The sequence below is a fragment of the Oncorhynchus tshawytscha genome, linkage group LG33, assembly GCF_018296145.1.
Source record: "Oncorhynchus tshawytscha isolate Ot180627B linkage group LG33, Otsh_v2.0, whole genome shotgun sequence".
NCBI lineage: Eukaryota > Metazoa > Chordata > Actinopteri > Salmoniformes > Salmonidae > Oncorhynchus > Oncorhynchus tshawytscha.
Genome location: NC_056461.1, coordinates 31175534 through 31246530, shown reverse-complemented (window position 1 = coordinate 31246530; position 70997 = coordinate 31175534). Strand labels below are relative to the sequence as shown.

The window sequence follows — 70997 nt, the reverse complement described above, 5'->3', positions numbered from 1 at the left end:
TTAATCCAGAGGATTGGTAGAGAGGTTGACCAGGTCACCAGGCGCCTGCCTTTGTATTCCTGTGTCCCAGGCAGTGCAGTGGCTTCCTGGTGGAGGAGGACATGACAGTGAGAGTGCTCCTGAAGGGTGCAGCACCGTTCTCCGTGCTGTGGAGTCTCTCAGGCTACCTGTACCTGCTGGCTCTTTGTCGCATCTCAGCGGGAGACGCTAGCGCCATTCTCTGCTGTAGCCAGGGCTTCATCTTCCTCCTGTCCTGGATCGGACTCAATGACCGGTTCATGGGTGTACGGGTAAGAACTCCTCTGTTAATGCTGGATAAAGGGGGAAGGGGGTGGATGGACAGTGCAACACAAAGCATCTACCAATGTAGATACTCATTTAAGCACCCAGATACTCACATCAAAGCTTCCATAAAAATATTCTCAAATGTATAGATTTCCCTTGAGAGAGCGGTGCTTGTCGTTTAATTCAAAGGAAACGGTAGTGTATTGAACGACCAGTTGAGGAACGTTGTGATTATGGCAGCCCAGAGAGCGATTGTGTATGGTGTGCTGCACAAGTTTTGACATGTATAATGGTCAAACCCATATTGATCAGGCCACACCCCCCCACTAAACAGGAGGGTCACACTTTATTTGGATAGTCCGGATTTTTCCATCAGTAGATGGTCTACAGATGGTCATACTGTCAACAAACTATCTGTTGATCAGCAACTGCTTGCCAAGACTATGGTTATGGTTAGGTTTAGAATATGGTTTAGGGTAAGGGTTAAGTTTAGGGTAAGGGTTAAGTTTAGGGTAAGGGTTAAGGTTAGGGTAAGAGTTAAGGTTAGGGTTAGAGCTAGCGTTTGGGTTAGTACATTGACAGTTGAAATGTTACTGTAGATACAGTAGTCTGTAGAGCATCTACAAATGGACTATCCAAGTCAAGTGTTACCAACCGGAGGGCAAACACACATCAAAAGTCTGTTAGAGAACGGTGCGGGAAACGGGTCGTTCAGTAAAAACCGTCACACAATGTAGCAAATGTTCAACCGAACTGAATGCACTCCAGCCAAGCTCTCACATGGTAATTGTTGACCAACTACGTATGTGGGGTTTGACTTTGATGAGTTTGAGTCAATTGATTAATGTGTACCTAACCTTTAAAAGGTGATGTTTATGGCTGAGCAAATCAAAGTGTTCCTTGTCATTAGTGTTGAGCTGTGATGTCTTCCTGTGTCTTTTTTCTCTATCAGATAGTGGCTGTAATTCTCTCCATCACAGGAATCGTCATGATGGCGTATGCTGATGGTTTCCATAGCGACTCAATCACAGGGGTGGCCCTGGCAGTAGGCTCAGCTTCAACCACTGCCCTGTACAAGGTCATCGGCATTAAAGTCTTACTCCATTCCCTGTTTCACTTCATTAATCGCATGATTTACTTAACAAAACTTAACATCTCATTAGGTGGTCCAGGTGTCCTCATGACATGGCACGAGGCGGACCTTTCCTCTTGTATTCTCTGTTGCTCCCGCAAGCAAGCAGGGAGGCTGATGACATCAGAGGGCACCATCAGACCAACTCCTTCATTGGCCAATGCCTTGAAGTTTGCAGTTGTGTCGAAAAAACACTATTTAGCGCAAACATATTTTTTTACTCTTAAGTGTGTCTACGTTACTGTATATACAGATTAAGTCGGAAGTTTACATACACTTAGGTTGGAGTCATTAAAACTAGTTTTTCAACCACAAATTTCTTGTTAACAAACTATAGTTTTGGCAAGTCGGTTAGGACATCTACTTTGTACATGACACAAGTCATTTTTTCAGCATTTGTTTACAGACAGATTATTTCACTTATAACTCACAGTATCACAATTCCAGTGGGTCAGAAGTTTACATACACTAAGTTGACCATGTCTTTAAACAGCATGGAATATTCCAGAAATGATGTCATGGCTTTAGAAGCTTCTGATAGGCTAATTTACATAATTTGAGTCAATTGGAGGTGCACCTGTGGATGTATTTCAAGGCCTACCTTCAAACTCAGTGCCTCTTTGCTTGACATCATGGGAAAGTCTAAGGAAATCAGCCAAGGTTCATCCTTGGAAGCAATTTCCAAACGCCTTAAGGTACCGCGTTCATCTGTACAAACAATGGTACGCAAGTATAAACACCATGGGACCACGCAGCCGTCATACTGCTCAGGAAGGAGACATGTTCTGTCTCCTAGAGATGAACGTACTTTGGTGCGAAAAGTGCAAATCAATCCCAGAACAACAGGAAAGGACCTTGTGAAGATGCTGGAGAAAACAGATACAAAAATATCTATATCCACAGTAAAACGAGTCCTATATCAACATAACCTGAAAGGCTGCTCAGCAAGGAAGAAGCCACTGCTCCAAAACCGCCATAAGAAATCCAGCCTACGGTTTGCAACTGCACATGGGGACAAAGATCGTACTTATTTGAGAAATGTCCTCTGGACTGATGAAACAAAAATAGAACTGTCTGGCCATAATGACCATTGTTATGTTTGGAGGAAAAAAGGGGAGGCTTGCAAGCTGAAGAACAACATTCCAACCATCCCAAAGTGGGGGGGGGGGGCAGCATCATGCTGTACCAAATACTAATTGAGTGTATGTAAACTTCTGACCCACTGGGAATGTGATGAAATAAATAAAAGCTAAAATAAATAATTCTCTCTATTATTCTGACATTTCACATTCTTGAAATAAAGCGGTGAACCCCACTGACCGAAGACCGGGGATTTTTACTCTGATTAAATGTCAGGAATTGTGAAAAACTGAGTTTAAATGTATTTGGCTAAGGTATATGTAAACTTCTGACTTCAACTGTATAGCTTTTCAACAGAAAACGTTTAAAAATAGCTGGACTGTTGTGGTGGGCAGACATAAGCACAAAATATTTACATATGTTTTTATTCTTCAAGGTGTTGTTTAGAAAGCGAGTGGGAGAGGTGCAGCCGGGTACGGCCAGTGTTCTGCTGTCCTGTGTGGGGCTATGCTGCTGTGTCCTCCACTCCTGGGTGTGTGTGATACTCTACCTCACACATGTGGAGTACTGGCCTCCAATCCAGTACATCCCCTGGGACGCATTGTGCGTGATGGCCTCCCTGCTCCTCGGTAACACTCCCCCGCTAATTTCTGTACAGATATTCTATTTTTATTTAACTAGGCAAGTCAGCTAAGAACAAATTCATATTTACAATGACGGCCTACACGTCCAGATATTAAATTAGTTCATTTGAATAACTCTGTTTTTAACATTTCCTTCACTCTTGTCCGTCCTCTCTCACCATCAGCTTTCAATGTCTTGGTGAATCTAGGAAGTGTGCTTGCCTACCCCTCCCTTATTTCTCTTGGAATGTTACTGAGCATCCCAGCTAATTCAGGTACAGAAAGAACAATGATATTTATCTGCTTATAAAACTCCAAACGATAAATCAAGCTAAACAACGGTGTCATGAGAGATCTTCATACAGGTTTTCCTGAAGTCATTGTGGGAATCTCAAACAGCATTCCACTTTACCTGACCCTCTACTGTATCTCTCTGCAGCAGTGGATTTCTATGTTGCTGCAGCCCCCCAGCTCAGCCAGGTCAGAGTGGCTGCAGCAGCTATCATCGGGGTGGGCTACCTCTTACTGCTGCTCCCTGGAGACTGGGATGACAGTGTTGTCCACTGGATAGAGGGTCTGTGGCAAGGAGGATGGAAAGAGGACAGTGTGGTTGGAGAAGATGGAGGAGCTGATGGAGGAGAAATTGCAAAGCCCAAGCCCAAACCAGCAGGCATTGCTGCCCTAACATGATGCTCTTTGATTTTACACGACAGAACTTGGTGTCAAAAGTCTCTCAACCAAAACCAGGGATGCAACTTTGGTGTTAGAAGTGGGGGGGAATAACTTGGTGGGGGGTATGGGGGTCCTCCCATTTTGGGAGGCATATAAAGCTAATTTCCTGCATTTCTGCACAATCTTATATGACCCATTACCCTTTCTAGCCATCTCTATTTTGAACAACATAAAGAAAGCAAAAATGACCAGTCATCAAGCTAGGTAAGAGATCCTTATTAAATGTTTAAGTGATTGATAAGACTGAACTAGATCAATGGTAATTCAATAATCAATATTGTGCTGCACCTTGAACCAACAGCCTAAAAAAACGAACAACTCTTACATATAAAGTACAAAGACTGTTGATTGTCTTTATTACATTTCCTGCACGCCCAACCCCCATCAGTCTAGTCAATAACTCAACTCTCTCCCCATCTTTTTTTATGTCTCAAGGAAAGGTTTGAAAACAAAAGTGTTGTAAAAACACACATACACATTAACACACAGAAGCAGTACACCCTAAATAAAATCATTAATATCATATGTGTAATAGTACTGTAGCTCTTTTTATCTACACACAATATAGCTGGGTCACCCCATCCTGCCCCTAGGGGTCCACGGCCCTGCAGCCCCAACCCAACACACCCCGCTCAGCTTTAAGATTTTAGTGAAACATTCATTATTGGTTTAACAGGTGTGTTAGGCCAAGGTCAGAGTGACAACCAACAGTACGGCAGACCCCCAAAGCCAGGACTGAGGAATGAGCAGCCCAGCAGTTAGGGATTTCCTAAATAGTTATCTCCCCTGACATGGGCATGTTTTCAATAAAGACACCCTTTGTCATACTGTATTCCATATAAGGTATCCATACTTTATGAAAGTTGCACAGTATACCCTTAGTCTAGTAATAAATACTAGTGTATCTAGTGATACATAACTTGACATTTCTTCCATCCATTGTGGGAGGATAACCAACCTTCCAATTAATGGCAATGCATCGGGAGGTCCGTGGGGCGACGCACAATTGGCTCAGCGTCGTCCGGGTTAGGCCAGCAGGTATATCCTTGTCTCATCGCGCACTAGCGACTCCTGTGGCGGGCCGGGCGCAGTACATGCTGACCAGGTCGCCAGGTGTTTCCACCGACACATTGGTTCGTCTGGCTTCTGGGTTGGATGTGCGTTGTGTCAAGTAGCAGTGCGGCTTGGTTGGGTTGTGTTTCGGAGAACGCATGGCTCTCGACCTTTGCCTCTCCCGAGTCCGTACGGGAGTTGCAGCGATGACACAAGACTGTAACTACTACCAATTGAGGAGAAAAAAGGGGTACAAAAAAATAGTTTCAATCTTTGAAGCTTCTTGCTTGCCCAGTGTTTGCTACACAGAAAAAATTGTGTTGTAATCTGCAAGAATTCACCTCAGCTCCATCCCAGACTTCCCTGGCTGCTTGACTCTGTCACCATCTTTTCTCAGATGTGCTCAGAAATACCAAGAAGAGTCATGACAAAGACTTACATTGGTGTACATTTCTACATTATATTATCCATGATTTTAATCAATGGTTCAACAATTGAAATTCCCAGATCCCAGACTAGCCAACTCAAGATGGAACTGTATTCATTCACTGATTGTTATAATATACTGCAAAATTCACCTGAGCTCTAGAGACTGGTCTTCCCTGGCTGTCTGACCCTGCTGGGACACCTGTCATCATCTGATCCTGCTTGATGTGTACTGTAGTGTTGTGTACTGACTGCACCATGAAGCTTGTATAGCAGCTTATATCGTGTCAGTGTGAAAGGAAGGGAATTAGCTAGGGAAACTGCCAGATAAATCATGTTACATTGCTATACTGACTAATAAAAACTCTGGGTTTAATCATTTGATTCTGGTCTAGTGTGATTGAGGCAAAAATAATAGCTAAAGTTAGTGAGCTAGCTAGCTGTCAGTTTTCCTAGCCAACTTTTGGCTAGCTCTGCTAGCTAATGTTACAATGGTACATCATCAAATGTACATATGTTGAAACAGGACAAAACAAAGGCAACAAAACATTTTCATACACACAACAGCTGTTAGATATTGCTACCTGACAGATACAGCAGCTAGAGGCTAGCTAGAGCTGAACTGGCTGTGGTAGCTGCTAGCAGTTCATTCATTTCAGCTGAGAGGGGATGAAAAATTTGCTAATGTTAGTTACACTACTAGCTCAGCACAGGGAATCATTATTTTTTTTTCTGTCAAACAGCAGTTACCTTGCCAGCTAGATCAGTTAACTAAAGAGTAGCCCTGTTTCTGCTCTCCTTGCTTTTATAACTCTTATAACTAAAAAGCGAAACATAGACAGCAGCTGCTTCTGTTCAGAAGCTTAGCCTTCACACAGCCTGTCCGCAAGCTCTGTGGTTTCTGTGTGGTCCTAAATCCAGCTCAAACCGGAACATTGCCTACCTGACTGCTCTGAGGCGTTTACACGGTCCTAAAGCACACCTAAGCTAAGTTTTGTATCACCGTGCAATGATAAAACTGGGAAGGACAAAAATTCAATTTCAGAATTTTGCAGGGTCATGTCCACCAAGCCCCAGTGAATATTGCACCCCTGACCAAAATAATGAATTGTCTTGTGTCTTACGGAGCTAAATTGCCAGATGACCATAGGCGTGTATATTAAAATATTGTGGATGTTTTTCTACGAGGCGTACTCGGAACCCCAACGGCATGAGATGTGTTAGATACCCTCAAATACAGAGTATATCTGTATTTCGTTATGCAGAAAACAAAAGTTAGTTCTCTTTTACTTTACTGATTAATTCTTCATATTTAAAAAATATTTTATATTTTTCTTTGAAATATTTTTTTTGCATTCCAAAAAACAAACGTATACATACAAACAACAACTTACAAGACACACAAACAATGACTACATCTCATCTGCCCAGACACTCATCCTCATACCCCATCACAATCTTGGTTCCAATAGTTTATATTTTTTTCTAAGAGATTGTCAGTTGGATAGGCTCTGTGCAAGGTTTAGTAAATCTTACCTATCATATGAACATCTTTTTCTGACACAAATAGGATTCCCTCAAGATTTCTCTGATGTCCAAAAGATTTCAAATCGAAATGACGTCATATGTAACTTTTAATGTATTTGAAACTATCTACATTGGTCAGTCCAAAATTATTGTTTTATTCTGTGATGGAAATAAATGTATTTCCTGTTACCAAATTCATTTACGATTTCTATGCATTTTGTTTTCCATGTGGGCCAATTTACCGATGAATGTTTAACAGCTATTAAAGGATTGTTCCATAAGGTTGTGTTTCTAGGGAGTGATATTGGTTCTTCTAAAATATGTTTCATTTTCTTCCATATCGTTATAGTGCTCTTAACTAGGAAGTTGTTCATGTTCTTAGCTTTATCCTTTGAAAATAGACTTGTAAAAAGATTTTGGGATGAGCATGTGCATCTTCAATATGTACCCATTGTTCCTCTTTAGTGCATTTAACTATATATCGCAAGGCTTGGGTGGTGAGTTGATACAATTCCAAGTCTGGAAGGTTAAAACCACCCTCAAAATATGAAACTTTCCTTTTTATTATATTAATATTTGCCCATATAAAGTATTTTTGGTTATTGTCTAGGTAATTGAGGTAATTATGTACACTTAAGTAGAGTAATTAAAGTGGCTATGCATAGATAGTAACAGAGAGTAGCAGCAGTGGGGGGGTGGAGTCATTGACAATTTTTAGGGCCTTCCTCTGACACCGCCTGGTATAGAGGTCCTGAATGGCAGGAAGCTTGGCCCTGGTGATGTACTGGGCCGTACGCACTACTCTCTGTAGTGCCTTGCGTTCGGAGGCCGAGCAGATGCCATACCAAGCAATGATGCAACCCGTCACTTTGCTCTCGATTGTGCACATGTAGAACCTTTTGAGGATCTGAGGACCCATGCCAAGTCTTTTCAGTCTCCTGAGGGGGAATAGGTTTTCATGACTGTCTTGGTGTGCTTGGACCATGTTAGTTTGTTGGTGATGTAGATGCCAAGGAACTTGAAGCTCTCAACCTGCTCCACTACAGCCCTGTCAATGAGAATGGGGGTGTGCTCGGTCCTCCTTTTCCTGTAGTCCACAATCATCTCCTTTGTCTTGATCATGTTGAGGGAGAGGTTGTTGTCCTTGCACCACACGGTCAGGTCTCTGACCTGCTCCGTATAGGCTGTCTCATTGTTGTCGGTGATCAGGCCTACCACTGTTGTGTCATCAGCAAACTTAATGATGGTGTTGAAGTAGTACCTGGCCGTGCAGTCATGAGTGAACAGGGAGTACAGGAGGGGACTGAGCACGCACCTCTGAGGGGGCCCCGTGTTTAGGATCAGCGTGGCGGATGTGTTGTTACCTACCCTTAACACCCGGGGGCGGCCCATCAGGAAATCCAGGATCCAGTTGCAGTGGGAGGTGTTGATGAGCTTTGAGGGCACCATGGTGTTGAATGCTGAGCTGTAGTCAATGAATAGCATTCTCAAATAGGTGTTCCTTTTGTCCTGGTGGGAAAGGGCAGTGTGGAGTGCAATAGATAGCATCATCTGTGGATCTGTTGGTGCGGTATGCAAATTGGAGTGGGTCTAGTTTTTCTGGGATAATGGTGTTGATGTGAGCCATGACCAGCCTTTCAAAGCATTTCATGGCTACAGACGTGAGTGCTACGGGTCGGTAGTAATTTAGATAGTTTACCTTATTGTTCTTGGGCACAGGGACTATGGTGGTCTGCTTGAAACATGTTGGTATTACGGACTCAGACAGGGAGAGATTGAAAATGTCAGTGAAGACACTTGCCTGTTGTTCAGCGCATGCTCAAAGTACACGTCCTGGTAATCCATCTGGCCCCGTGGCCTTGTGAATGTTGACCTGTTTAAAGGTCTTACTCACATCGGCTGCGGAGAGAGTGTGATCACATAGTCTTCCGGGAACAGCTGATGCTCTCATGCGTGTTTCAGTGTTACTTGCCTCGAAGCGAGCATAGAAGTTATTTAGCCTGTCTGGTAGGCTCGGGTCACTGGGCCGCTCTCATCTGTTCTTCCCTTTGTAGTCTGTAATAGTTTGCAACCCTGCCACATCCGACGAGCGTCAGAGCCGGTGTAGTACGATTCAATCTTTGTCCTGTATTGACGCTTTGCCTGTTTGATGGTTCGTCGAAGGGCATAGCAAGATTTCTTATAAGCTTCCGGGTTAGAGTCCTGCTCCTTGAAAGCAGCAGCTCTAGCCTTTAGCTCAGTGCAAATGTTGCCTGTATAATCCATGTTTTCTGGTTGGGGTATGTACGTACAGTCACTGTGGGGAAGACGTCCTTGATGCACATATTGATGAAGCCAGTGACTGATGTGGTGTACTCCTCAATGCCATCGGAAGAATCCCGGAACATGTTCCAGTCTGTTCTAGCAAAACAAAACAGGACTGTAGTTTAGCATCTGCTTCATCTGACCACTTTTTTTATAGACGAGTCACTGTGCTTCCTGCTTTAATTGTTGCTTGTAAGCAGGAATCAGGAGGATAGAGTAATGTTCAGATTTGCCAAATGGAGGGCGAGGGAGAGCTTTGTACGCATTCTGTGTAATAGCTAAAATATAGTTCAGTATCAAATGTAAAATAATTAATCATTTTCAATTCCTGATATTAAGCAAACTAAATGACACAATTTCCTTTTTTTTCTTTTTATTATTTAGGGATAGCTAGGGGCACACTCAGACACCATTTAGTGAGTCCGCCAGATCAGAGGCAATATGACCAGGGACGTTCTCTTGATAAGTGTGTGAATTGAAACTTTTTCCTGTCCTGCTAAGCAGTCATTTTTGGTGTCAGGGAAAATGTATGGAGTAAAAAATACATGATTTTATCTAGTGAAGTAAAAGTAAAAGTTGTCAAAAAATAAATAGTAAAGTACAGATACACAAAAAAACGACTTAAGTAGTACTATAAAGTATTTTTACTTTACACCACTGTGTGCATGTAAACGTAGGTTACTCAAGGAAACTGCCACGAGGGGAATTGTAAGTGGCTCCTTTCAGCTCGTTTGATCTTGTTTTTGATACCATGTCTTGTTTTGTGGTGTTTTGACTGATGTCACATCAGTGCTAATATGGCTAAAATGTGCTAGTTGCTAGCTAGCTAACCAGAAACTGTAATAATGTATTTGAGAGACAAGTGCTCATTTTGCAAATGTATTTATCTTTTCAATAAACATTGGAGACGAAATACAGATAACCTGTTTTTGACAACCTATATTAACCAACCAACCCATCTACTGGTGGTGCAGTTAAACATTGTAATGCCTTGGGCTAAATCAGGGCCACATAGAGGGTTTCTGGGTAGTCTTGAACAAATCTACTTTGAAACAAAAGTATACATCTTAAGCTATGGGCTTTAAAAAATAAGGTACGTGTACAATGTCAGATATAGAGCTGAAATGTATTCAATATTAAGTTTGCATCCCAATATTGCACTTTATATACATCACAGAAAAGGGAAATATGCCAAAACCATTTGACATAGAAACACCAGATTGTCGGCAAAAAGTGTATTAATTATGAAATTATGAAAGATATTAATAATGTTCCACCCATGAGGCCACTAGAGGGCACTTTGGTCATTCCACTGCAGGAAATGCATCTATGACAACAACTAGCCATCACATATTGGGACAATCTTCAAGGTCATAAGATTACACAACCTACAAAAAAGGTGCTACTAGAGTGCTGGGAACATGAATGAAATCTGAATAGATGTTTTGGGTGGATAGGCAAAGGCATGGCGAGAGATGGGATTGTTTTGGGAGGAGTTTAGCCCCTCTGTAGTTCTTCCTGCTATCCCACCTTGGTTGCTCCCTCAGCCAGTGATCTAGGGTAGCTTGAGACGGTAAGAGATGAGAGAGTAAGAACTGAGAGAGTAAGAGCTGAGACGGTAAGAGCTGTTGTGGAAGGAGTGGATTCAGTTGTAAGTGAACATTTAAGAACTCAGTACTATCCTTTCTTTAATATATTCACAGATGGATCTAAGGACCCTAAATCAGGAAGGACAGGTGCAGCTTTTAGTATTACTGAGTTTAAAGTGGCTGTGATAAAAAGAGAAATGGATAATTTATCCGTATACACATTGGAGTTGCTGGCCATACTCTTGGCTGCAGAGTGGGTGGAGGAGGTGAGGCCAGACAGGGTAGTCATCTGCTCTGACTCCTGTGCAGCACTCATTTGTGTATCGGAGCAGACAGGATGTATTGTATGAGGATTTGCAGTGCTTGTATAGGGTGAGACAAATAGTGGTATTTGTGATGTTCCTCTGGGTACCAGCTCATGTGGGAGTAGAGGGGAATGAGGAGGTGGATGTTATCACCAAGCAGGCTCTCAAACATCCAAATGTTGAAATGGAGCTGTCAATCAGTAAAGCAGACGCCAAAGGGTTAATAAGAACAGTGGTTAAAAACAAATGATAAGAGTTTTGGAAAAAGGATGGAAAGGGAAGACAACTGGACCTAAGGAAGGCTTTTGATACTGTTAACCATGAGATTCTCATCACAAAATTGTCCAAATTCAACTTTTCCCCTGATGCCTTGAGATGGATGAAATCATACCTTGAAGGCAGAACTCAGTGTGACAGAATGAGCAATGAGCTGTCGCCCACTCTTAGCTATGATGTGGGCGTGCCCCAAGGGCCAATACTGGGGCCCCTCCTGTTCAGCCTGTACATTAATGATCTGTGTTCTGTCTGTACTGGGTCTGAAGTTCAAATGTATGCAGATGATACAGTGATATATGTGCATGCAAAGAGCAAACAACAAGCTGCACAAGAACTCACTACTGTAATGGTCCAGGTTACAAAGTGTCTCAGTGACTTGTGTTTGCATCTCAATGTGAAAAAAAACTGTTTGCATGTTCTTCACAAAGAGGACAACAGATGCTACTAAGCCAGATGTCTATGTGTCAGGGGCGAAGCTCCAGGTGGTATCTGATTTTAAGTACCTTGGCATCATACTTGATTCCAACCTCTCTTTAAAAAGCATGTGAAAAAGGTAATTCAAATAACAAAATTCAACCTGGCTAATTTCCGATTTATACTAAAGTGTTTGACTACAGAGATAGCAAAACTGTACTTCAAATCTATGATACTCCCCCACTTAACATACTGCTTGACTAGTTGGGCCCAAGCTTGCTGTACAACATTAAAACCTATTCAGTCTGTCTACAAACAGGCTCTCAAAGTGCTTGATAGGAACCCCAATAGCTATCATCACTGTTACATCCTCAGAAAGCATGAACTCCTGAGTTGGGAAAATCTTGTGCAATACACCGATGCATGTCTTGTATTCAAGATCCTAAATGGCCTGGCTCCCCCTCCATTCAGTATTTTTGTTAAACAGAAAACCCAAACATATGGCAGCAGATCCACAAGGTCTGCCATGAGAGGTGACTGTATAGTTCCCTTAAGGAAAAGCACCTTTATTAAATCAGTTTTCTCTGTGAGAGCTTCCCATGTCTGGAATACACTGCCGTCAGACACACTTAACTGCACCACATATCACACTTTCACAAAATGCTTGAAGACATGGCTATAGGGCAATCAGATTTGTGAACATAATCCCTAGCTGTGTATTGCCGCTGTCTGTTGTCTGTTGTCTGTAGCTTGTGAGGTGTGGAAACACTTTGTTGCTTTTATGAATTTTGTCTTGCTGCTTTTTGTTCTATGTTGCTATGTCTGTATGCTACGTCTTGCTTGTCCTATGTTGCTCTGTCTGTATGCTATGTCTTGCTTGTCCTATGTTGCTATTGTCTATATTGTAATTGTTTTTAATAACCTGCCCAGGGACTGTGGTTGAAAATTAGCCGGCTTGTTAATACTGGCACATTTACTGAAACGTTAATGTGCACTGTCCCTGTAAAAATAAAATAAACTCAAACTATATAAGATCCAGGAAAAGGTGGGGGCAGGGAGGTCCTCAGGTTGAGAGAGAAGGGTAATTAAAAAGCTGAGACGGACACACGAGGCTCAACAGTACATAGAAATTGGTAGGAAAACATCTGACTGGGAGGTGTGGTCATTGTCAAGAGGAGATGGAGACAGTGGAACATGTTCTATTTCAGTGGCAGAAATATGGGAGGGAAAGGGAGAGATTGTTATTAGATTTAAGAAGTAATGGGGTTGAAGAGCCAAGGGGATGTAGTATTTAATTGTGTTTTTCTTTATGGAGATGAGAATAATGGGTAGGATTTAGACCTTCCCTGTCTCTGGTCCACACTCCAGTCAGTTGGTTGTGGTAATGAACCTTAAAGTTGGTTGCCATATAAAATCCACAGATGAAGAAGAAGAAGATCGCGAGACTTTCGGGAACGCTTGCAAAGCAGACCAGGCTGAGGTTTGAGAAGCCAATGAGAGAAGTGAAACATTATTCTTTAGCGTAAAGGTTCGAGACAATGTCGAGACAATGTCTTGGGTAGTTGAACATGTTATTACCCCAACCTCGTAAAAGTGACAAACCGACACGTTTTAATTTTTGTAAAAAACAACTTTATATTAAAGGAGTGCCGTTGATTTGATGGTCTGCACATGCGCAATCAGAAAGATTAGACCCGATGACGTTTCTGCGCATGAGTTAAAGTAGCCAACGTCGCCATGACATCGCCTACAAGGGTGATCTTCATACTGTACCACAGAAAGAACAATGAGACAGATATTTCACCGGATGTATAAATGTGAAGCATCCGCTTGGCGTTTCCACTCACTACCAAATATGGAAGTAGTGAGAGGAAGCCTATTTGCCGGCAGTGGGAGAACATTCTGCTAATTTTCTCATTTATGAAACATTTGATTTCAATACAGGTTTCTGTTCCCAAAACTAGAATATGTTACAAACAGAGTTGACTATGTTTTGTAGACTTTACCCTTTGCCAAAGTAAAAAGGCGAATTGAGTTATTGCATACGCGCATTTCACAGAGTAGGCGTTCCTTAACGGAATATATGCTAGAACGCGCTAATAGGATGTTGCTAGCTCGTGTTTCTCCGCCCACCTCCTGGTTTGTTCTGCCCACAGTGATGCGTTTGTTCCCGTTTAAAACGACGGGCTGAGGTCTATCTTGGTTTAGTTATAAAAATATATATTTGACTGGACTGTCTCTGAGCTAGCTAGCTATAGTCTTCCACTGCGGCAGGTGGCAGTAGCAAACCTATAAAGGTTACATTTCAAACGTAGTACACGCATGTGTACATACATATTTTGTAAAGCAACGGCGTGCAGCAACCAGGGACAGCAGTGGAATCATGGCACTGAATGCAGGTAAATAAACCAGCTGCTTTCTTTAAATGCTTATGTTTTATTTTGGTAGGCTATCTCAAAAGTTTATTTTGCTAATTGTCTTTCAGAATGCCAGACTCTGACGTTTTTGGGAATTAAAGTTTTGACCGGAAGCCCAGTTTGACAGCTAGCTTGGACAGCTAAACCAGCTACAGTAACGTTAGCTGGCTAATTGGCTAACGTTAGCCAACTAGTTGGTCTACCGGTGTCTCCAGTTTAGTTAGCGCAAACTGACGTCGCATAATACTTGCTTGCTAACTAGTTACTGTTGGCTCACTATCAAACGTTAGATTATCATCACCTAGCTAGCTGAAAGATTAACCAAAATCGACTAATGCAACGCGTTAAATGACCGTACTGTCAGTTTGATAAACTAGCTAGCTGCAAGCCAGCCGTGTCCATATGACTGAGTTCTAATAGTTTGAATGTCGGTTTCCTCACCCTCCACGGTTTTCTTGTCAGACGACGATGACTTCGAGTGGACACCCCCTTCAGAATCGGAGATGAAGGTTATTCATGCTCAGCGGGAACGACAGGACAAAATAAGCAAGCTCATGGGTGCCTACCTCCTCAAAGGCTACAAAATGTTAGGAGAATGCTGTGAGCAATGTGGGGTGAGTGGGGGATAATCCAGGCCATCCCAGTTTATATATTTGTAACATTTTATATATTTACTGAGTGAGATCTATAGCTAAATATATTTACTCTGTAATGCTTTTTAAAACTAAAGGGATTGATTGGTATTGTCTTTGGAGATTAATGAATGTCTAAGTAGTATCTGGGCTTGAGTTTAATAATTGGTTGTTTGTACCTGTCCAGACGATTCTCCTTCAGGACAAGCAGAAGAAGAACTACTGTGTTGCATGTCAGGAACTGGACTCTGACGTAGACAAGGACAACCCAGGTAAGAGTCTGTGCAGGGCTAGGTTCATTTATGTTATGACTGGGGGGAAAAGTTGCCTGACAACTCATCCTGAATTTAATTTAGCTGCTTTATTGATCACTCCATACAAAGAAAACACTTGTGGGTGTGACGTTTGGCTGGAGCAATGTGGATCGGTAGACTGGCTAGGAAATTAGTTTCCTGAGCTAACTGCCCTGCTTATGACTAATCTAATATTAGTTTGCAACTGAACAAATAATTGTCTTGCTCCAATTAAACTGTTCTCATTTCCTTCTATTTTCTGTTACTCTCACACTCAGCCCTAAATGCCCAGGCTGCCCTGTCACAGGTCAGAGAGAGACAGCTAGCCTCTCAGCCTGTCCATCTGGACAATGGAGCCCCCTCCAGTGACACTCCCCTCTCCATCACAGGGCAGCCCCGACCAGAACACTGCGAGGGTGCTGCATCAGGACTGAGAGGGCCCCTACCTCCACCAGCCAACCCCTCCCCTGCACTCACCGTGACCCCTAGCTTCCTCCCTACATCCACCCCATCCATACAGCCAGTCCAGGTGGCAGCCCCCATAGTAGCCCCTGCACCTCACCCAGCCCTGTCCAGTGCTGAGGATGCAGTGCTGCACAAGCTGCGGTGGGCTACACAGGAGCTCCAGCACTCAGCCTCAGTAGAGGCTAGTATCCAGCTGTGCAGCCTCATCCGCAGCTGCGCAGATTCACTGCGCAGCCTGAAAGAGCTTCACCAATCATGAGAATGAACTGATGGCAATTCTAAAAACAGAAACAAGGCATAAACACATGCTCACATAAGCAACACCGGAAGTTGTAGCAGCTTGATTCCCTTGCAAAGGTTTTTGTGGCAAATATGAACAGCTTCGCCTCTGGCGGTAAAGGTTCATGTAATTAACTTGGACAACTGTCTGTGTATGCATAGTTTGTATTTTGATTGCCTGACCTGTAGTGTAACATTTGTTTAAACATTGCTGTTACTTTTCATTTGAAGTCTTCTCTGGATTCATGGTGAAGTTGACACAAACTTGCATGGTGAGAATGGGCACCTCTGAGTGGTTGAATTTCTTTAAACTGCATATAGTTGAGTGGGGTTTGACTGGTTGATATTAATGTACATCACTTGTTTATAAAAATCTGAATTTATCCACATTATTCCTACTTTCTGTCCTTATTACTTCATTTTTAAACAAGTGGCCTTTGTTTTATGTGGCATACTACAATATAGTGACAGAATGGTCATGTAATTTTATGGTGTCGCAATCTATTTATACTAGAAGATATTTGTAATATTCACTAGTGGGACTTTCCTACTTTTTAACAAATAGTGTTGGCGCAACTAAGGATGTTTTTGATAAGAGACTTGATGGAGGCATAATGATATTTGCTGTGATGTAGTACTGAACGAATTTCAGTGTGTTGTAATGGTGGATATTTCTTGATTTGGGAGTTGTAGTATAAATATAATTCAAGGCAACAAATACAATACAAATGCCCCACGAATTGGGGTATCACGTGTGACTAACACATTTCCCGCCTTGTGTCAGTCAGTGTAATATTGTAAATGCCGGAACTCTATGGAAAGATGCACCATTCATCCAAGCTAAGTCTAAATCGTGCTAGTGCTGTCTGACCACGTGTGACGAAAGTAGGAATGTACTGATGGAGATAGATCCATAGTTCCCTCCCCGATTTAATTGTGGGGACAATTGAAATATTCAGTATTTCTGGATGGCAAGATTGGGTGGGAGTTTTCAGTGGTTTTGTCTTGAGGTTAGACATTTGGAAATGGGTTAAGGTAAAGATTTTGGTATTGCTAGAATGAAATAAAACGCCAACCTCGTTTCGGAATTATCGTTACAAAGGACGTACTGTTTCCTCTCTCCCCAAATATAGTGTGTTTTGGAAGCGGTGCAGCGCCTCGGTCTCGCTGCGATGAAGTGGGACGGGGAGGGGATATTATCCAGGGCGAGGTTGGCAGTTGAGACAGGAAAGCGTAGTGGGAAACAAATCAAGGACATCAGACATGAATTCATCCTGGTAACATTTGCATAGGCTTCCGTTATGTTTTCATTGTCAAAGCAGTTTTTCATCCACACTACGATGGATGCTGTGTGCATGGCGCATCTATTGTGCTACTGAGGACTCGTTGGAAATACAATCGGACTGAAGGTGACGCAACGTATTTTTATTGAAACTATACATTCTCTCTACATTTGCGACATGTTCTGTTAAACGCTCATCGGTGGATTGCTGATTTGAGACTAGGCTATAGCCGACTTTTTCGAAATTATCACAAACTGTACTTGATAGTGGACTTCCGTTATTGAATCCGTATGTTCTTTATGATTTCATATTTCTGGCAGTTATATTATAGCATATAATAAGACGCGTGGAAGTAAACAAATATATATACATTGATACAGAGGTAGAAAATGAACGGGTTCCAGACCAGTCCTCCTGAATGTCCAGACAGCGTCTGTTTAATCGAAGGACTACCCCCTTTGCCAAAAGGCCTCAGCGGCATCCTGAACTCCAGTGGTGGCTCATGGAGGGACATCAAAAAAGTCTACAGTAAACTGACAAGCATTCAGGCCGACATTAGCAAGTCTACAGTGATCGACTCTCTCGGCCGCAGCAAGCCTGCAAGTCTGGACGCAGGGCTCGCAGTGCTGCGCGAAGAAATGGTTGGACATTATTTTGAGTTGATTTTATTTTATTATTTATCGTAAGAAATGTAAAAAACATACTGAAATTTGATAAACAGAAATACATACAATATTTTGATAATTTCTCACAGCTTTTTGTCTTTGATTATTGTCAGCAAATAACATATCTAGAGAACATCCTGAAATAATAGTGTTATTTTATTTAATCAGCTGCTATTTCTGCTCAATTTACCTACATGTGTTATTGTTAATTTGTATTAAATTGACAACGTTTATATAGTTAATGTATGAGATTATTGACACAATTATCCTTTCCTGTTGTGTGTCCTAGGTGGGCCTCAGACAGTTGGACATGTCTCTGCACTGTCAGCTGTGGTCTCTCTATGAGTCCATCCAGGAGTACAAGGGAGCCTTTCAGGACATCTCCAACTCTCTGCTGTCAGAGAGCAGCATCACTACAGAAAATAGTTACTCTGAGGAAGAGGATGATTATGAAGAGGAGGAGAACGATGGTGATAATGTACCTCAGAAGCTACCTGGCACTTCACTGACTCTCCAGTCAACTCAAAACTCCCAGGACCAATGGATCAAAGAGTCTTTCCACATTTCCTTATAAACCAACTCATATTTTTTCCTGTATTTACATAATATAATCTGTTTCCTGTTTTGTATAGCTGTTTTATTATTTATTATACTTGTACCCAGCTAGCTAGGTTATTGGCAGAAAAACATTTTTATACTGGTGCCCTACTGATGAACTGTCTCCATCACACAAGGAGCTGACATTTTCAACAAAACCTTGTTACTATACGATCCTTCGTTAAAGAGACCTTGCTTGTTGATTTGGACTAATTGTGTGTATCTTGAAAACACAAGCCAATTAAGCCATATTTCAAATACCTGATGATTTATTTATATATATACATACATATATGCTTGTAAATGCCTTGTAATTTACTCCTTCATCGGAGTAAAACAGATTTTTCTCTAAATATAATTTTCTTCTCTACAATTTTAAGATTGAATGTAAATCTTAGACACATAGTCACATACACACAATGTCAGTATTTTTCTTTTTTGTTTGTTGTGATGGGAAGTTTATGTATTGAGCTTTTTTAATATCTTGGCATAAAAATAAAAAATGCTATGGACAGTAACCATGTCTTTTAAGTCAAATCTACACTACTTCAATGGTCCTTAATGGGTCCAGCTCAACTGTAATATATTGGTTTGGAAAGGGGTTATTGACATACTCTAACCACTAGATGGCAACATTTGTTGTGACAGATATCAGCATCTGTTCCACATGTAGAAAACCTGAAAAATCTTGTTTCCCAAGGTGAAGTCAGAAAGCCCTTTAGTTCCAAAAACTGTACTTTTGTTCTTGTGTTTCTGGCTCACGGCAGAGTATACATTTTGATAACCATGGAAGTGTGCCTTTTTGATAACCGTGGAAGTGTGTCTTTTTGATAACCATGGAAGTGTGCCTTTTTGATAACCGTGGAAGTGTGTCTTTTTGATAACCATGGAAGTGTGTCTTTTTGATAACCATGGAAGTGTGCCTTTTTGATAACCATGGAAGTGTGCCTTTTTGATAACCGTGGAAGTGTGCCTTTTTGATAACTGTGGAAGTGTGCCTTTTTGCATCTAACTATTACTTACAGTATCTCACAGGAGAAGTTATGTGGATGCCATTGATATCATTGTTTAGCCCTTTAAAGTTACATGACTGTACTTTTGCATTTTTTTGATTCCTGAGAGCACCACTCTGACTGTCTGGCCATTATAAACAAACCATTCCAGCCACACATGGACTTATTAGGTAATGATCCCTGTTCTCTCCCCAGGGTAGGAGGAGGAGTCCAGAACACAGTAGCTGTAAAACATTCAACTACCATCATAATGCCTTCCTTACTAACGGAATTAGCCCCGAACATCTAGTGTTTCTACTTATTTAGTGGTTGAAATAGAATTTGAATAAAACATAAACGTCTTGTTTAAACTTAAAAACACCATAATGTTTTGTGTAAAGGAAGGTTAGAGGAATACAACCAGGACATCCCAGGTCATTTATCTTGCTAGCTTGCCATTATATTTAGTATTAAGGCAATGTGTAGGACAACTCATCAACATCAAGCAATAATAGCAGAGGCTTATACCAGTAGGCCCGGCTTATTGTTGTCTCCACATAGTTCCTTCCATTCTCTGCCACACTTCCATATATATTACATAGACATTATGCCAGCATAACTAGAATGGAATAACTTCTGTAATTACAGTCTAATAAGTATATTAGTACACACAGAGTCAGTATGTTTTCTTTTAAGACAGAATCAAAAGTAATGGCAGCAAATGCTAAGGTCAGAGCAGCAAGTGTACTCTTAGAAAAAAAGGTGCTATCTAGAACCTAAAATAGTTATTAGGCTGTCCTCATAGCAGAACCCATTGAATAACCCTTTTTGTTTCCAGGTACAACTCTTTTGGTTCAATGTAGAACCCTTTAAACAGAGGGTTCTACATAGAACCCAAAATAGTTCTACCTGGGACCAAAATGTGTTCTCGTATGGGGACAGTTGAAGAACCCTTTTTTCTAAGTGTGTACTGCTTAACACAGTAACTGGTGACAGGAATTACATTAATAGATCAACTCTACCTTTGAGCAAGCTACGTTACAGATCCACTAGCCACCAGGAAATGACTAATTGAAAACAGGAAGCCCCATACATGCCTCAGACATCCATGATCATTTTCCTAATAGCCACAGAGCAAGGCCACTTTACTGCAACCTTTGATTGTATTTTCGTTATAACGGTCTCTGAAATATTTTTACCTTTGGTGGTCAGTTCCCATTTCAATAATTGTATTTACTATTCATAGAGCAACAGAACATGAAAACAGGGGTGAGAGCTTTTACATTCCTACTACATCACTGTCAGACTGATAAATGACAGACATTAATTACTTCCATCCACTCAGCTGACAGGAGGATCTGCATCATCACGATGATGATGACGCCCTAACATAAACCAGATACTTCGAAGAGGGCAAATATTTTCCAGAGTGGTATAACTTCTAACTTAATTTTTATCACTATGATTGGATTTGTTGGTATTTATTTGTACTGTTAAATAGGCTATCTGTGTTGATGTCATCAGACATGTCATCAATTAGGCTAGCCTTTGCCTTCTTTGACCTTAAGAGGAGAAGGGCCTCAATTAATAGCCTAACGATAATGGATCAAATTAAAACAATCCATTGTTCACTCTTAGCGGAATCCTAAAGTTACTAGGCACTCATTTTCTATAAACCATGATAAGGGAGATATTCAATGTGATCTTTCAAGTAATACAGCACATTAAAACGGGTGAGAGCTTTTACATTCCTTGTAGAAAGTCCCATGTATTTCTATAAATAGGCCACACACAGCTGCGGGACGTAGGGGTGCTGAGGGTGCTGTAGCACCCCCTACAAAAATCTCTATTCAATTTAAAAAATGAAGTAGTGCACTAGGCCTTTTACTAGTCCTGTATTAGCTGACCGATTTAACCACTTGTAGCGTGAGCATGAAAACAAATGTAATGTGGCTTCAACTCAGTTTATGATAGTTAACCTACAGTCTGAGCAAAGATAAATTAGACAAGTCCTCTGCTCATTTCAGGTCATTACCTGGCCTTATGACTCTCAGACACTGATAGTGATGTGTTTGCTGCTTGAGTCAAGATAAATAACATGTTGACTCATGACTTACACATCCGCTGCTGCCTGGCAGAACACTCACTCTGTCTCAGTGAACAAGGTGGGGTTGAGTTAGGAAACTCTTGGCTCTAGCCAGCTGTCTACTTCACTGATCTCTTCCCTGAATACTGTAAAACATTATTAGTGTAGTTCCATATGTTAAGTAATGACATTCTGAACATAATCAGGCTCAATAAATGTATATAACTCCTAGTCATAACATGCCTTGATTTTTTTTATAGCCTGTGATCGATTGTGCATCCTCTCTGTCAATGTTGTTATAAGACTATTGCAAAGAGGAAAGGAAAGGTACATAGCTGCTGTGTTCCACGTGTAGGCTGTACCACACTTCTCTGTCCCCAGCTGCCTCTGTCCACCCACCCCTCCCTCTTCTCCTTCCAAAAATATACTCCACACAGCTATGGAAAATCCCTATGCATGGCTACTTCGAATACCCGTTGGGACAGGATCTCTCTTCATGGAAAATCATGCATCATCTTATTGCCCAATGTGCGTTTGGCCCAAATTGAATCACAAACCGTTTAGATCAGTAAGGAAATTAAAGGATGTTCTTAAAATGTAAATCAAATATTAGGATAAAAGTGTCAAAATAGGCAAGAGCACATTACAAATGGATACAATGTATACTGCAGAGAACAGTGCCAATAATAGTTTGAGTGAACAATTCAGGACAAAGTATTAATTTTGAATATACTTCAGAAAAGTTGGATAAGTGTCATCTGACTCGTTAACGGTCATCATACTGACAGTGGCATCGTACCATGGACGGAATCCAAAGTCTGAAATGTTATTGTTTACTGGTATACGGATAGGCAAAAAGAAGATAAAAGACAGGGAATTTTGCATAGTGCCGCGTCATCAATGCTTTGCAACCGCTCCCCTTCTTTATCTGCAGCCTACAGACTCAACAAATGATACCACTTGGAGAGTTTATTGCACTGTCAGTATAACGTAACCTAAAATGTGTTATGGTGGCTTTATCGGACAGTTTTATTTCCCTGGCTGGGCGAAGGACAGCTATTATATACCTGGATGAATTGTCGACACTGTATTTTAACTCGGGAATGCATATTGTGGACTAGCAGTTGCATTTAGGATATTTGTTTTCCCTTATTCTGACCATGTGGAAGTGTTGAAATGCGCACGACAGTGGATTCGGTTCCGCTTATAAATACTGTATTTAATAATTACGGTAGTTCCGTGCTACATGTTTTTTTTATTCGATGCGTTTAGTTGATGGCGACAGTTTTATGTGACTCAACTCAACTTCTTCACCTGCGGCTGTTCCCTTTGAACACGGTCAGCTTGAAGACAACGGTTTTACACACCACGAACTGTCATTGAACAACCATCCCGAAAGGAGTTACAAGAGAGTGGAACTTACTTTCTAAAACTTTGTAATACCTCAACCAAATTATGACTTCGGTTTGGAAAAGATTACAACGCGTTGGCAAGAAAGCTTCAAAATTCCAGTTTGTGGCGTCTTATCAAGAACTTGTGTTGGAATGCACGAAGAAATGGTAGGTTATGTCATTTATTTAGGTTAAACGAACTAATTTTCACAACATCCCATTGACCCACGTTATCTATCTGCTCCCGTGAAGGGCGTTTCTCCTTGTAATATTTCTACTTTAATGTTAGGTTTGCGCAGCCTACCACCATGGACACTGCTTTAGGCATCCTTGTCAAGAACCTATTCCATTTATTTGATCCAAACCATAACGGACCGTATTCCATTTCCGTACTAGTGACAACAGAGTTACAGGAAGAGCGCAGAATGCGGTTAGTTCGTTGTTTCCTCTGAAACAGTAATATGAATAAGAGTGAGCTGTGAGCTGTCGTCACTAGCTACCACAACCACAAAGTCATAATGATGGATAAACTCTGCCTGTTTCTCCAATTGTTATATTTAAATTATTATTTTAAACCTAACATTTAACGTTAACCACATTGCTACCCTTGCCATAAATGAAGACCAATGTTTTTTTTTACTCTATAGCCAATGTTGTGGCTGTGAAATCGAATTGAGCCTCTACATTTCCGCGTGTATTGTAATTATAGTAGGCTATGAGCACAGGATAAACACTATTTTCACGCCACTTGATACCAACGAGACTTTTGTCGTAACAGGTTAGAACTTACGCAACAGTTCAGGAGAATTAAAGTAGCAGGTTAGGAGGCAGAGGTTAAGGTTAGTAAAATATATATGGTTTGCAAAAAATACTCTCCTAACTTGCTACGAAGATCACTGAAGTATCGAATTGGCTTGAAAAGACTGTGTCCCATAGGCACAGGTCTACTGTAGATGTAATGCACACAATAGGCATCGATACTCCTACCACAAGCCTACCTCATCACTGTCAGACTGATAAATAACAGACATTACTCAGTTCACTCAGCTGACAGGAGAATCTCTATCATGATGATGATGCCCTGTCATGGCCAGATACTGGGAAACAGGGCAAATGTTTTCAAAAGTGATATCACATCTAACTTCATTTGTTTCACTATGATTGGATTTGTTGGTATTTATTTGTACTGTTAATTAGGCTATCTGTGTTGATGTCATCATACATGTCATCAATTAGGCTAGCCTTTGCCTAGTTTGATCTTAAGAGGAGAAGGGCCTCATAATTGATTCAATTAAAACAATGCTTTCTTCACTCTTAGCGAAATCCGAAAGTTACTACGTACTTATTTTCTGTCAACCATGATAAGGGAGATCTTTCAATGTGATCTTTCAAGATTGTTCAATGAGTGTCTGAGTTGCACCACAGTAGACTACACAATAATGTCATTTGTAAACAGGCCTGCCAGCCATGCCATGTCCTTGCGTATTCTGTCATGTTCCAACAGAGCAAAAGCATGTGCTATTGTGTACTGTACAGTAGTGTGACTATATCATTCTTTCTTAGCAGATAAGATTTCAACTTGGACTAAAACATAGACCATTTGAAATCCTATACAACGTCCGCACATTGAACCTTGGAGTGTTGAGCCCCATCAGGGTGATGGATCAATTCAAATCACATTTTATTTGCTGCATGTGCCCGAATACAACAGGTCTAGACTTAATCATGAAACGCTTATTCACGAGCCCTTTCCCAGCAACGCAGAGTTAATATGAAAAAACAAAGGAAATATTAACACAATAAAATAACAATAACTGGCGTACCGAGTCAATGTGCAGGGTAGTTTTGTATTTGTATTTTGTATTTATTATGGTTCTGTCACTTTCTGACCTTAGTTCCTTTGTTTTGTCTTTTGTTTTAGTATGGTCAGGGTGTGAGTTGGGTGACTTGTCTATGTTAGTTTTTCTATGATTTTCTATTTCTGTGTTTGGCCTGGTATGGTTCTCAATCAGAGGCAGCTGTCAATCATTGTCCCTGATTGAGAACCATATTTAGGTAGCCTGTTTTCCATTGTGTTTTGTGGGTGGTTGTTTCCTGTTTAGTGTTTTTGTTTCACCTTTCAGGACTGTTTGAGTGTCATGTTTGTTGGTTTGTCTAGTGTTGCGTATTTCATTAAATAATATGAACACTTACCACGCTGCAACTTGGTCCTCTCCTTCTCCAGACGACAAGCATTACAGGTTCCCCATTAGTTAGGCAGCAGCTACTCTTCCTGGGGTTTATTATGGTTCCCCATTAGTTAGGCAGCAGCTACTCTTCCTGGGGTTTATTATGCTTCCCCATTAGTTAGGCAGCAGCTACACTTCCTGGGGTTTATTATGGTTCCCCATTAGTTAGGCAGCAGCTACTCTTCCTGGGGTCCAGCAAAATTAAGAATGTTATACACATTTTAAAACATTACAATACATTCATTACAGAATTCACAACACTCTAAGTGCGTGCCCTCAGGCCCATACTCCACTACCACATATCTACAACACAAAATCCAATGTATACGTGTGTGTATCAGGTGTGTGTATGCATGTGTCTCTGCCTATGTTTGTGTTGCTTCACAGTGCGCCTCCCATAGTCTGTTCTGGACTTGGGGACTGTGAGGAGACCTTTAGTGGCATGTATTGTGGGGTATGCATGGGTGTCTAAGCTGTGTGCTAGTAGATTAAACAGATAGCTCGGTACTTTCAACATGTCAATACCTCTCACAAATACAAGTAATCTCTTCTCTACTTTGAGTCAGGAGAGATTGACATACATATTATTCATGTTTGCTCTCTGTGTACATCCAAGGGCCAGCTGTGCTGACCTGTTCTGAGCCAACTGCAATTGTCCTAAGTCCCTCTTTGTGGTGCCTGACCACACGACTGAACAGTAGTCCAGGTGCGACTAAACTAGAGCCTGTAGAACCTGCCTTGTTGATAGTGCTGTTAAGAAGGGAGAGTAGCGCTTTATTATGGACAGACTTTAGTGAATGATTTGTCCCAAATACAATGCTTTTAGTTTTTGAAATAGTTTTTGAAATATTTAGGGCTAACTTATTCCTAACTTATTCCTGAAACTAACTGTAGCTCTCTGTTAATTGTTGCAGTCATTTCAGTTGCTGTAGCAGCTGACGTGTATAGTGTTGAGTCATCCGCATACAGAGACAAACTGGCATTACTCAAAGCCAGTGGCATGTCATTAAAGCCCTTCTTACATCAGCTGATATCTGATGTAAGATTGAAAAAAAGGTAATCAAATTTCAAATCAAATTTATTTATATAGCCCTTCGTACATCAGCTGATATCTCAAAGTGATGTACAGAAACCCAGCCTAAAACCCCAAACAGCAAGCAATGCAGGTGTAGAAAAACGGTGGCTAGGAAAAACTCCCTAGAAAGGCCAAAACCTAGGAAGAAACCTAGAGAGGAACCAGGCTATGTGGGGTGGCCAGTCCTCTTCTGGCTGTGCCGGGTGGAGATTATAACAGAACATGGCCAAGATGTTCAAATGTTCATAAATGACCAGCATGGTCAAATAATAATAATCACAGGCAGAACAGTTGAAACTGGAGCAGCAGCACAGCCAGGTGGACTGGGGACAGCAAGGAGTCATCATGCCCGGTAGTCCTGAAACATGGTCCTAGGGCTCAGGTCCTCCGAGAGAGAGAAAGAAAGAGAGAATTAGAGAGAGCATACTTAAATTCACGCAGGACACCGGATAGGACAGGAGAAGTACTCCAGATAAAACAAACTGACCCTAGCCCCCCCGACAGATAAACTACTGCAGCATAAATACTGGAGGCTGAGACAGGAGGGGGCAGGAGACACTGTGGCCTCATCCGATGACACCCCCGGACAGGGCCAAACAGGAAGGATATAATCCCACCCACTTTGCCAAAGCACAGCCCCCACACCACTAGAGGGATATCTTCAACCACCAACTTACCATCCTGAGACAAGGCTGAGTATAGCCCACAAAGATCTCCGCCACGGCACAGGGGGGGGGCGCCAACCCAGACAGGAAGATCACATCAGTGACTCAACCCACTCAAGTGACGCACCCCTCCTAGGGACGGCATGAAAGAGCACCAGTAAGCCAGTGACTCAGCCCCTGTAATAGGGTTAGAGGCAGAGAATCCCAGTGGAGGAGAACCGGCCAGACAGACAGCAAGGGCAGTTCGTTGCTCCAGAGCCTTTCCGTTCACCTTCCCACTCCTGGGCCAGACTACACTCAATCATATGACCCACTGAAGAGATGAGTCTTCAGTAAAGACTTAAAGGTTGAGACAGAGTTTGTGTCTCTCACATTGTTAGGCAGACCATTCCATAAAAATGTAGCTCTAGAGGAGAAAGCCCTGCCTCCAGCTGTTTGCTTAGAAATTCTAGGGACAATTAGGAGGCCTGCGTCCTGTGACCGTAGCATACGTGTAGGTATGTACGGCAGGACCAAATCAGAGAGATAGGTAGGAGCAAGGCCATTTAATGCTTTGTTGGTTAGCAGTAAAACCTTGAAATCAGCCCTTGCCTTGACAGGAAACCAGTGTAGGGAGGCTAGCACTGGAGTAATATGATAAAATTTTTTGGTTCTAGTCAGGATTCTAGCAGCCGTATTTAGCACTAACTGAAGTTTATTTAGTGCTTTATCCGGGTAGCCGGAAAGTAGAGCATTGCAGTAGTCTAACCTAGAAGTGACAAAAGCATGGATTAATTTTTCTGCGTCATTTTTGGACCGAAAGTTTCTGATTTTTGCAATGTTACGTAGATGGAAAAAAGCTGTCCTTGAAACAGTCTTGATATGTTCTTCAAAAGAGAGATCAGGGTCCAGAGTAACACCGAGGTCCTTCACAGTTTTATTTGAGACGACTGTACAACCATTAAGATTAATTGTCAGATCTCTTTGTTTTTTGGGACCTAGAACAAGCATCTCTGTTTTGTCCGAGTTTAAAAGTAGAACGTTTGCAGCCATCCACTTCCTTATGTCTGAAACACATGCTTCTAGCGAGGGCAATTTTGGGGCTTCACCATGTTTCATTGAAATGTACAGCTGTGCGTCATCCGCATAGCAGTGAAAGTTAACATTATGTTTTCGAATGACATCCCCAAGAGGTAAAATATATAGTGAAAACAATAGTTGTCCTAAAACGGAACCTTGAGAAACACCGACATTTACAGTTGATTTGTCAGAGGACAAACCATTCACAGAGACAAACTGATATCTTTCCGACAGATAAGATCTAAACCAGGCCAGAACTTGTCCGTGTAGACCAATTTGGGTTTCCAATCTCTCCAAAAGAATGTGGTGATCGATGGTATCAAAAGCAGCACTAAGGTCTAGGAGCGAAAGCCATCCTCTCTTGGGGAATGCTGCTTTTTAGTTAGCTTTGCGACAGTATTAAAAAGGAATTTCAGATTGTTCTTATTTTCCTCAATTAAGTTGGAAAAATAGGATGATCGAGCAGCAGTAAGGGCTCTTCGATACTGCACGGTACTGTCTTTCCAAGCTAGTCGAAAGACTTCCAGTTTGGTGTGGCGCCATTTCCGTTCCAATTTTCTGGAAGCTTGCTTCAGAGCTCGGATAATTTCTGTATACCAGGGAGCTAGTTTCTTATGAGAAATGTTTTTAGTTTTTAGGGGTGCAACTGCATCTAGGGTATTGCGCAAGGTTAAATTGAGTTCCTCAGTTAGGTGGTTAACTGATTTTTGTCCTCTGGCGTCCTTGGGTAGACAGAGGGAGTCTGGAAGGACATCAAGGAATCTTTGTATTGTCTGTGAATTTATAGCACGACTTTTGATGTTCCTTGGTTGGGGTCTGAGCAGATTATTTGTTGCAATTGCAAACGTAATAAAATGGTGGTCCGATAGTCCAGGATTATGAGGAAAAACATTAAGATCCACAACATTTATTCCATGGGACAAAACTAGGTCCAGAGTATGACTGTGACAGTGGGTAGGTCCAGAGACATGTTGGACAAAACCCACTGAGTCGATGATGGCTCCGAAAGCCTTTTGGAGTGGGTCTGTGGACTTTTCCATGTGAATATTAAAGTCACCAAAAATTAGAATATTATCTGGTACGACTACAAGGTCCGATAGGAATTCAGGGAACTCAATGAGGAACGCTGTATATGGCCCAAGAGGCCTGTAAACAGTAGCTATAAAAAGTGATTGAGTAGGCTGCATAGATTTCATTACTAGAAGCTCAAAAGACGAAAATGTCTTTTTTTTTTTGTAAATTGAAATTTGCTATCGTAAATTTTCGCAACACCTCCACCTTTCCGGGATGCACGGGGGATATGGTCACTAGTGTAGCAAGGAGGTGAGGCCTCATTTAACACAGTAAATTCATCAGGCTTAAGCCATGTTTCAGTCAGGCCAATCACATCAAGATTATGATCAGTGATTAGTTCATTGACTATAATTGCCTTTGAAGTAAGGGTCCTAACATTAAGTAGCCCTATTTTGAGATGTGAGGTATCATGATCTCTTTCAATAATGACAGGAAGGGAGGAGGTCTTTATCCTAGTGAGATTGCTAAGGCGAACACCGCCATGTTTCGTTTTGCCCAACCTAGGACGAGGCACAGACACGGTCTCAATGGGGATAGCTGAGCTGACTACGCTGATTGTGCTGGTGGCAGACTCCACTATGCTGGCAGGCTGGCTAACAGCCTGTTGCCTGGCCTGCACCCTATTTCATTGTGGAGCTAGAGGAGTTAGAGCCCTGTCTATGTTGGTAGATAAGATGAGAGCACCCCTCCAGCTAGGATGGAGTCCGTCACTCCTCAGCAGGTCAGGCTTGGTCCTGTTTGTGGGTGAGTCCCAGAAAGAGGGCCAATTATCTACAAATTCTATCTTTTGGGAGGGGATGAAAACAGTTTTCAACCAGCGATTGAGTTGTGAGACTCTGCTGTAGAGCTCATCACTTCCCCTAACTGGGAGGGGGCCAGAGACAATTACTCGATGCCGACACATCTTTCTAGCTGATTTACATGCTGAAGCTATGTTGCGCTTGGTGATCTCTGACTGTTTCATACTAACATCGTTGGTGCCGACGTGGGTAACAATATCTCTATACTCTCTACACTTTAAAGCCAGTTTTAGCTTTAGTCAGCACCATCTTCAGATTAGCCTTAACGTCGGTAGCCCTGCCCCCTGGTAAACAGTGTATGATCGCTGGATGATTCGTTTTAAGTCTAATACTGCGGGTAATGTAGTCGCCAATGACTAGAGTTTTCAATTTGTCAGAGCTAATGGTGGGAAGCTTTGGCGTCTCAGACCCCGTAACGGGAGGAGTAGAGACAAGAGAAGGCTCGGCCTCTGACTCCAACTCGTTGCTTAATGGGGAAAACCGGTTGAAAGTTTCTGTCAGCTGAATGAGCGACACCGGTTGAGCATTCCTACAGCATTTCCCTCCAGAAACCATGAGAAAGTTGTCCGGCTGCGGGGACTGTGCGAGGGGATTTATACTCACGTTACTATCTGTACTTACTGGTGGCACAGACGCTGTTTCATCCTTTCCTACACTGAAATTACCCTTGCCTAACGATTGCGTCTGAAGCTGGGCTTGTAGCACAGCTATCCTCGCCGTAAGGCGATCGTTCTCCTGTATATTATGAGTACAGCGACTGCAATTAGAAGGCATCATGTTAATGTTACTACTTAGCTTCGGCTGTTGGAGGTCCTGACGAACCATGTCCAGATAAAGCGTCCGGAGTGAAAAAGTTGAATGGAAGAAAAAAAAGTTGAGGGAAAAAACAAAAATATAAACGGTAATTAAAAAGTAAAAACCGTAAAGTTGTCAGGTAGCAAAGTAAGGTTGGCAACAAAACGCACAGCAACACGTAAACAAGTCTGCAAGTTGTGACCGGAAATGGCGTGAAAACTAAACCCGGTAAAATACCTGCATACCGTGCATAAGCCGTGCATGGGCCTAGACAGTTGCCTGGGGAATGCCTGATTCTGCCTGGATTATGTTGGAGAGGCTTCCATTAAAGAATACCCTCTGTGTTCTGTTAGACCGGTACCTCTTTATCCACAATATAGCAGGGAGTGTAAAGCCATAACACATACATTTTTCCAGCAGCACACTATTATCGATAATGTCAAAAGCCGCACTGAAGTCTAACAAAACAGCCCCCACAATATTTTTATCATCGATTTCAGCCAACCATCAGTCATTTGTGTAAGTGCTGTGCTTGTTGAATGTCCTTCCCTATAAGCGTAAAAGTAAAGGGTAAAAGTGACTAGGCAATCATGATATACACTGCTCAAAAAAATAAAGGGACACTTAAACAACACAATGTAACTCCAAGTCAATCACACTTCTGTGAAATCAAACTGTCCACTTAGGAAGCAACACTGATTAACAAAAAATGTCACATGCTGTTGTGCAAATGGAATAGACAACAGGTGGAAATTATAGGCAATTAGCAAGACACCCCCAATAAAGGAGTGGTTCTGCAGGTGGTGACCACAGACCACTTCTCAGTTCCTATGCTTCCTGGCTGGTGTTTTGGTCACTTTTGAATGCTGGCGGTGCTTTCACTCTAGTGGTAGCATGAGACGGAGTCTACAACCCACACAAGTGGCTCAGGTAGTGCAGCTCATCCAGGATGGTACATCAATGCGAGCTGTGGCAAGAAGGTTTGCTGTGTCTGTCAGCGTAGTGTCCAGAGCAATGAGGCGCTACCAGGAGACAAGCCAGTACATCAGGAGACGTGGAGGAGGCTGTAGGAGGGCAACAACCCAGCAGCAGGACCGCTGCCTCTGCCTTTGTGCAAGGAGGAGCAGGAGGACCACTGCCAGAACCCTGCAAAATGACCTCCAGCAGGCCACAAATGTGCATGTGTCTGCTCAAACGGTCAGAAACAGACTCCATGAGGGTGGTATGAGGGCCCGACGTCCACAGGTAGGGGTTGTGCTTACAGCCCAACACCGTGCAGGTCGTTTGGCATTTGCCAGAGAACACCAAGATTGGTAAATTCGCCACTGGCGCCCTGTGCTCTTCACAGATGAAAGCAGGTTCACACTGAGCACGTGACAGACGTGACAGTCTGGAGACGCCGTGGAGAACGTTCTGTTGCCTGCAACATCCTCCAGCATGACCGGTTTGGCGGTGGGTCAGTCATGGTGTGGGGTGGCATTTCTTTGGGGGGCCGCACAGCCCTCCATGTGCTCGCCAGAGGTAGCCTGACTGCCATTAGGTACCGAGATGAGATCCTCAGACCCCTTGTGAGACCATATGCTGGTGCGGTTGGCCCTGGGTTCCTCCTAATGCAAGACAATGCTAGACCTCATGTGGCTGGAGTGTGTCAGCAGTTCCTGCAAGAGGAAGGCATTGATGCTATGGACTGGCCTGCCCGTTCCCCAGACCTGAATCCAATTGAGCACATCTGGGACATCATGTCTCGTTGCACCACAGACTGTCCAGGAGTTGGCGGATGCTTTAGTCCAGGTCTGGGAGGAGATCCCTCAGGAGACCATTCGCCACCTCATCAGGAGCATGCCCAGGCGTTGTAGGGAGGTCATACAGGCGAGTGGAGGCCACACACACTACTGAGCCTCATTTTGACTTGTTTTAAGGACATTACATCAAAGTTGGATCAGCCTGTAGTGTGGTTTTCCACTTTTTTTTGAGTGTGACTCCAAATCCAGACCTCCATTGCTTGATACATTTGATTTCCATTGATAATTTTTGTGTGATTTTGTTGTCAGCACATTCAACTATGTAAAGAAAAAAAGTATTTAATAAGAATATTTAATTCATTCAGATCTAGGATTTGTTATTTTAGTGTTCCCTTTATTTTTTTGAGCAGTGTATAATAAAAAGAGTAGCAGCAGAGTATGTGAAGAGTGTGAAAGTGTGTCGATGTGTGTGTGTGTATGTGCGTGTTGGCGTGTCAGTTTAGTATGTGTGAGTGTGTAGGTGTGTATTGGAATTTCATAGTAGCAGAGACAATTATTTATTTCAGCTTTTATTTCTTTCATCACATTCCCAGTGGGTCAGAAGTTTACACTCAACTACTATTTGATAGCATTGCCTTTAAATTGTTTAACTTGGGTCAAAAGTTTCAGGTAGCCTTCCACAATAAGTTGGTGAATTTTGGCCCATTCCTCCTGACAAAGCTGGTGTAACTGAGTTAGGTTTGTAGGCCTCCTTGCTCACACACACTTTTTCAGTTCTGCCCACAAATTCCGGGTATGTCGATATAGTTCTCGTTTTACTGTGGATACAGATACTTTTGTACCTATTTCCTCCAGCATCTTCACAAGGTCCTTTGCTGTTGTTCTGGGATTGATTTGCACTTTTCGTACCAAAGTACGTTCATCTCTAGGAGACAGAACGCGTCTCCTTCCTGAGCGGTATGATGGCGTGGTCCCATGGTGTTTATACTTGCGTACTATTGTTTGTACAGATGAACGTGGTACCTTCAGGCGTTTGGAAATTGCTCCCAAGGATGACTTGTGAAGGTCTACAATTTTTTTCTGAGGTCTTGGCTGATTTCTTTTGATTTTCCCATGATTTCAAGCAAAGAGGCACTGAGTTTGAAGGTAGGCCTTGAAATACATCCACAGGTACACCTCCAATTGACTCAAATTATGTCAAATAGCAGAAGCTTCTAAAGCGTGACATAATTTTCTGGAATTTTCCAAGCTGTTTAAAGGCACAGTCAACTTAGTGTATGTAAACTTCTGACCATTGGAATTGTGATACAGTGAATTATAAATGAAATAATCTGTCTGTAAACAATTGTTGGAAAAATTACTTGGGTCATGCACAAAGTAGATGTCCTAACTGACTTGCCAAAACTATAGTTTGTCAACAAGAAATTTGTGGAGTGGTTGAAAAATGAGTTTTAATGACTCCAACTTAAGTGTATGTAAATCTCTGACCAGTGAGTGTATGGGTAGAGTCCAGTGAGTGTGTGGGTAGAGTTCAGTGAGTGTTCATAGAGCCAGTGCAAGAATATCAGTGAGAAAGAAAAGGGTGTCAATGTAAATTGTCCAGGTGGCCTTTTGATGAACTGTTCAGCAGTCTTATGGCTTGGCGCTCAGGTACCGCTTGTAGTCTATTACTTGGGTGGCTGGAGTCTTTGACAATTTTTAGGGCCTTCCTCTGACTCCGCCTGGTATAAAGGTCCTGGATGGCAAGGAGTTCGGCCCCAGTGATGCCCTGGGCCGAACATACTACCCCCTTGCGGTCAGATGCCAAGCAGTTGCCATACAAAACAATGATGCAGAAAGTCGAGATGCTCTCAATGGTGCAGCTGTCAAAGCCACGGGAAGTAGGGATGCTGAGGGATGCAGCACCCCCTGAAAAATCTGAATAATTTCAGAATATTTAAAGAAACATTTTTGAATATAAAAAAAGTGCCCTGGGCCTTTAATAGTCCTGTAATAGCGGGCCGGTATAGCCGTCTGCAGCGTGAGGATATGAGTGACCATGAGGATTTTGAGGATCTGAGTGACCATGACAAATATCTTCAGCCTTCTGAAAAGGCATTGTCGTGCCTTTACAACTGTGTTGGTGTGTTTGGACCATGATATATCCTTAGTGATGTAAACACAGAGGAACTTGAAGCTCTCCAGTTGAACTGGGTATCACTTATAATAACACAAACATGAAGAGTGATCACACTGTCCATCTCATGTTTAGTAATAAGCTGTTTTAACATGAGAACCAATGAGGGGGAGTTTTTTGTTGTTGAGAAAGCCTTACTACTGGTTGCAGCTGTCAGGGTCAAAGTCTTCAGTCTCAACAAATGATCAGTCTTGCCTCTGGTTGAGTTTATGACAGCTGGAGCATGACACAGTGGCCTGATTTTGGTGTGAGTCATATTGGCCTCTGGTAACTCAGGAAGGAGTATGGGTGTGCTTTCTCCTGTTGTAATGGGTTTGCCTGTCCCAGTATGTCAGTCTATTTCTGTGCCCTATGATACCACAATGTTTTAAAAACAAACCCCTCCCCACCCAAACATGCCATTTGGCTCCCTTCTGCACTGTTGCTCTAACAATCCGAGACAAAACTGAATTTCCCCCTGCTTTCTATGTTCTCCTAAACAGGCTGTATTAGCCCAATGACTCTCTATGTCAGTAAGGAGTCCCCTGCACTAGAGGAACTAGTTTAAACAGGGCCTGCATTTCACGTGCGTTACAATTTACAAGCAATATTAGTGAGCAGACAGCTCACTGTATTCCAGAATAACATGATATAGTTGTAATAAAGTGGGAGGGTCTTGTTAAAACATAAACAATCAGGATGGGAGGGTCTTCAGACTGTAGATTAAAAGTGATTGAGCAATATGGGTCCTTCCCCTTGTGAGGTACCCCACCCCCAGAGGCCTCAAGAAAGCAGTGCCATTGGCCTTAATGCAGCTTCCTTCCTTTATTCCTGTGTTGCAGAAGCCCGAGCTTCTCCATCTAACAAACACAAGAGGCAAACCAAGGGTTGTAAACTTCTCCCAGTCAGTGGAGACCGAGCAACACTTGTATAATATTACACATTGAGGACCGATAGAATAGCAATATATCTGACAAACAGTCAAACATTTGTGTAGGCCTATGACATATTTCATGAATGCATTATGTAATGTAAAATAGATTCCGAGATTTACTTTAGACACACACACACACACACACACACACACACACACACACACACACACACACACACACACACACACACACATGCTGTGTCTCTTCCAGCCTTTGGGTTGTGTGTATTGGGTTCCAGCTGATTGTCTGCTATCCACCCTCTTCGTCATCTGTTGTGGAATAGAACATGTGTTAGGGCATGATTCCCTTGCGTTGTTCAGTTTGTGTAAAACAAACTTTGGAGTTAAACCACCAGGGATGACACTGACTGGGGAAGCAGTCCCGTTCTTCTCAGAAAATTGTTTCATAGCAAATAACAGAGAACTTGTGTGTTGGTGTTTGTATTTGTGTTTTTGTGGAAATTATTACATTGAAACGGCATAGAAGATAACTTATGCTGAATTATGTAAGGACTAAAATAATCTACAAAACAATTTATTGCATTTCTCACTGTTTCTTGTCTCATTGTCCCTTTTTGTTTGATTTTAGGCAACCAGATAAAGTCAGGGTGGTTTGGACCAGAAGAAATAGGCGTATGTGCTCTAAGGTAAATACTCACCCAGTTTTACTTACCTCAAATCAGCACATCTTTTATCCCACCAGGATGGCAGGGATGCATTTCCATAATTTGTATCATGTTTTGATGTAGTCTTGATCTCTCTCTTTAGCTTCATGGATGGCAGCCGGGCATCAAGAACCCCTACAGGGGGATGGTGGTTTGGCCCGTACCTGAAAACGTGGATATCTCCCTCACACTCTTCAGGGTAAATATCATCCCATGGGTATTCATGAGTACACTGCACCATAGATATTTGCTTCTGTGATAAATCATCTTTAGACATTTCTAATGTAAATTGACAACGTACAACAACATGTGTCCTTTTCCCCTGTCATTTCCATCTCTGTACTTACCCACTAGGATCCCCATTCTGATGTGTTTGAAGACAAAGACTGGACATTTGTCATTGAGAGTGTGAGTGTACTTTCTGCCTCTATCTAATACAATATCTCATAGCATTGAAATATAGAAGTTCTTTAAAGATCATCTAATGGTACCACTAAAGCCCACTGATGGATGTATCCCTGCTGCTTGCCTTGCAGGAGACAAAGGGTCAACGTAAGGTCTTGGCTGCAGTGGACGTGAATATGAAGAAGTTTGCCAGTGCCACTCCCACTCAGCAAGACCTGACATTGAAGCTGAAGCCCCTGTCTGTCAAGGTGCTGGAGGCCACTCTGAAGCTCTCCCTGTCCTGTGTGTTTCTCAGAGAGGGGAAAGCCACGTGAGTCCATCCCATAATATCCCACTAATGATAGATTCATAATTACCACTACAGTAATAACATCAGTAATGACTTCATTATGTATTTTAGATGACAATGCTGTGTTACTCTCCCACAGTGACGAAGACATGCAGAGCCTGGCCAGTCTGATGAGTGTCAAACCCACAGACATCGGTAACCTTGACGACTTCAACGAGAGTGATGAGGAGGAAGACAGGAGGTCTAGTGCTGGAGCTAGCATTAGCAAAGCTGCCGCAGGTACACTTCAATTATACACTCATACATACATCGTCAGATAAAACCTTACCTTCTTTGATGCTTTCTGTTGTTCATCTCTCTATTTGATGCTTTCCTTTCTCTCCAATAAATAATGGCATCCCCACTCTATCGCTTCATTTTTTAAAAGTCTATCTCCTGTCCCTTCTTTTTAATTCTCATTGCTTTCTTTCACCACTTTCTCTGCCAGCTCCTCTCCCTCCTGCTTGCCCGGTGCCTCCCCCGGGAAGGAGGCCTGCACCTCTAAAGAAACCCCCTGTCATAGGTACCCTGCCTCTATTCCCCTTGTTCTGTTCTTCATCTTGTTCTGGCCTAGAGCTGATGGATGCACCAGTTCCATTAGTTCCACCAGTTCCATCAGTTCTATCATTTCCATCAATTCCCCCAGTTCCATCAGTTCCATCAGTTCCCCCAGTTCCATCAGTTCTACCAGTTCCACCAGTTCCCCCAGTTCCATCAGTTCCACCAGTTCCATCAGTTCCACCAGTTCCACCAGTTCCCCAGTTCCCCCAGTTCCATCAGTTCCACCAGTTCCATCAGTTCCACCAGTTCCACCAGTTCCACCAGTTCCCTCAGTTCCACCAGTTCCATCAGTTCCCTCACTTCCACCAGTTCCATCAGTTCCCTCACTTCCACCAGTTCCATCAGTTCCCTCAGTTCCACCAGTTCCATGAATGATGCTGCCTTGACAAGTGATTACTGAAGCTTCACTTCTTTCTCAATCTGCATGATGGTACTCCCTGATTTACCTATGAATTGCTTTGAATTATTTTCAACATAAGTATCCCCCAGCAAGAGCGTGCTGTAGGATTGTCTGGCCTGTCTAATGAGAGTGATTTTGAGCAACATAGAAATGATTAGTAGCATCAACCAGGGGCACTTTTGAACCTGTTTGCTTTCGTTTAAGACTTCCAGTGTTACTGTAAGACAACAAAAATGTTCTCTGAATTATTAACAGGAAATTGTGGTTTAGAAAAAGTAAAAGCAACATCAGTGCACGTCTTAAGGCATGCCTTGTAGTATCCCACTTTCCACCAGGTCATCGCTCTCACTCATTGGTTTCTGCTATTTATCTTCCCTCTTTCCACCAGGTCATCGCTCTCACTCATTGGTTTCTGCTATTTATCTTCCCTCTTTTCACTCTCCTTTCCTTGTTGCTGCTAGTACCTGGGTCTTTTCTCAGTAGTCTCCCAGGGGCTCTGAGTGGCCCTGCAGTGGACTTGAAGCCTCTGGGTGTTAGCATCTCTCAACCCCCCTCCGACCCACAGAGAGGTACCAGACACATGGCAGTTCATAGGTCAAAGGCCACCTACTTTATCACATTAGCCATTATATGTCTTTAAGTTTGACTCATAGAGGAGTGAGTGTCTCATGCTGTAGTTTTTCTTACACTATCATATTTCTGTCCTCTCCTGTCCTTTATGACTGCTGCCCCCCCCCACCCCCCACCCCCCTCTTCCTCTACTGCAGCTCGCTCAAATGTCTTCAGACCTCAGATTGTATCAATTTATCAGCGTCCCTCCTCCCCCTCTATCTTTTCCGCTGCTGCTTCTCCTCAAGATAAAAACACTTTTACTGCCCTATCCCAGCCAGACCCACCGCTCCCGAAACCCCAGCTCCCAAACCCTGAGCCAGGTAGCCAAAGCTGATAACTTTGTGTTACTTCTGTAGTCATAGCTTGTGTAGCTTATTTCTCTTCGGTTGTATTATATTGGAGCGTGAGACAAGCTGACTTGCTGCTATGTCTTCACTCTTAATTCTGGTTGCTGAACTAATTCTATCATTTTTCTCTTCTCCCTTCCTTTGTTTACTACAATCTTTGACTTACAATTCTGTTTCTCTTTCTCGCTCCCTCTTTCTCGCTCCCTCTCTCTCTCTCTCTCTCTCTCTCTCTCTCTCTCTCCCCCCTCTCTCTCTCTGTCAATCCCCTTCATCACCTCTCTTCTCTCAGTCCGGCAGAGGGAGTGGGGGAGGCCAAGGCCTGTGTCAGGTCCCTCTGGCCTGTCCCCCTCCTATTTCTGTCCCTCTCCCAGAGATGCCATGGCCCCTGTACCCCTGTTGACTAGCCTAGACCTGGATGCCCTGTGTAACCCTCACTGTCCTCCCCTTTCCATCCCCTTCCCTAAATCCTCACCTCCTGTCAAATGTCTTTTTCTCTCACAACCCTCCAACTCCTCACCCTAACACCCACCATAAACTTGCCCTAGTTGTTGCCCCTCTCTCTCACCCTCTACCCAAGCCTGTCCCTCTGCTTCCTGCTACTGTCCCTGCCTCAGCTGTTCTCACTGCCTCCCAGTCAGGTACTGAACTAACAGGTCTCACAGCATGAAAACCATTAGGGCATGGGAGGGCAACTAGCTCCAAGACGTCAGCCTAGTTTCATCAATAAAACCATTCTGGACAGTTTGTCCCTTGCCTGACACTACCTGTTGGCAAAGCACTGAGACAACCACAATATTCCACGGCCAAATGTAGCTTTAACTCAATTCATTTCAATGCCTGTGAGCAGTGCTGAGGGCACAGTACCAATGAAGTACTTAGCTAAGAATATATCCTGCACAAAGTACCTGTTGTCTGTAGACAGAATGACACATTCTGTTGCATATGTAATGGAGTAGAACGTTCTGTTACTGCTGCCAGTAAAATATCAGTTCTAACAACACTTACATACTGTATAAATCATGTTATGCACTGTTGAGTGCCGTAATTGTACACACTGAAATAACATAATATTGTACGTTATCCCCATGACATGATGTGTGTATGTGTGCGTGTTTTACAGAGATACAGAGGGAGTTGAAGACTCTCACAGAAGAGGACTACCACAGTCCTACTCTTGGTGAGACATTCTGCCATGTTCTCGCTATATTTATACTATCAGTCTAATGTGCAAACTGTACTAATCCCAGATCACACCCCCTCGGGCCTTATTGCTTAATTATAGGATAATCTATATGTTTTACTCCCTGATTGCTCTAGGTCCGAAACTGTCAGAGCAGCAGACGGCGTCTGTGTCCAGTGAGACCGTTCCCCTGGCTCTGAGAGGGGATGAGTCTCCTCACTCCCCCAGGACCGTTGGTGCCATCAGGATCACGAACCAACAAGCCTCTGCTGAGAAAGCTGTGGGGTTGAAAGATGCCAGTACTATTAAAGGGTGAGTTCCTAGTGATGGTACACCGTACGTACAGCCACTTCACAGCTTGGACCTCACACGCTGATTTTTAAATGGAGTTGTTGCTGTCTTGTTGCTGTGTGATGTAGTAGGCAGTGGTATTCAAAGTCGGGGTCTAGTGGGGTCACTGGGGAACTGCAGCGGTGTCGGCAAAATTAACAAAAAGTAAGAGTACAGATTATTGTATGGGACAATATTCAAACATTTTTGAGAAAGATTATTTGAAAAATAATAATGAATTGAAAGTTATTTGTTTGTGTAAAAATGGCCGCTTTTGTCTCTATTGATTGCTATAAATTTTGCCTAACCATAAAATGGATGCCAATGGATACAAAAGTTTTATGGAGTGAAAGGAACCATTGCCATGATTTCAGCTTTACAGCAATAGTGCAGAGACACGCTGTAATCTGACCTCCTGCTTGAAGGATCCCTGTTGATTCATAAAGGGCAGAAATAGGCCTATGTATGGCCTCAAACAGGGAGGATTGGTAAAGAGTGGCATGTATGTCTCTAGAGTCTGGTATTTATACCCATAATTACTCACCCCCTCCCCTTTGTCTTGTTACACCTACTTTCATTTCACCTTCTATAAAGCACAACCCTCCCTAACACTACTGGTTCATGACCCTGCCAATGTGTGTGACCTGCCTGCTGTGTTCCCCGCAACCTCCCTGCTCTCAACGTCTGAGCTCTGACACCAAGTATCTTTGTTTCTCAGTTCTGGGCAAGATGGCGACCCAGCAACTGGTGTTCCTGGCCCTATTCACACAGAAGTCTCAACAGAGCTTATTCCAGCGCTCCCTCCTCCATGGCCTTTCTCTAGCCCAGAGACAGAAGCACCAGAGAGCACTACCCCTAAAGAGCCTTCTACCAACATCATGGGAGCTTTTAGTGCTGATAACATGCCATTGGCTGAAAAGAAGCCTGACTTTAAACAGAAATCCAATGAGACCAAAGAAGTGTCTTCTCAACCTGCCAAACCAGAGGACAACTCTGCCTCAACCCCGGGTGAAAAACCTTTTAGTGCAGACAAGCCGCCATTGGCTGAGCTCGACCTTGATGACATAATCATAGAGACGCCTGATCCGTCAGTCATGGCCGGTAACTTATTTTTGGAGGACAATGCAGATGAAGAAACATCAAAAGTGGGCGCAGTAAAGAGGTCACCATTCAGCACCTTGATGACTGGAATGGATCATCAGGATGGAAGGTAAGTGTGACATTCCGTAGACAAGCACACACTAACACTGTGCTGCAGTTTCATCCTTTTTCCTCATCCTCATGTGATGATGTATAATAACATGTCATCCGTACAAGCCTAAACACTATACTGGGCTATTTTACAGACACTATTTGTGTGTTTATTGAAAGCTCCTCTTTGTTTCTCCTTAACACAAAAAAATTGCAAGTGTACTCACACACGTGCACACATATACACACACACACGGACGCGCATGCACACACACACACACGCACGCACTTCTGAGAATAATATCTCTATTGATGCTCAGACCCTTAACATCAATGTCCCTTTCCACAGTGTTGAACGGACAGCTGATCCAGAGTCAACTGGAGTGCCGACATCAATGGAGCTCCACGTAGAGCACGGTCCAGTTGACACAAAGACACTTCCAGAGATTGGAAACATCACGTGTGGAGATTCAGCTGAGAAGCACGCCAAAGGCCTAGAGCAGCCCGTTGATAAGAAGCACGGGAAACAGAGCTCAGTGCCTCATTCACCTTGTTTATATGACCTCAACAGGTCAGATGAAGACAAGGAAATTTTGAAAAACATGGCAGCTCTGAAGGCAGGTCCTCCCAGCAAAGACAAGGAAATTATGAAAAGCATGGCTGCCCTGAAGGCAGGTCCTCCCAGCAAAGACAAAGAAATTATGAAAAGCATGGCTGCCCTGAAGGCAGGTCCTCCCAGCAAAGACAAGGAAATTATGAAAAACATGGCTGCTCTGAAGGCAGGTCCTCCCAGCAAAGACAAGGAAATTATGAAAAGCATGGCTGCCCTGAAGGCAGGTCCTCCCAGCAAAGACAAGGAAATTATGAAAAGCATGGCTGCCCTGAAGGCAGGTCCTCCCAGCAAAGACAAGGAAATGAAAATGCCAATCAAAGCGAAAAGGCCGTCATGGACTGAGGAGGTTATGGGCTCCAAAGAGAATGATAAGAAACAGATGGACCATCAACCCTGGGATGAGAAGGCCTCATTATCACAAGCTGATGAGCACAAATCAGCCACTCTAGAAGTTCAAGTGAACAAGAGTGTAGAGGAGTTACATAGTTCTGAATGGAACGCAGCGAAAGAGGAAGCAGGCTTTTTGGAAGAACACAGAAGAGATGCTAACTGTGTTCTGAAAGAGCGGTAAGTGAGAGCACATCTTATTAGCATTGTCCTCTCTACGAAATGTCCTTTAACCTTGTCAACCTTTCTATTGTCTAACTCTCATTTCCTCTGTCACACTCCATGTCCTGTTCCATGTCACCTTCTGTCTCTCTTTCAGTTCTTCTGACCATGTGTCATCAAAAGCAGAAACAATTCCCTTGTCAGTCAGTTTCAGTGTAGATAAAACCATAGAATTAGATGTACTATCAAACAGTAGTTATTCCATTTCTATGGGTAAAACCATGGATGCTACTCCAGTAAATCTAGAGACACCCAAAATGCCTGATCCCCCGCAATATGACGTCCTTGAACCTATGATCCAATTGAGATTCACATTATACACCATAGTTGAGGATGCAATGGAGAATGTAGAACTGCCAGAGAAGACAGACCCACAGCCTCAGCCTCCAACAGTGGCCCTGGAGCAGCCAGAGGTTCCACTCTGGAAGGCCCTGGAGGAGAAAGCTAATGATCAGGAACCAGAGCAGGACTCTGGAGAAGTGATGATCAAAGATGAAGTCCTCAGGGAGGAACAGGGGGAAGTAGATGAGAACATGTTAGTGCCAGATGTAGAATCACTGGAGACAGGGTAAGTGTGAAAGGAAGGGAGGCATCTCTATAACACTGAGAGTAATTGATGACTTCAGGGATACCCCAGTTCAAGTTTACCATATATGTGTGAATTATGGTCTGGTGGTAATCCTTGGCAATAGTTCAAATGTAAGACAATGCCTGGCCCTGTCCTACAGTTATTTTGAGTGTCTGATCTGTAAGTATTCACTGTGTCATAATACTGATGTCCTTCACATATGTTTGCCCTCTCAGCTCAGACAACGATGTTAAACCAGAAGCTGCTATTATCAGAGTTGAGGGTCACAAGCAAATCATCTCAGATGAATCAGAGCTGCTCCAGATGCCAGCTACCCCAGAGCCCACTACACAGTCTTCAGCTTCCCCAGAGCCCACTACACGGTATTCTTCTTCCCCAGAGCCCACTACCCAGTCTTCTGCTACCCCAGAGCCCACTGCCCAGTCTTCTGCTACCCCAGAGCCCACTGCCCAGTCTTCAGCTACCCCAGAGCCCACTGCCCAGTCTTCTGCTTCCCCAGAGCCCACTGCCCAGTCTTCTGCTACCCCAGAGCCCACTACACAGTCTTCAGCTACCCCAGAGCCCACTACACAGTCTTCAGCTACCCCAGAGCCCACTGCCCAGTATTATTCTACCCCAGAGCCCACTACCCAGTCTTCAGCTACCCCAGAGCCCACTACCCAGTCTTCTGCTACCCCAGAGCCCACTACCCAGTCTTCTGCTACCCCAGAGCCCCCTACACAGTCTTCAGCTACCCCAGAGCCCACTACACAGTCTTCAGCTACCCCAGAGCCCACTGCCCAGTATTCTTCTACCCCAGAGCCCACTACACAGTCTTCAGCTACCCCAGAGTCCACTACACAGTCTTCAGCTACCCCAGAGCCCACTGCCCAGTATTCTTCTACCCCAGAGCCCACTGCCCAGTATTCTTCTACCCCAGAGCCCACTGCCCAGTCTTCTGCTACCCCAGAGCCCACTGCCCAGTATTCTTCTACCCCAGAGCCCACTGCCCAGTATTCTTCTACCCCAGAGCCCACTACACAGTCTTCAGCTACCCCAGAACCCACTACCCAGTCTTCACCTATCCCAGAGCCCACTACCCAGTCTTCAGCTACCCCAGAGCCCACTACCCAGTCTTCAGCTACCCCAGAGCCCACTACCCAGTCTTCAGCTACCCCAGAGCCCACTGCCCAGTATTCTGCTACCCCAGAGCCCACTGCCCAGTCTTCTGCTACCCCAGAGCCCACTGCCCAGTCTTCTGCTACCCCAGAGCCCACTACCCAGTCTTCTGTTACCCCAGAGCCCACTACCCAGTCTTCTGCTACCCCAGAGCCCACTACCCAGTCTTCTGCTACCCCAGAGCCCACTGCCCAGTATTCAGCTACCCCAGAGGCCACTGCCCAGTCTTCTGCTACCCCAGAGCCCACTACCCAGTCTTCTGAATCACTTAGAAAACAGATGATTGAAGAGGAAAATGGTAAAGATAGTGTACCGTCAATATCGACTACACCCCTCCTGGATCGCCCCGCGAAGGCTTTCGATAGCTTCACCATGGAGCACACATTGCTGTTAGACACGCCTGTGTCAGTGGAAGGAGACATTTCTCCAGCTGGAGAGTCAGATGTTAAGAAGAAAGAGGGGCCATGCGATATGAAGCATCCTCCCAGTAGGGAGGCTGTAACTGAGGCAGAAAGGCCTCTGCTGGCTACTTTAGAGGAGGAAACTAAGGAGAAGGGGACAGAGGGAGTAGGCATGAGCACATTGGAGCCAACAAAGAATACCTTGCAAACAGGGTAAGTTACTGGGGGTTGAACACATCACAGCATGGCATAAAGTGTCTGTGAGGCACATTTACACTAGACATGCATAATTGTGGTGGTGTTGACATTTTAAAAATGTTTTAATGCTCGCCAACAAGTGCCAATAACACTGCGTTTAGGCTATAACTTTTCTGGAGACTAGTAATTTTCCCCATATTAGAAGTCATTACCTATGGATCATGACTCTATGGATTCCAGTCCTACTGTTGGTTTCAGATTAGTGTCCAATAAAGAGTGTCATTTTGTATCTGTATCCGTGGCAGCCCATCTAGACAGGTGTCTGTAACAGAGATCTACATTACTGAGTACCTATAGGACATTTTCCTCCCATCTCCCTCCAAGTAAAATAGAGAAACAGACATTTACTTTCACTGTGACAGTTCAGGAGCCTTTGACACACCATCGACTGAGGAGGCCCAATTCACCCTTCTCAGAAAAATAGATTGTATCTGGAAAAATGTGCTGTTGTCCACACTGAGTGTGAGGAAGGTGCAAGTCAGTCAGGTTCTTCCATGTTCTGCCCAGGACACCCCAACAATGAGCAGCAGGTAGATCCAGTGTCGAAGAAGAGCGCTGAGAGCACATCGGAGGTGTTGGAAGATGAGCAGGTTCCTGTAGCTGTACAGGAGGAGGGTCTTGATGTTGATGTCTTCATGAGAGTATTAGTGGGTGCCCTGTACAGTTTAGTCATTTAGCAGATGCCCTTATCAAGAGCGATTTACAGGAGCAATTAGAGTTAAGTACCTTGCTCCAGGGGCACATTGGCAGATTTTTCACCTAGTCGGTTCGGGGACACAAACCAGCGACCTTTCGGTTACTGGCCCAACGCTCTTAACCACTAGGCTACCTACCGCCTGTACAGAGGGTAACTCTGAGAGGCAACCGAGGCTTACTCAGCTTTGTCAGCTTTGATCAGCATGGCCACAGGCATTTTAGGGACATTTAGTACCCTTGCTTGTAAAAGCATGTTAGCAATAAGATGCAATGCTTGAATAACAAAGAGTTTGTTTAAACCATTTTTACAGATTTCAGATCTATGTGTATAAAGATTGGATGGAAATATGAACAGGTAGTAGGTGTCCAACTATGTCACCTTGAAATGTGTCTTAAAGTCTGCATCTTCCATGCCTGCTGTAAATGTAACCTAAAACCATAGTTCAAATATCCCCATTCTCAAGTTATGAGACCTTGACTTCCATACTTCAGCCATCTGGACCAATGTCTAATGACAACGTGGTCTCAGAGCATTTCGTATTATTCTGTACGTAAATCAGAGAGCCGCCATTTAGTATGATATGTTACGTTTCGTATGGTATGTTTTAATTTGTGGATATCCATCATTCATTTAGTATGCTATGAATTACAATTTGTATTATTTGTTATGAATTGCAATTCATATCATTTGTTACGAATTGTAATTTGTACATAATTTTACGAATTTGCAAAATGTGCAGTATGTCACGAATTTGTATGATATGTTATGAAATTCCAATTTGTTGTGGCTAATGTTAGCTCAGGGTGGCTAACGCTAATGTTAGCTAGCTGGCTAGCGTAAGCTAGGCCAGGGGTTAGGGGTTAAGGTTAGGGTTAGGAGTTAAGTTAAAGGGTTAAGGTTAGGGGACAGGTTTGATAAAACGGTTAAGGTTAGGGTTAGGGGAAGATTTAGCTAATGCTAAGTAAACTCAGCAACAACAAAAAAAGTTCTCTCACTGTCAACTGCGTTTATTTTCAGCAAACTTAACATGTGTAAATATTTGTATGAACATGACAAGATTCAACAACTGAGACATAAACTGAACAGGTTCCACAGACATGTGACTAACAGAAATGGAATAATGTGTCCCTGAACAAAGGGGGGTCAAAATCAAAAGTAACAATCAGTATCTGGTGTGGCCACCAGCTGTATTAAGTACTGCAGTGCATCTCCTCCTCATGAACTATACCAGATTTGCCAGTTCTTGCTGTGAGCTGTTACCCCACTCTTCCACCAAGGCACCTGCAAGTTCTCGGACATTTCAGGGGGGAATGGCCCTAGCCCTCACCCTCCGATCCAACAGGTCCCAGACGTGCTCAATGGGATTGAGATCCGGGCTCTTCGCTGGCCATGGCAGAACACTGACATTCCTGTCTTGCAGGAAATCACGCACAGAACGAGCAATATGGCTGATGGCATTGTCATGATGGAGGGTCATGTCAGGATGAGCCTGCAGGAAGGGTACTACAAGAGGGAGGAGGATGTCTTCCCTGTAGCGCACAGCGTTGAGATTACATCAATGACAACAAGCTCAGTCTGATGATGCTATCACGCACAGAACGAGCAATATGGCTGATGGCATTGTCATGATGGAGGGTCATGTCAGGATGAGCCTGCAGGAAGGGTACTACAAGAGGGAGGAGGATGTCTTCCCTGTAGCGCACAGCGTTGAGATTACCTCAAAGACAACAAGCTCAGTCTGATGATGCTATCACGCACAGAACGAGCAATATGGCTGATGGCATTGTCATGATGGAGGGTCATGTCAGGATGAGCCTGCAGGAAGGGTACTACAAGAGGGAGGAGGATGTCTTCCCTGTAGCGCACAGCGTTGAGATTACCTCAATGACAACAAGCTCAGTCTAATGATGCTGTGACACACTGCCCCAGACCATGACGGACCCTCCTCCTCCAAAACGATCCCGTTCCAGAGTACAGGCCTCGGTGTAACGCTCATTCCTTCGACGATAAACACGAATCCGACCATCACCCCTGGTGAGACAAAACCGTGACTCGTCAGTGAAGAGCACTTTTTGCCAGTCCTGTCTGGTCCAGCGACGGTGGGTTTGTGCCCATAGGCGACGTTGTTGCCGGTGATATCTGGTGAGGACCTGCCTTACAACAGGCCTACAAGCCCTCAGTCCAGCCTCTCTCAGCCTATTGCGGACAGTCTGTGTGTTCCTGGTGTAACTCGGGCAGTTGTTGTTGTCATCCTGTACCTGTCTCACAGGTGTGATGTTCGGATGTACCGATTCTGTGCAGGTGTTGTTACACGTGGTCTGCCACTGCGAGGACGACCAGCTGTCTATTCTGTCTCCTTGTAGCGCTGTGTTAAGCTTCTCACAGTACGGACATGGCAATTTATTCCCTTGGCCACATCTGCAGTCCTCATGCCTCCTTGCAGCATGCCTAAGGCACGTCACGCAGATGAGCAGGGACCCTGGACATCTTTCTTTTGGTGTTTGTCAGAGTCAGTAGAAAGACCTCTTTAGTGTCCTAAGTTTTCATAACTATGACCTTAATTGCCTACCGTCTGTAAGCTGTTAGTGTCTTAGCGACTGTTCCACAGGTGCATGTTCATGAATTGTTTATGGTTCATTGAACAAGCATGAGAACAGTGTTTAAACCCTTTACAATGAAGATCTGTGAAGTTATTTGGATATTTACGAATTATCTTTGAAAGACAGGGCCCTGAAAAGGGGACGTTTCTTTTTTTGCTGAGTTTAGTTGCAAAGTAGCTAAAATGTAGTAAGTAGTTGTAAAGTTGCTAATTAGCTAAAAAAAAGCTCTCTACAACTGAAGAGACTGGCAGGATAAGCTTAGTGGAGACTTTGCGTTTAGCTACTGTGGCGCAAGAGATGGTTAAAGGACCCAACCAACAAAATTGAGCAAGAGGCCGAACCACTGAAGGAGACCACCAAACTATATAAAGACACTACCAAACCTCGGAAAGAGATCATCAAACCACACAAAGAGACTGCCAAACCACTGAAAGAGATCACAGAACAACTGAATGAGATCACAGAACAACCGAATGAGATCACAGAACCACTAATAGAGATCACATAACCACTAAAGGTCACAGAACCACTGGAGGAGATCACAGAACCATTGAAGGAGATCACTGAATAAAATCACATAACCACTGAAGGAGATCACAGACCACTGACGGAGATCACAGAACCCCTGAAAGAGAAGACTGTGGGTAACCCAGGGTAAACCAGAGAGGGATGTGTTACCACCTCTAGAATACAAAAAGGATTCAAAAGCTGTACAGACGATTTCCCACCGCCGAGTGAAGCAGAGCTTGAGGAAATAGCTTATGAAGAGTGCTTGGAAGAAAATAAAGACGAAGCCACCCCCATCGTTAATGGCGCTAAAGCCTGTAAGGAGACGATCCAGTGTTCCTCCCTGACAGCAATTCAGATGAGTTGGAGTTTGAGATGGGCAAGAGGATATGGGCACAGTGTGGGCTAGCAGAGTTTTACATACAGTAGATGGAGGGTAAGTGCCTGAGCTCCTGTCGCTCTCTGCACTACTTTCCTGCATGGTTTAATGAGGCAGATTTGATTCATGCCAAAGGAATGGAGCTCTGTCAAGTTTTGACTGGCTTTGTGTCTTCAGACATTTGGAGCGGTACAGTATTTTCTTTATGCTGAGTGATCTTGTAAAGATTTCTCGTAAAGTTACTACCATGCCTGAGGAGAGAGTTGAATTGTTGGATGTTAGTGCTGAATGAGCACGTGAACTGAACCCAATGAAATGTTGTTCAGGGAATGTAACTGGACGTTACCTGATAGTGAGCTTGTCGTGTTGATGTTTACTGTTGTCTTTTGTCTGTGACATTGTTGAGGATCGTGTGGTAGTCTGCATTTTGGGGAATTTATTGAATTGCTATTGTAGCCATGCCAGATGGCTAACATTGATATCTCTGTTTCACAGTCCAGGGGTGTTATCTTCTTCACCACCTGCTGAACACGAGGACACACGCCCTGATGGTTTGTCCATACAACAGGCCATGTCAGTGTTCTCCCCTCCTGCAGGACCTTTTGCCAGGACCATTGAACTGGAACCACTTCCCTGTCATCGCAGCAAAAATACAAATATTTCTCTTCAGGAAGTAGGCCCAGAAAGAGTTAGTCAAGACACGGCACCTGTTGCCAGTTGCCTTACTCCACCAAAACAAAAGAAAACTGTCCCTCCACCAGATAATACAAGTAATGAGGCAATGGCCCAAGAGAGCAGCACAGATAGCTTAACAAAGGAGACCCTTAACACTGATGCTAAAGGAAGACATTCCAAAACCACTCATCCTCGCCATGGAAACAACTTCTTCAGATAGCATTCTGGTGACAGTCAAGGAGAAGGGAGCCAATGACCAGCATTGACCAGGAGGATGACAATGAGAAAGTTGTCTCTGTCAACTCAGTGGTCCCATGGCCTCTACCACCCTCTCAACCTGGAACATCTACTACATGTCCCAAGGTCCCTCACATAAGCCCTGCAGAACCCCCCAAAGACGACCTAAGCCTCATAAAGGAGGAAAAGTTGCTACTGGCTAATATTAGTCAGTTGGCAGAAGAAGAGACATCAGATGTACCTGTGCCTGCCCCCTGTGTCAGAAAACGCCTGATCCCCTTCTTGGATGAGGAAGACCTCTCTCTGAACCCAGAAGATCTCCCAGGGTCCGAGGCCAGTGAGGAGCAAGAGACTCCATCACCAGTAATCCCCCAGGAAGTCAGTCTAGACAGGCCTGAGTCAAACCACCTAGACCTAGATGGAAGGAAAGGTCAGCAGGAAATCATTTGTGAGCCCTCTACCATAGCCACCTCCTCATCAAATAGTAACCCATCAGAGACTATTACTGACACTAGTCATGGACAGGTCCTGGAGGACCTGGTGGCAACCACTGAGAGTATGACATCAAACTCCACTGTGAACTTGACAATCCACCGAGGACAGAAACAGGGACAGATGGGGTACCTGTTGACAGAGGACTTGAAATGCACAATGGCCCACTCTCTACCTTTCTCTGTGCCACTGCCCAAGAGGAGTGCTTGTTATTGACTGAATTCGCAGAGATAGTCTCCCATAAGAATGTGACTGAATCAGGGGTTGAGGAGGAAGAGAAGGGCCTTGAGATAGAACAGGATACCACTCTTTGCACTGTAGATTCATCAGTGGATCAACAATAAGTTGGCAGAACAATTTGAAGTTAATCAGATCATGTCATCTGGCTCTTGTAACTACTTGCACAGTTAAATAATATTCACATTAATCCGTGCTTAACTTTAAACAGTTTTTGTTTGTTTTGCAGGATATTCAGTAAGCTCCAAAAAATTGGGACAGTTACAATTTTGTTGTTGTTTTTGCTCTGTGCACCAGCACTTTACATTGGAAATTATACAATAACTGTGCAGACTTTCAGGGGTTTTTCATCCATATCGGGTGAACCGTTTAGAAATTAAAGCACTTTTTGGACATTATTGGGACAAATTCACTTATTATGTATTAAAGTAGTAAAAAGTGAAGTATTTGGTCCCATATTCCCAGCACGCAATGACGACATAAAGCTTGTGACTCTTCAAATGAGTTGGATGCATTTGCTGTTTGTTTTGGATGTGTTTCAGATTATTTTGTGCCCAGTAGAAATTAATGGTAAATAATGTGTCCTTTTGTAGTCACTTTTATTGTAGATAAGAATAGAAAATGCTTCTAAACACTACATTCGTCTGGATGCTACCATGATTATGGATAATCCTGAATGAATTGTGAATAATGATGAGTGAGAAAGTTATAGATGCACAAATGTCATACCCCCAAGACATGTTAACCTCTCACCATTACCAATAACAGGGGAGGTTAGCATTTTTGGGCGGGTATGATATTTGTACGTCATTTCAAATCCGTACTGCTGAAGTACAGAGCCAAAACAACAACACAAATGTTGTCTTTCCCAATCATTTTGGAGTGTATAACTGAAACTTGTCTTTGCTGTCCCATCGTCTTATTTCTCCTATTTCTGTCTCTATAGATCTGAGACGGCTGAGGGGAGGGGAAAGTCCAGTGACCTGGCTGTCCCAACAAGATGCTCTAAGAAAGCTTCTCAGCCATCCTCACCAGACACCACAACCCAGGGTAACATCCAGGGTAACATCCAGGGTAACTCAGGCAGTGAAGAGCCACAGTCCAATGGACAGACCCCAGCAGATAAGGAGGTCCCTTCTGGTCAAGCGTCAGATACGGTTGTTCCTCCTCGACGCAGCAAGAAGAAACCTCTTTCCTTTCCTGTGGTCTTCCAGGAAGTTGCCCCAGAGGCTTCCACTCCCCCTGCGGACAAGGACGAAGCCCATGGGAAGGATGTGTTCGTCCTCAGCCAGGAGGTACATTTATTTATTTTTTACAAGTGAATATAAACAGTTAATTATATTTAAAACACAGCTGAACATTGAATATGTTAATGAGAATGTCACCTATAACAGGTCTCTCTCCCTCTGTTCCTCTCTCTCTCTTTTCTCTCCTTCACACCCTGCTCAGATGCCTGGTCCTCTGCCCAGTCCTGGTCTCGTGTCCTCCAGCAGGTCTTTACTGGAGTGGTGCCAGGTGGCTACACAGGGTTATAAGGGAGTGAAGGTCACTAATTTTAACACCTCCTGGCGTAATGGTCTGGCTTTCTGTTCCATCCTACACCACTTCTATCCCGACAAGATGTAAGCACTTAATCACTAATCAGATAAATCATCCACAATATTTGATCCTAGTCTGAAGGTGAAATGTCGAGCAACTTTATTAGTAGTCCACGCATGTACTTTAAACCCACCCATACAGCTGAATGTAGGAGAGGTAGAATTATTCCATCTCCTTACAGGAAATAGGGTAGAAGTTCTCACAAAATAGTAGAAAATGTCCTCTCCATCCTTCTATTAACTACTGGTGTTTTTCTTAGAGCTTTTGAGGCACTGGAACCCAACGATATCAAGTTAAACAACAAGAAGGTGAAAACGTCAATGAGCTTATTGATAACATATTTACATAATTATACATAATGTCTATAATGAACACAGAAGTCGTTGTTTTTTGTCCTGACTATTCCCTCTCCCACAGGCCTTTGATGGCTTCGCTGCGCTGGGCATCTCCCGACTGCTGGAGCCCTCAGACATGGTGCTGCTCTCTGTGCCAGACCGCCTGATCATCATGACTTACCTGAGTCAGATCCGCACCCACTTTACGGGGCAGGAGCTGAGTGTTCTTCAGATAGAGCACAACAGCAGCCAGTCCAGCTATGCAGTGACTGAGCCCAGTGAGGGTTCTGATGTGGATGCTGCTGCTCGCTTCTGTGCCCGCAAGCTACAGGAAGGTAGCATCTCCCTGGAGGACAGTGCTACAGAACAGGCGCCCAATGGGAGCATAGTGCCACCCCCCCGGACTAAACGGGTGACAAAAGTGGAAGAGAAGGGAAGCGGAGCTGGGGATTTGGATGGGGGAACGGGAGAGACACAGACCCCCGTGCCTCCACCCAGGTCACACACCTCTGCAGCCAAATCAGGATTTGGTCACGTAAGAGACGCCGACCTGGTGAAGAAAAGGCGCTTGCGGCTGAAGAGTGAGTCCATGGATGAAGGGGATGTGGTGGAGCAGCAGAGTAGCACATTTAAGAGCACAGAGGTACATGCTGAATACTCTCCCAGCTTTTAAAATTGTTTTCTTGTATTTCAACAGAGATTGATGTTCAATTAATGTGCTAATGTTTTGCTATTTAAACCAGGCCATGTTTCTCTTTACCTATCATGTCTATTGTGTTTGTGTCTCCTGTCCAGTCAGCTGAAAGTGTATCAGACAGAGAAGTGAAGAATGTCTCCTCAGAATCCGGTAGGAGGATTACCGGGAGATTTTTACCTGAACTGAATGAGCAGACAACAGAAAAGGACCATGCGTAAAGCATGATATGAAAGGCTGCTTACTCTTGAGTTTTTTCTATTGTTTTTGTAAATATACTAATATGCAGTCTCGCTGTTTGGTCTGTGTGTAGAGTCAAGGAGCCCAGCACAAGTTCAGGAGTCCAGTGTCCCAAGCCAGGAGGAGGATACTCTGGTCAGTTCAAATATTTTCCTTGACGTCACATTATTATCCACTTGACTGTTTATATTTGTTTTTCTCTTTTGGTTTAGGCCACCTTCTCTCTCTCTCTGTTTAGCTTAAAGGCCCAGTACAGTTAAAAATCTGATTTGCTGTGTTTTATATACACTGAGTCTACAAAACATTATGAACACCTGCTCTTTCCATGATGTAGACTGACCAGATGAATCCAGGTGAAAGCTATGATCCCTTATTGATGTTACTTGTTAAATCAACTTCAATCAATGAAGGGGAGGAGACAGGTTAAAGAAGGATTTTTAAGCCTAGAGACAATTGAGAAATGAATTGTGTATGTGTGCCATTCAGAGAGTGAATGGGCAAGACAAAATATTTAAGTGCCTTTGAACGGGGTATGGTAGTTGGTGCCAAGCACACCGGTTTGAGTGTGTCAAGAACTGCAACGCTGCTGGGTTTTTCACACTCAACTGTTTCCCATGTGTATCAAGAATGGTCCACCACCCTGGACATCGAGCCAACTTGACACTGTGGGAAGCATTGGAGTCAACATGGATATCTCTTCTCCTTTATTCCTGTTTCTCCCTCTAATCTCCTGACCGTTTTCTCTTTGTCGTCTATGTTCATCTGTGTGTCTGTCCTTGCATGTCCGTTTTGGCAATGTGTGTCGCTGTATCTTCATGGTCCGCGTCTGCAGGACACCAGTCAGTATGTGCTGAGTGAGCTGCAAGCCCTGGAGACTGAACAGAAGCACATCGACAACCGAGCAGGCATCGTGGAGAGGAGACTCAGAAGACTGATGGAATCAAGTGAGAAACAGAACAATATAAAAAAAAGTGGCTGTAAACCTAACAGGAAGTGTCAGGCTTACCTTTACGTGTGCTTATCAAAGGCCACTGATTACTTTTCTCAGTAGATATAACAGGGTCTAACCTCTGAGGTGCCATGTGTTGTGTCCTTGCTCCAGGTAGCGACCGTGACGAAGAAGAGAAACTGATCCAGGAGTGGTTCACTCTGGTCAACAAGAAGAACGCCCTGATCAGGAGACAGGATCATCTGGAGCTGCTGTAAGACATAACACACCACTCACACATCTATTATTCTTAAGAATATGTAACATGATTATATTACTAGGAAATGGTTTGAACTGAAATGCGCCATATTATGTCTGTGTGTGTGCCCAGCAGACGGCAGCTAATTGAATGTATTGTATTTAACAGGCAGGAGGAGGAGGACTTGGAGAAACGATTTGAACTACTGAATAGAGAACTTAGAGCCATGATGGCCAATGAAGGTTAGTGAGTCCAATGCATAAACACAACCTTGTTTACATTGAACACAACCAGTGAGACAACTGTAGACCTACAGCAGTTGTGTGTGTATATATAATGACTATGATATCGTCTCTCATCCCTGAAAACAACAGAAAGGCCCACACACTTAATATGCTCCAAATTACCACCTTTATTGACAATGTTTTGATCCAGATCTGACCTGAAGAAGATCCTTGTGGTTTGAAACGTTGTCATATTCGGTGTGTGAGCTTTTCTGTTATAATACTACATTTTTTAAGGATGTGCGTATGACCACAACTGTTCTATCTTGCCTCATCCCCCTTCTCTTCAGAGTGGCAGAAGACTAAGGCCCAGCAGCACCGGGAGGAGCTTCTACTGCAGGAACTGGTCTCTCTGGTCAACCAGCGGGACGAGCTGGTCAGGGACTTGGACGCCAAGGAGAGAGGGTGAGTCTAGCCCATCTGTTTGTTATACAGCCATGCTTATGCAGTGTGACACACTAAGCATGCACACACATAAGCACACATATTCTACACACGTTTTAAACGATGCAGTACTGTGTGGTTGTTTATGCGTGTGTTTGTGTGTCCTCAGGGCCGTTGAGGAGGATGAGCGTTTGGAGCGGGGGCTGGAGCTTAGACGCAGGAACTTCAGCAACAAAGACAAGTGTGTGCTGCAGTGAGAGTAGGGACGACAATGACAAATAGCGCAGTGCCTTAAATACCAACCCATCTAGAACTAAACCTCCTCAATCTCTGCTTCAAACCAAGCTCTCAGTCACTCAGCAACCTACAATATGAAACACTCCTAGACAAACATGTCACCACTTCAACAAATCCTTAACTGGGATTTTGGGACTGATCGTTAATAAACAATTATACCCCCGGGGGTGCTGGGGCTGTGTGCCTTCCCTTTTGGAGATACTTGAAGAAATAAATCCCTCTGTACCTTGAGGTAAGAGACTCTGGGAAGGTCGCCCATCCATGGAGTACTTTTGATTGAGAAACGAGGACCTTTCCAATTCAGTCTGTCAATGTGCCTTACTCTGTCATTCAAAAGACAGAAAGCCCACTGTACAAACAGATGTGTTGTGCACTTTTAGACTGCCATGAAGCAAAGAGGTTCAGATATATAGGCCATAATGTTTACTTTTATGTCTATAAACATCTCACTGATCTCATCAACAATATGAGAGAACTTTGCCTGAATGCTTTGATGGAACTGGCTATGAAATGAACGGTCTGGTGTTTAGACACAAAATAAATCAGTCCTCTGTGTATACAGGAGGGTTTGGTAACATCAGGCCTCTTTGTATACAGGAGTGTTTGGTAACAGCAGGCCTCTGTGTATACAGGAGTGTTTGGTAACATCAGGCTTCTGTGTATACAGGAGGGTTTGATAACATCAGGCCTCTTTGTATACAGGAGTGTTTGGTAACAGCAGGCCTCTGTGTATACAGGAGGGTTTGGTAACATCAGGCCTCTGTGTATACAGGAGGGAATGGTAACATCAGCTCTGTGTATACAGGAGGGTTTGGTAACATCAGCTCTGTGTATACAGGAGGGTTTGGTAACATCAGCTCTGTGTATACAGGAGGGTTTGGTAACATCAGCTCTGTGTATACAGGAGGGTTTGGTAACATCAGCTCTGTGTATACAGGAGGGTTTGGTAACATCAGGCCTCTGTGTATACAGGAGGGTTTGGTAACATCAGATCTGTGTATACAGGAGGGTTTGGTAACATCAGCTCTGTGTGTACAGGAGGGTTTGGTAACATCAGCTCTGTGTATACAGGAGGGTTTGGTAACAGTATCTCTGTGTATACAGGAGGGTTTGGTAACAGCAGCTCTGTGTATACAGGAGGGTTTGGTAACAGCAGCTCTGTGTATACAGGAGGTTTGGTAACATCAGCTCTGTGTATACAGGAGGGTTTGGTAACATCAGCTCTGTGTGTACAGGAGGGTTTGGTAACATCAGGCCTCTGTGTATACAGGAGGGTTTGGTAACATCAGCTCTGTGTATACAGGAGGGTTTGGTAACATCAGGCCTCTGTGTATACAGGAGGGTTTGGTAACAGCAGCTCTGTGTTTTACTTTGGACCCAGATGTTTGATGAAAGACTCAAGTTTATGAGAGTATCATGTCTCTGGTGATGACTTGTAATTGTGTTTTATCAATCTTTCTATTATTTATGGATTGAACATGTGCATGAGAAATGTTTGGGTTAGGTGTGTCATATTACAAGTGGCATGAACAGTCAGATCTAACCAGAAATTAAAGAAAAAGAGAATAGTGAATAAAGGTGAAACTAGTTGTAGACAGAAGCTAGTAGTCCTACTTGGAAAACATACATACCATCCTGTATATAATACTGTATGTCCCTCTATTATTCTCAGTCTCCCAAGTGGTGCAGTGGTCTAAGGCACTGCATCTCAGTGCTAAAGGTGTCACTACAGGCCCTGGTTCGATTCCAGGCTGTGTCACACCTGGCTGTGATTGGGTGGCACACAATTTTCCCAGTGTTGTCTGAGTTAGGGTTTGGCAGGGGTAGGCCATCATTATAAATAAGAATTTGTTCTTAAGACTTGCCTAGTTAAAACAAATGTAAATGAATTACCTGGCACTGCAGAGCTTTTATTTTATTTTAGCAAAGACCTTTATTCTCTGTCAAATTGTTTAGTATTAATAGTCAACATTTACCAATGGCTTGTTCAATGTTATGTGCTATTTATCATAGATGATGATTACTATTATTCATGGTGTTATTAATATTATTATTATTTTCTTCTATTTTTTTCAACTATTTCAATTTTTGTTTTGTTTTCTGCATTGTTGGAAAGGGCCCTTAAGTAAGCGTTTCATTGTTAGTCAACACTTCTTCTTTTTTTATGAAGCATGTGACATGTTTTTTGGGGGGGGTAGATCTGAAAATGTAATGATGTGACAATAAAGTATTACTTTGTCCAAGCCTCTTTTTAAAAAGGATACGCAATGTTTTGTTTAAACCTGTGAATGATACATAATACATTTTAAGAGTTTGTTTGAATATGGTTTCTCTAATTTGTTGTCATATTAAATTATGTGGTACTTCTTCACTTTTTCGTGGATAAATGTCATTGTGTTCTGAACATATCTATTATCTTGATCTTGCACTATTATTTATTACGTTTGTGCATGAAGAATAAATACGGAAAGAAAGTGTAATTGAACAATTAGCTGCCTACCATAATGTAGGCATATTATTATCATGTATTTATTTTCAGTTTCAATGAGTTGTAAAAATGTCTCTGAGAACTCTGCTGAATTCCCTCAATTGAAGGTGAGCTAAATTAACCTAAGCTACTTAACGTTACTAGCTCGGAATTTGAAGTTGTTATATTATCATTAGTAGTCTATTATCAGGTCAAAATATATGCTTATTATTCATAATTTCTCAAATATTTATTAGCTAATCATCCAGTCGAATACGCTATGCTACAGCTATTGAATCTGTCTTCGAACGTTGATGGCTACCTCGGTCCACGACATTATGTTATTATATTTTTTAAATTTTGAAACATGGCAAATATTATTAATCAGTGACTGAAATTTCGCGCTACCTGATATTCACTTCCGGACTTGGAGAGCGCTCAAAGCGTTTTAGAACGCCCCTCTGAATAACGGGGCGTGGTTTTGGCTTAACTGCAATGGGGAAAAGAAAGACGCAGCTGGCCAGAAGATCGTTCAGAAGGTCTTTGGCTGAACTACATTTTCCAATCTGTGTAGGAAAACTATTTAACGTCATCACTCACTGACACATGCGCAAAAGGCTAGGGATGAGGACGAGTAAGCAACAAGTAAAGCGAGAACAACAAGGTAAACAAAGCTATGTTTACCTAGCAACACTAATTCTAGCTAAATTGGTTAGTCACCGAACACTTGAGTTACTTACCTAACCAACAAGCCATACAGAACATTTTGGCTCGTGAAATTGCAGAACCATTTGCCAAACTAACGTTAGCTAATTTATTTTCTGTACAATAACGTTAGCTAGCTACAACAACAAGTCTTCTTTCCTACTACGATAGCAACGCAGCTAGCTACCAAGAAGATGAGTGTGTGACCCAGACAGGGCCAAGAAAACACAGATTTCGGACACCATGAATCCTGAATAGTGAGTAAAGTTGATGTTTAGGTGTTGTTTTTGTTAGCTCCATATCTAATAACACCGATGACGTAACAAGCATTTTGTTGTATTCTTTATTCCAAGTACAAATTACAAATATCAGGCACAAATATCCGTTATACAAATGATCAACAATCAACCATTTATATCACTACAGTACATCAAACACGTCTACCGCAAAACAACATACATAAGTAAAACAAGTGCCCTTAAATACATAGCTAGTTACAGTAGCTAACTGCACACACAAAAACATGAGATGTTTTTCTGAGGGAAAACAAATGTAGCTAGCTAACTAGCTACAGTTAGCTTGCTAACGTTAAATCACAAATCGCTGCGTCATCTTTTGTTTACGTACTAGCTCGCTCTGTGCCTTACATCTGCCATCATATCGGGTTGTTTTGGTACAATGTTGTCATGATCATAGCAAAAGCAATGCTGACAAAACAATGTATAATATTGTTGATCTAGTTAGTTGTCTCTTGCAACGTTCTATATTTAAGCAATAATGCCCGAGGAGGTGTGTTGTGTATATATGGCCAATAAACCACGGCTAACACGGAACCCAAACCGGCTGGGCACGTGCGCTATCGTGCATGAATTTATTTTGTAATGACATTAATTTGGCAACAGGTCGAAAAGCATTGAACCTGTATGGCTAGTTAGCTTGCACTTGCTAGCTAATTTGCCCTATTTAGCTAGCTTGCTGTTGATAGCTAATTTTGTCCTGGGATATAAACATTGAGTTGTTATTTTACCTGAAATGCACAATGTCCTCTACCCCGACAATTAATCCACGCATAAAACGACCGGCCGAATCGTTTCTAGTCATCTCTACTGTATTTATTTTGCTCCTTTGCACCCCAGTATCTCTACTTTGCACACTCATCTACTGTCAAATATAACATTCCAGTGTTTTAATTGCTATATTGTATTTACTTCGCCACCATGGCCTATTTATTGCCTTTACCTCCCTTATCTCACTTCATTTGCTCACATTGTATATAGACTTATTTTTCTACTGTATTATTGACTGTATGTTTGTTTTACTCCATGTGTAACTCTGTGTTATGTGTCGAACTGCTTTTCTTTATTTTGGCCAGGTCGCAGTTGTAAATGAGAACTTGTTCTCAACTTGCCTACCTGGTTAAATAAAATCTCTCCTCCTTCCAGGCTTTTTCATCTTTAAACTTATATGGTGATTGGCATCTACACTTTCATAGTATTACCATGTCAACCGGAAAATGATTGATGTTCATTTGATGAATTTATTCATAGTATTTCATCCTTCCACAAGATGTAGTCCAGAAACAAATCTAGGGTTGCTACCAAGCCGGCTGGTCGTTCGTTCTATTGGTTCGGTTGCCAGAGCTGCGACCCAGTCGTTCAGTCTTTTTGTTCTGTATCTATGGACGCGACCCAGTCGTTCATTCTAAATGTTACATTGCCGTACTGGCTGGCAACATTCTTATCCCTTGCTAGCTAGACAACTACTGCTAATTTAGTCACGTCAAACAGTGCAGACAGAATAACAACAGTAGCTGCATTTGTTTAAGCTGTTATTTAGTGACATTTATTTGGATACATCTATAACAATGAGCTAATGAGGCACAATTTCGCCTGGTGTAGAAAACGTGCTCTATCTTCAGGACACTGTTGTTCAGAGGAGCTAGCCAACAACACAGCTAACACAATCACTTCAGACTGAAGTTTGCAGCCTTTCCAGCTAACTGCACTTCGTTTCAATTGACATTACTTTGTATATATCCATAAAAATTATGCCAGCTGATTCATGATTTTGACTGGCTGAGAAATGCTGCCTGCCTCTCTTCCCTTCCCGTCTAAAAGAAGTGTGAGATAATGTCTAGATGCTTTTTATAGTGGAGATCAAGTTTATAACTTTCCTGCCTGGGCTGATGAGACAGTGGATTGCGCTGTTAGATGGAACAGAGTAAATAGGCATTTTAACGTCATAGATTTAGCGGGTAGTAATTTGTGGATTAGGCACCGGCTGGAATGCTCTTTTAACCAAGCATTCAGGATTCGACCCACCCGGTTAGATAAGGTCTGTCAGCCAATCAGCATTCAGGGCTCGACCCAACAAGTTTATAATTGACATTTTCCTCTGACATTTCTTTGCACACCCTTGCTACTGTAGCTATAATAACATAGCTAATTTCAGATGGAAATGACAGCATTGCATATGAATTTAGCATAACTCCCCAGAGACCCAGATGAAAGTCAATGCTGGGGGCTTGATTGAATAGATTTGTTAGTTTGTTATTTAATGTTCCCTAACCTGGTTTCCCCCTAGTGACTACCTGTTCAAGCTACTTCTGATTGGTGATTCAGGGGTGGGAAAGTCTTGCCTCCTGCTTCGATTTGCGGTAAGAACTATCAGTGTTCAGTGTTACTGGCATTTTGATCAGTCTTCAGCTTTACGCCAACGTTTGGATGAATACTGTGTGTCCATTTGTTGATTAAAGCTATGTTCTTTTATTATGCATTTCAGGATGACACCTACACGGAAAGTTTCATAAGCACCATCGGCGTGGACTTCAAAATCCGAACTATTGAATTGGACGGCAGGACCATCAAACTACAGATTGTGAGTTGAGTCAGCAGCTCTGGCAGCTGTCCTGGGAGGTTTAATTGCAGTTCATGCTTTCATGTAGTGCGTTAACTAATATATTATATATTTTTTTAATTGTCTTTAGTGGGACACTGCTGGTCAGGAGCGGTTTCGCACCATCACCTCCAGCTATTACAGAGGAGCCCATGGTATCATCGTTGTCTATGATGTAACAGATCAGGTTAGTGACGCCCCTCCACAAAGAACATTGATTAACATCTATGAGTCAACCTGCATTTATTGACCACACGTAACTGAGGTATTGTCTCTTTCTAGGAGTCTTACAACAATATAAAGCAGTGGCTGCAGGAGATTGGCCGCTATGCCAGCGAGAATGTCAACAAGCTGCTGGTGGGTAACAAGTGTGACCTCACCACCAAGAAGGTAGTAGACTACACGACAGCCAAGGTGAGTCCTCAGGAAACGTGGACTCTCATACAGATTAACCACAGTATTTGAGTATATTATACTCTGTAGCCTTAGTTTGTTGTAGTTTACATCAGGGCCTAAAATGTACTTTTTGTCTACCAGCCACTGTGGCGGTAAATTAAGAAAATATACTAGTCACTCAAATATTTTCACCGGTCAATTTTTTTGGGGCCATAAACAGATCACCATGCTTTGTAATGTTTCTAAAACAAGAAATGTAAGAAGTAATGTGGTATATTGCTCAATTTAGTTTTTTGTGATGTGAGTCTTTTAAATCAAAATATCAGACTAAATTATTTATCTGCCCCTTTAAGGGCGGGACATTACCGTGGTAACAGGAAATGAGTAGTGTCGTGTGTGAGATTTTTGATCTGACTATAGAGCGTGTCTTCACTATCAGTTGAAGCAGCAGACTCAAACTAACATTTAAAAACAACTGAGCTTGAGGACTAAGTCTCACTTTGTAGATTTGTTTAGGGTAAATTAGACCAGCTTTTATGCCTGTGCACAGCGCCTCAAAATGAATCTATCAGCACTTCACTCAGTGTGTGCACAGCTCCCCTGCAAGGCAATGTTGCTGCGTGAGGAGGGGTATAGGATTCTTATTTCTTTGTGCGATTAGCAGCTATTAAACAAAACGCAGAAATACTTTGAAAACAGCTACTGCTGCATTTTTCATACTTTACTTTTCACACTTTTTTATTTGTGAATGTAACGCTCGCATTGTAGAACCCTGCAACTTGACCACTCGTCAGCATGGCTGGGGAAATAGACATTCTTACCTGCCAGTACCTAAATCTACCTGCAGTTCATTTTATGCCCTGGTCGACATGCTCAATTATCAACCCTTGGGACACACTATTACTTGCAATGGAAGCACCCTACTACTGCAGTCAGACTGGTGATTGACCCATCTCACTCTCCTCAAACAGGAATTTGCTGACTCCCTATCCATCCCCTTCCTGGAGACCAGTGCGAAGGATGCAACTAACGTGGAGCAATCCTTCATGACCATGGCGGCTGAGATTAAGAAGCGCATGGGGCCCGGGGCCACGGCAGGAGGAGAGAAGCACAACCTGAAGATTGACAGCACTCCAGTGAGGCAGTCTGGGGGAGGATGCTGTTAGGACGGTCCTGCCCTCTCCTCGCACCCCCAGAGGCCCATGAGAAGAGTAATAGTATTGGGTTGAAGTTGGGGTACTTCTGACAGAACAGGAAAATATGGTGGTGGGATCTTCAAGAACTGGCTGACATTTTTTACCTCTTGACCAATGCCCATAATTGAGTGAGTAAGAAAGTTTTGTGCTGAAGGAATAGTCCCCCCCTCAACTTAAAAAAAAAAAAAAATACATTTCAATGATATGCACAGAAGTGGAAATAACTTAATAAAACAAATGTGATCAGGCATAACTGATGATTGTAACTAATCCAGCACTTTCTGTCTCTCATAATATGTATCACAGATTTTTTTTTTTTTAACACACACACATATATAGTGTGATTGAAAGAAATCATGGATGTTACCACCATGGTATATTGACCATAAATCATTGGGCCCGTGCACACAAACATGATATAGGGCTGCTGTTGAGGACATGGTGAAGTCAAAACAGTTTTCGCAACCTGGGGACCACGTGGTGAATGGAAACCTGCCATCATGGTGTTCACATCTTTAATGTCTGATTTAATCATTGCTATATGATACTATTATTACATGGTGGTTTTATTACTGTGATGTTTGTTTGTTTTTTGATTCTCTGTTTTCTAATCTAGAATGTGTATAATCAATTATGTTGTTGTTACCTAATGATTGAGTGCATAACCAAAGGCTGACAGCGTTTGGTTCTTTCTGGAGTGGAAGCTGGCTATAAACAGGAGGGAATTAAGGCATGTCCAATACTTGAGCATTTCATTTGACCTCACATCAATTCAGAATGCTGCTGTACCATCACAGCTTTACATGTTCCCTATACTATATGGGCAACCTCTGGTTGGTGTCTGACAACTTCCCTTTCATTATTACAGTACTAGCCAGGGGTGGCTCTAGCAGATGCTCTTATCCAGATCAAATACACACATAACATATTTAATTGACAGAGGTATTGAACTGCCCATTGTTCAGCACAGCAAGCAATTAAGGTTAAGTGCCTTGCTCAAGGGCACATTGACAGATTATTCACTTAGTCGTTCAGGAATTCCAACAAGCAACTTTGCGGTTACTGGGCCGACGCTCCTAACCGCTAGGCTACCTGCTGCCTATAGGGCCCTGGTCCAAAGTACTGCACTTAATAGTTTTCCACCCTGCAGCAAAACAATATAGGCCCCCTCTTACAGTGGAGCGAAAAATTGTACTTATTAAAGTTCATTTTCTGTCATTCTACATATTTTGCCATGGGATGGAGAGAGATTTTTGCAGTTTCAAAGCTAATTTCCTGTAATTCTACACATTTTGTAATGACATGCCATGTTAATATGGTCTGAGTGAGAATAACGAAATCAATGGGGGCCCCCTGGAGGTCAGGTTCCCTGCACACTTGTCCGGTCATGAATACTACAAGTTTAGATAGCTGGCTAGACTAACTACCAATCTAACAATTGTTAGCTGGCATGGCTAATTTGTTGACTGTCAGTGAGAGACATAAGAGAAAAAATAAGGATGCACAAGCAAATTTTTAAATTTCACCTGGTGTTTTCTACTATTGTTACTCTCAAAAGTAAATTGAGACCCGGCTGAGTTCCTGATTTAAAAATATATATTTGATCGTGGGGGCCCTAAGTAACCACGTCGCTTATGCCTGGAACCGGCCCTGTTACTAGCTCAACCATGCCATTAGTCTCCATGATCCAGCATTAAAGGAAGGTTAGATTTTGGTATGTGTTGAAATGAATTTTTTTGGAGAGTATGGCACACATAGCCTGCCCCAGTTAGGCTTTGTTTGATTGTATTGTTTTCATGTTTGCTTCAACTTTAACTGCAGATGTCTATGCTAATGATCATTATAGAGGGAGAGCGAGACATAGAGGACCGAAGAGATAACACCAGCATCTCAAATTAGTATGGGGATTACAGCAAGAGAAACTTTTGCTGTCCTGAATAAATACTGTAGAACTGGGTCTGGCTGGGAATTCCACATGCCTTTAAGCATCACCATTGATATCCTTTGCCTTTTTGATAAAGGTGTTATTTGCGGTTGGATGGTAAGCAACATACCAGGGGAAGGTAGTAAAATCTGTTTGTTAGCGGACCGATCAGGCTTCCTTAATCTATACACTAAAAGTATGTGGACACCCCTTCAAATGTGTAGATTCGGCTATTTCAGCCACACCCATTGCTGTCAGGTGTATAAAATCGAGCACCCAGCCATGCAATCTCCATAGACAAACATTGACAGTAGCATGGCCTGTACTGAAGAGCTCTGTAACTATCAATGTGTCACCGTCATAGGATGCTACTTTTCCAACAAGTCAGTTTGTCACATTTCTGTCCTGCTAGAGCTTCACAGGTCAACTGTAAGTGCTGATATTGTGAAGTGGAAACATCTAGGAGCAACAACGGCTCGGCCGTGATGTGGTAGGCCACACAAGTTCACAGAATGGGACAGCTGAAGTGCGTGGCATGTAAACATCATCTGTCCTCGGGTGCAAGACACTACCGAGTTCCAAACTGCACCATGAAGCAACGTCAGCGCAATAATTGTTCGTCGGGAGCTTCATGAAATGGTTTTCCATGGCCTGAGCAGCCTCACACAAGCCTAAAATCACCACGCGCAATGCCAAGTGTCAGCTGGAGTGGTGTAAAGCTCGCCGCCATTGGACTCTGGAGTAGTGGAAAGGCATTCTCTGGAGTGATGAATCACGCTTTACCATCTGGCAGTCTGACGGACGAATCTGGGTTAGGAGGATGCCAGGAGAACGCTACCTGCCCCAATACATAGTGCCAACTGTAAAGTTTGGTGGTGGAGGAATAATGGTTTGGGGCTGTTTTTCATGCTCGGGCTAGGCCCCTTAGTTCAAGTGATGGGCAATCTTAATGCTACAGCATACACTTACATTCTAGACGATTCTGTGCTTCCAACTTTGTGGCAACGGTTTGGGGAAGGCCCTTTCCTGTTTCAGCATGACAATGCCTAAGTGCACAAAGTGAGGTTCATACAGAAATGGTTAGTCAGGATCGGTGAGTTAAAACTAGACTGGCCTGCACAGAGCCGTGACCTCAACCCCGTCAAATACCTTTGGGATGATTTGGAACGCCAACTGCGAGCCAGGCCTAATCGCCCAACCTCAGTAATGCTCTTGTGGCTGAATGGAAGCATGTCCCAACAGCAATGTTCCAACATCTAGTGGAAAGTCATCCCAGAAGAGAGGCTGTTATATTTTTATTTAACCTTTATTTAACTAGGTAAGTCAGTTAAAAACAAATTCTTATTTATAATGGCAGCCTACCACGGCCAAACCCTAACCACACTGGGTCAATTGTGCACCACCCTATGGGACTCACAATCACAGCCGATTGTGATTAAGCCTGGAATCAAACCAGGGTCTGTAGTGACACCTCTAGCACGGAGTTGCTAGACTGCTGCGCCACTCGGGAGTTATAGCAGCAAAGGGGGGACCAACTCCATGTTAATGGCCATGATTTTGGATAGAGATGTTCGACGATCAAGTGTCCACATACTTTTGGTCCTGTAGTGTACTAACTAATCAACATCTCTCTTAAAACTACAAATAACTTCTATCCACTAATTCAATCATTTGGCCTTTGCTAGTTATTTCTTCTTTGCTGTGCATAATTTAACATGTTTTTAACGCCCAGAAGACATTGCAGTCCATAGTCATAAAGTATATTGTTATTATTACCATTATGAGTATTGTGTTGACTCTATATATTGGTTGAGGAGGTCTTTCAGACTCTAACATTTCTATTGAAAGTGAATGTGATACGTATAATGACCAGCAGAGGTCAGAGTTAGCACAAAATACAGAACCTGGACATGAGCTATTCTGAAGCTATTATAGCCTACTGATAATCCTCTTGAGCTGTACACCATCTGACATAAAATAGTTTATCAAGACAATTTACCTTCAAGCTCTCGTAGGCCTTCGCATGGCAGGGGAAGACTTGAAAACGCATGATTTCAACACAAGTATGCCAGTTGGATAATAATGATAGTTTGTTGACAGTCGATGGAGTGTGCAGGGTGTCCATTCTGTCCTGTTAACGTCTTGCCTGTTCTTTGTAGGTAGTTTATACTGGGACACAGCCGTCCCAGTCCACACAGCAGTCTGTCAATAGTGTAATGTTGTGTACTAGTGCTATAGCAAAGCAAATTATTTGCTTAACGGCCTGTGTGTGTTTGTACACAGGGATAGTCCCAGTGTGATTAAAAGGCGTTTCACCACTGTGTTGGTGGTCTCTGCTCTGTCACCTCCTGTCTTGAAAGCATGGGCAGATTGGGTGGGCATCATGGTAAATTGCAAAGATAGGAGAACCAAACCTCAACATCCATCATGTTTTTCAAAGTTGCAATTAAGTCATTGATTATTGTTTATGTAGCCTGCTCTACAATTGTGTAGTCTGTGTGCAGATCTATGTGTAAGACTCCTACTTAACTTGAGTTAAGTCAGAAATTTCTGGATCGGTGGGAAATTAGTACAGTAGGCTTATTGAAGGCTATATTTCTATTCATATTGTCTTCTCTCCCCCTTAAACTGGGCCCCTCCCTGTGGGATGTAATGGGCATTCGACTGGAGGGCTTTGTGCCAGCTGCCACGTTACCCCTCATACTCACCATGGTAGTGGACCTGTTTTACATTAGACCCCCCCCACACACACACACACACACTCTAAATATGAGTGTGAAAAAATCTACTATGTCAAACACAACTATTTAAATGAAATAAAAATCAGGAGGACTGGTATCTTACTGGTAATGACTGCTATGTTACTGGTATCTTACTTAGAATGTTGCTTGTATATTACTGGTATGTTACTCGGATGTTACTGGTATCTTACTAGTATGTTACTGGTATCTTACTTGGATGTTACTGGTATCTTACTTGTATCTTACTAGTATGTTACTGGTATCTTACTAGTATGTTACTGGTATCTTACTTGGATGTTACTGGTATCATACTGGTATGTTACTGGTATCTTACTTGGATGTTACTGGTATCTTACTGGTATGTTACTGGTATCTTACTAGTATGTTACTGGTATCTGACTTGGATGTTACTGGTATCTTACTTGTATGTTACTGGTATCTTACTTGTATGTTACTGGTATCTTACTGGTATGTTACTGGTATGTTACTTGTATCTTACTAGTGTGTTACTGGTATCTTAGTTGGATGTTACTGGTATCTTACTTGGATGTCACTGGTATCTTACTGGTATCTTACTTGTATGTTACTGGTATCTTACTTGTATGTTACTGGTATCTTACTGGTATGTTACTGGTATGTTACTTGTATCTTACTAGTGTGTTACTGGTATCTTACTTGGATGTTACTGGTATCTTACTTGGATGTCACTGGTATCTTACTGGTATGTCACTGGTATCTTACTGGTATGTTACTAGTATGTTACTGCTATCTTACATGGATGTTACTGGTATCTTACTGGTATGTTACTGGTATCTTACTAGTATGTTACTGGTATCTTACTTGGATGTTACTAGTATCTTACTAGTATGTTACTGGTATCTTACTGGTATGTTACTGCTATCTTACATGGATGTTACTGGTATCTTACTCGTATGTTACTGGTATCTTATTGGTATGTTACTGGTATCTTACTGGTATGTTACTGCTATCTTACATGGATGTTACTGGTATCTTACTAGGATGTTACTGGTATCTTACTAGGATGTTACTGGTATCTTACTAGGATGTTACTGGTATCTTACTAGTGTGTTACTAGTGTGTTACTCGTATCTAGGCTACGCTGCCACCCCCTATGGCATAGCACCCATCTGCAACCTAGCGCCTGGCTCACACACTGGATGCTCCTGATGCCACCCTCAGCTCCATAGCAACATGGTTCGTTCAATCTATGTCCGCGGTGAGAGATTTTTCAATAGCTCAAACCGTTGGTACATTGTCAAGGAAGACGGTCACGTGTGTCTCGAGCCCGGTATGGGGACAGGGACAGTGGAGGAAGCTAAACTGTTAGCGCACACACTGACGTTCCTTTCACATGTGAATTTTCTTTGTTAGAATCTTAATGTTTCGGGTCTTTAGTCACGTCTGTCTAAAACCATTTCCACAATCTCCATCCTATTTGGCCTCATATTCCACTGAAATATACTAGTGAGTTTAGCCCATTATGCTGTTAAAACCATACTCAAGGTAATGTGTAGCTCCCAGCATGACCTTTGCTCAAAAAACAAAACAACTGTTTTCTACTTGGAATATTTATTTGTTGTCTCCAGAGTATTTTAAATGCCCTTAACAAATCCATTCAGCTTGCCAGTAGCTGTTTCACACATATGGTTGTTGGTGCATTCCCCTGACACCCCTTAGTGAGGAATAACGTCAGGTTTTACTGTCTGAACAGGGGACAGAGATTTTACCACGGGGTTAGCACAGTGGGAGGTGACATTCTATGAATCATACTCTCATAAACGTTTAGAAACAGAAAACACTAAGGTCAATGGCTAAATTGTTTTCTTACCTAGATTGCCAAAACTGTCTGTAAATACTTACTTTGCAGCCCTAAAATGGTTCACAAATCTCCAGTTGTATATTTATGCTCCTCTGTCCCCTTAATCCTGCTCATTATAATCAGCATGGACCAGTGGGCTCCAGTCCTGCTTCTGGGTAGAATATCAGCTGCTCTGAAGATTTTTTTCTTGAAAAGACACTAAAATGGGATTATTATACAAGCAGGGCACTAACTTATCCAAGCTGTGCAAGAGCAGACAATTCCTTCATATGTGAAAATATTTCCTGTGTCTTGTCCTATTGGAAACCGTACTGTCCGTTACAATGCACCACGGCTGCTGTACAATGACCCTGTGCCATGTACATTCTTTCTCTACTAAATGGGATCGAATGTTATACACAGTGGTTGTCGTGTTTCATTTTTCCTGAGTGTCAGGCATGTGGTTAGCAGCTGTCCGTTGTCTCCACAACAGAGTGGTTCACATAAGAATGACACTCATCAATTGACATGGGTTCAAACGACATTCATCGGTTCTGAGTGTCTATAAAGCTCTCTAAATGGACTCAGAAGGTTAAGATGGTTGTTGCCTGGAAACATTATTTCCATTCTTTTGATAGAACCTGGCTCAGAGAACCTGGCTCAGAGAACCTGGCTCAGGAACGCTTGAGGTCCAGGAAACTTTCATTCCAGCGTCCTCATGAGGCACTGTGGAAACAGCACGAGGACAAAGGCACCACATCACAGAGAATTAACTGGAGACTGCCCAGAGTTTATTACCATATGGCAACCATCGAGCTAAAGCCCCACTAATAGCCAGTTCACAGGCCAAGGGCCTTCAGAGACATCCTAGTGACCCACATGCCAAGGGCCCTCAGAGAGATCACAGTGACCCACAGGCAGAGGGTCCAGGACCACAAGCAGAGATCAGTGGGGTGACCATGTGCATACTCCTGTGTGCTCCGGTGTTTT

The 70997-nt window shown here is 43.0% G+C and overlaps 5 protein-coding genes across 8 annotated transcripts in view; all 5 read left to right on the top strand.

Moving 5' to 3' along the window:
* Positions 1-4832, top strand: part of LOC112230640 (putative thiamine transporter SLC35F3) — a 7416-nt gene extending 2584 nt beyond the window's left edge. Inside the window, exons 3-7 of the mRNA XM_024396910.2 lie at positions 71-290; positions 1238-1363; positions 2934-3126; positions 3306-3395; positions 3560-4832. Coding sequence (XP_024252678.1) covers positions 71-290; positions 1238-1363; positions 2934-3126; positions 3306-3395; positions 3560-3810 — 880 coding nt within the window. The 3' untranslated portion in view covers positions 3811-4832. The remainder of the gene's footprint in view (positions 1-70; positions 291-1237; positions 1364-2933; positions 3127-3305; positions 3396-3559) is intronic.
* A 9133-nt stretch (positions 4833-13965) lies between these two features.
* LOC112231162 (protein ZNRD2) lies at positions 13966-16224 on the top strand. The gene is made up of 4 exons (XM_024397753.2): positions 13966-14145; positions 14626-14777; positions 14983-15067; positions 15367-16224. The coding sequence occupies exons 1-4, from the start codon at positions 14130-14132 to the stop codon at positions 15810-15812; spliced, it is 699 nt and encodes a 232-aa protein (XP_024253521.1). The 5' UTR covers positions 13966-14129; the 3' UTR covers positions 15813-16224.
* Positions 16225-16324: 100 nt separating this feature from the next.
* On the top strand, positions 16325-18895 carry LOC112231163 (leucine repeat adapter protein 25). The gene is made up of 3 exons (XM_024397754.2): positions 16325-17241; positions 17496-17756; positions 18070-18895. The coding sequence occupies exons 2-3, from the start codon at positions 17505-17507 to the stop codon at positions 18352-18354; spliced, it is 537 nt and encodes a 178-aa protein (XP_024253522.1). The 5' UTR covers positions 16325-17241; positions 17496-17504; the 3' UTR covers positions 18355-18895.
* A 3347-nt stretch (positions 18896-22242) lies between these two features.
* Positions 22243-58235, top strand: LOC112231160 (EH domain-binding protein 1-like protein 1). 4 transcript variants are annotated; one of them, XM_024397749.2, is made up of 24 exons: positions 22243-23014; positions 35963-36020; positions 36142-36237; positions 36393-36446; positions 36575-36753; positions 36872-37011; positions 39812-39868; positions 40009-40183; positions 40920-41411; positions 41742-42009; positions 42172-42572; positions 42712-43182; positions 43419-44975; positions 51791-52139; positions 52294-52466; positions 52703-52751; positions 52861-53421; positions 53574-53625; positions 53786-53847; positions 54545-54656; positions 54815-54914; positions 55068-55141; positions 55474-55588; positions 55737-58235. In XM_024397749.2, the coding sequence occupies exons 1-24, from the start codon at positions 22911-22913 to the stop codon at positions 55822-55824; spliced, it is 5787 nt and encodes a 1928-aa protein (XP_024253517.2). In that variant the 5' UTR covers positions 22243-22910; the 3' UTR covers positions 55825-58235. The 4 variants fall into 4 exon arrangements, with proteins under 4 accessions (XP_024253517.2, XP_024253515.2, XP_024253518.2 ...); XM_024397747.2 differs by having other exon boundaries at positions 41742-42572; XM_024397750.2 differs by lacking the exon at positions 42712-43182 and having other exon boundaries at positions 22247-23014; positions 41742-42572.
* A 591-nt stretch (positions 58236-58826) lies between these two features.
* LOC112231161 (ras-related protein Rab-1A) lies at positions 58827-64263 on the top strand. The gene is made up of 7 exons (XM_024397752.2): positions 58827-58995; positions 59208-59293; positions 61620-61692; positions 61818-61913; positions 62023-62118; positions 62214-62345; positions 63299-64263. Exons 2-7 carry the CDS (start codon positions 59280-59282, stop codon positions 63491-63493), a joined length of 606 nt encoding a protein of 201 aa, XP_024253520.1. The 5' UTR covers positions 58827-58995; positions 59208-59279; the 3' UTR covers positions 63494-64263.
* Positions 64264-70997: the final 6734 nt, after the last annotated feature.

Excerpts from the sequence above, each read along its gene's own strand:
- LOC112231162 (XM_024397753.2), top strand. Across the intron at positions 14,778-14,982 it reads AATGCTGTGAGCAATGTGGG|ACGATTCTCCTTCAGGACAA; the intron begins GTGAGTGGGGGA and ends GTACCTGTCCAG. Across the intron at positions 15,068-15,366 it reads CGTAGACAAGGACAACCCAG|CCCTAAATGCCCAGGCTGCC; the intron begins GTAAGAGTCTGT and ends TCTCACACTCAG.
- LOC112231163 (XM_024397754.2), top strand. The coding sequence starts at position 17,505 with ATGAACGGGTTCCAGACCAGTCCTCCTGAATGTCCAGACAGCGTCTGT. Across the intron at positions 17,757-18,069 it reads CAGTGCTGCGCGAAGAAATG|GTGGGCCTCAGACAGTTGGA; the intron begins GTTGGACATTAT and ends TGTGTGTCCTAG.
- LOC112231160 (XM_024397747.2), top strand. The coding sequence starts at position 22,911 with ATGACTTCGGTTTGGAAAAGATTACAACGCGTTGGCAAGAAAGCTTCA. Across the intron at positions 40,184-40,919 it reads GATGCCAGTACTATTAAAGG|TTCTGGGCAAGATGGCGACC; the intron begins GTGAGTTCCTAG and ends TTTGTTTCTCAG. Across the intron at positions 52,140-52,293 it reads TGTTCGTCCTCAGCCAGGAG|ATGCCTGGTCCTCTGCCCAG; the intron begins GTACATTTATTT and ends CACCCTGCTCAG.
- LOC112231161 (XM_024397752.2), top strand. Across the intron at positions 61,914-62,022 it reads GGACCATCAAACTACAGATT|TGGGACACTGCTGGTCAGGA; the intron begins GTGAGTTGAGTC and ends AATTGTCTTTAG. Across the intron at positions 62,346-63,298 it reads TAGACTACACGACAGCCAAG|GAATTTGCTGACTCCCTATC; the intron begins GTGAGTCCTCAG and ends CTCCTCAAACAG.